At 46.5% G+C, this 69,513-nt stretch overlaps 9 protein-coding genes and 1 pseudogene across 9 annotated transcripts; 1 reads left to right on the top strand and 9 right to left on the bottom strand.

Moving 5' to 3' along the window:
* Nucleotides 1–11,448: 11,448 nt before the first annotated feature.
* LOC135644206 (cytochrome P450 726A27-like) lies at nucleotides 11,449–12,936 on the bottom strand. Its single transcript, XM_065161674.1, has 3 exons — nucleotides 12,763–12,936; nucleotides 12,433–12,651; nucleotides 11,449–12,000 (listed from the first exon to the last, which is right to left on the bottom strand). Exons 1-3 carry the CDS (start codon nucleotides 12,934–12,936, stop codon nucleotides 11,449–11,451), a joined length of 945 nt encoding a protein of 314 aa, XP_065017746.1.
* A 2,695-nt stretch (nucleotides 12,937–15,631) lies between these two features.
* LOC135644205 (uncharacterized) lies at nucleotides 15,632–16,252 on the bottom strand. The gene has a single exon (XM_065161673.1). The coding sequence runs from the start codon at nucleotides 16,250–16,252 to the stop codon at nucleotides 15,632–15,634; it is 621 nt and encodes a 206-aa protein (XP_065017745.1).
* A 49-nt stretch (nucleotides 16,253–16,301) lies between these two features.
* LOC135644204 (uncharacterized) lies at nucleotides 16,302–17,282 on the bottom strand. The gene has a single exon (XM_065161672.1). It carries the CDS (start codon nucleotides 17,280–17,282, stop codon nucleotides 16,302–16,304), a length of 981 nt encoding a protein of 326 aa, XP_065017744.1.
* Nucleotides 17,283–27,370: 10,088 nt separating this feature from the next.
* LOC135644203 (trimethyltridecatetraene synthase-like) lies at nucleotides 27,371–27,970 on the bottom strand (annotated as a pseudogene).
* Nucleotides 27,971–32,145: 4,175 nt separating this feature from the next.
* LOC135644202 (uncharacterized) lies at nucleotides 32,146–35,202 on the bottom strand. The gene is made up of 2 exons (XM_065161671.1): nucleotides 34,395–35,202; nucleotides 32,146–34,307 (listed from the first exon to the last, which is right to left on the bottom strand). Exons 1-2 carry the CDS (start codon nucleotides 35,200–35,202, stop codon nucleotides 32,146–32,148), a joined length of 2,970 nt encoding a protein of 989 aa, XP_065017743.1.
* A 258-nt stretch (nucleotides 35,203–35,460) lies between these two features.
* LOC135644201 (uncharacterized) lies at nucleotides 35,461–36,198 on the bottom strand. The gene has a single exon (XM_065161670.1). It carries the CDS (start codon nucleotides 36,196–36,198, stop codon nucleotides 35,461–35,463), a length of 738 nt encoding a protein of 245 aa, XP_065017742.1.
* Nucleotides 36,199–38,971: 2,773 nt separating this feature from the next.
* LOC135645305 (trimethyltridecatetraene synthase-like) lies at nucleotides 38,972–40,753 on the top strand. Its single transcript, XM_065163572.1, has 2 exons — nucleotides 38,972–39,923; nucleotides 40,012–40,753. The coding sequence occupies exons 1-2, from the start codon at nucleotides 39,204–39,206 to the stop codon at nucleotides 40,639–40,641; spliced, it is 1,350 nt and encodes a 449-aa protein (XP_065019644.1). The 5' UTR covers nucleotides 38,972–39,203; the 3' UTR covers nucleotides 40,642–40,753.
* An 11,064-nt stretch (nucleotides 40,754–51,817) lies between these two features.
* On the bottom strand, nucleotides 51,818–53,810 carry LOC135644824 (trimethyltridecatetraene synthase-like). Its single transcript, XM_065162745.1, has 2 exons — nucleotides 52,832–53,810; nucleotides 51,818–52,743 (listed from the first exon to the last, which is right to left on the bottom strand). The coding sequence occupies exons 1-2, from the start codon at nucleotides 53,750–53,752 to the stop codon at nucleotides 52,114–52,116; spliced, it is 1,551 nt and encodes a 516-aa protein (XP_065018817.1). The 5' UTR covers nucleotides 53,753–53,810; the 3' UTR covers nucleotides 51,818–52,113.
* A 2,182-nt stretch (nucleotides 53,811–55,992) lies between these two features.
* Nucleotides 55,993–57,855, bottom strand: LOC103975053 (trimethyltridecatetraene synthase-like). Its single transcript, XM_009389964.3, has 2 exons — nucleotides 56,893–57,855; nucleotides 55,993–56,804 (listed from the first exon to the last, which is right to left on the bottom strand). Exons 1-2 carry the CDS (start codon nucleotides 57,811–57,813, stop codon nucleotides 56,175–56,177), a joined length of 1,551 nt encoding a protein of 516 aa, XP_009388239.2. The 5' UTR covers nucleotides 57,814–57,855; the 3' UTR covers nucleotides 55,993–56,174.
* An 8,531-nt stretch (nucleotides 57,856–66,386) lies between these two features.
* LOC103995141 (uncharacterized) lies at nucleotides 66,387–66,926 on the bottom strand. The gene has a single exon (XM_009415667.2). The coding sequence runs from the start codon at nucleotides 66,924–66,926 to the stop codon at nucleotides 66,387–66,389; it is 540 nt and encodes a 179-aa protein (XP_009413942.2).
* Between the last annotated feature and the right edge of the window lie 2,587 nt (nucleotides 66,927–69,513).

Here is a 69,513-nt window from a genome sequence, read left to right as displayed (position 1 = left end):
GCTCTCTTATAAGAGAGGGCTTTTAAGTGTGCGTCGGCACGCCGCTCCTCCAGCAGGTCGAGGGCGGCTCGAAGTCCTTCGTTCGAGACTTCCTCGTCATAGCTTCCTGTCCGAAGGGTGGCAATGGCTACCTCGGGCGGAAGGACAGCTTCGGTCCCGAACGCGAGGCTGTAGGGGGACTCTCCAGTCGCGGTTTTGGGAGTGGTGCGCAGCGACCATAAAATGCTCGGGAGGTCGTCCGTCCAAGCAGATCGGGCCGCGGACACTCTTCTTTTGAGCCCGTCTAGAATAGACCGATTGGTCACCTCTGCTAGTCCGTTCGTCTAAGGGTAAGCCACCGAGCTGAACCTTAGTTGGATTCCGTGGTTCGCACAGAACTCCCGGAACTTTCTACCGGCAAACTGGGGCCCGTTATCTGTGATGATGGTTTTGGGCAAGCCAAACCGAGTCACCAGGTTCTTCCATACGAACTTTTCTATTTGCTGCTCCGTGATCGTCGCCAGTGGTTCGGTCTCGACCCACTTTATGAAATAATCCACACCCACGACGATGTATTTTCGCTGTCCCGAGGCTGGGGGGAAAGGACCGAGGAGGTCCAAACCCCATTGCGTGAATGGCCATGCGCAGTCGATGGGGGTGAGCGGGACCGCGGGCTGCCGGGGTGTGCGGGCGTGTTCTTGGCATGAACTACACCGTTGCACGTGGGCCCTCGCGTCCCAGCACATGGTCGGCCAGTAGTAACCTTGGCGAAGTATTTTGTGTGCCAGGGTTCGCCCGCCGATGTGTTCCCCGCAGACTCCCTCATGGACCTCCAAGCACCGTAGGAGGGGGTATGTGAAAGATCGTCGGGCTCCAAGCACCGTCGGAGGGGGTATGTGAAAGACCGCTTGTAAAGCCATCCACGCACCTCGGTGTACCACGCATGTGCGTGACGCAGGTGCCGAGCCGTCGTTTTGTCGGGCGGAAGAGTCCCGTCCCGTTTGAAGCACAGCAATTCTTGTACCCAGGTGGTAGGCGCGCCACCCGAGGTTGCCGCTGCGATTTTGATGGCACGGGCAGGTAGCTCCTCGACCCCGGGCCTGACTTCGGGGGCTGGCTTTGATGCCAGCTTAGCTAGCGTGTCGGCACGCTCGTTTTCTCCCCTTGGGATGTTAGATAATGTAAAATGAGGGAACTTGGCGGTCAGGCTCTTTACCTGTGCCAGGTATTTTGCCATGGTCGGGTCCCGGGCCTCGTATCCCCCGCTGAGTTGCTCGGCTACCAACTGCGAGTCGGTGAGGACGCGGATTGCGACCACCTGCATCTCGAGGGCTAACCTGAGTCCTGTTAGGAGCGCCTCGTATTCCGCCTCGTTGTTAGTGGCCTGGAACCCGAAGCGGAGGGAACGCTCGAACGACCGCCCGTCAGGAGCTTGCAACACCAGCCCCGTGCTAGCGCCTTTTGAGTTGGCCGATCCGTCGACGTGCAGGACCCAGGCCTCGGGAGGTTGTTCAAGGCCTTCGTCCCCGATCTGGGTTAATTCTGTGATGAAGTCGGCCACGGACTGGGCTTTGATAGCGGTCCTGGGCACGTACTGTATGTCATGCTCGCCGAGCTCCACCGCCCATTTGAGAAGATGTCCTGCAACATCGAATTTAGACAAGATCTGCCGAAACAGCTGGTCAGTAATGACCTCCACCGGGTGAGCCTGGAAGTAGGGGCGTAGCTTCCGGGTGGACAGTACGAGCGCAAGTGCCAGCTTCTCGATCGGTGGGTATCGTTTCTCGGGTCCATTTAGGACGTGGCTGACATAGTAGACCGTAAGCTATTCACCGGAATTTTCCTTGACCAGGACGGAACTCACTGCGTGTTGGGAGGCAGCCAGATAGATGCTTAGCTTCTCCCCAGGAGAGACTGAGGCAAGTCGGGGGAGGTTGGCCAAGTGTTGCTTCATTTGCTTGAGGGCTTCCTCGCATTCTGTCGTCCATTGAAAATCTTTCGGGTTCTTCAATGCCCTGAAGAAGGGGAGGCAGCGATTACCTGATCAGGCAAGGAAACGGGACATGGCGACGAGCCTCCCGTTGAGGCGTTGTAGGTCTTTGATCGTCCGGGGTGACTGCATATTGATGATCGCCTGGACTTTCTCCGGGTTGGCGTCAATTCCTCTTTCGTGTATAATGAACCCGAGGAACTTCCCCGAGGTGACGCCGAAGGCACACTTCGCGGGGTTGAGTCGCATGCCGAACTTGCGTAGCGTGGCGAATGCCTCAGCCAGATTGGCAAGGTGAGCTCTTGCTTCTTGGCTTTTTACAATCATGTCGTTGACGTAAGCTTCCATGTTCTGCCCGATCTGGTGGGCGAACATCTTGTTCACCGTTCTCTAATATGTAGCCCCGGCGTTCTTCAATCCGAAGGGCATGACCTTATAAAAGTAAACCCCTTGATCGGTGAGAAAAGTCGTATGCTCTTGATCTTCGGGTGCCATTCTGATCTGGTTATATCCCGAGAAGGCGTCCATAAATGAGAGGCGGGTGTGTCCGGCCGTAGCGTCGACCAGCTGGTCAACCTTCGGGAGGGGATAGCAGTCCTTCGGACATGCATTGTTGAGACTGGTGTAATCAACGCACATCCTCCAACTTCCATTAGCTTTCTTGACGAGGACTACATTGGATAGCCATCGCGGGTATCTGGCTTCTTTTATGAAGCCTGCCTCTAAGAGTCGACCCACTTCTTCTCGTATGGTCAACTACCGATCAGGGGCCTGCCATCTGAGTTTTTGTTTTACCGGGCGGGCGTCGGGTGAAATGCTGAGGTGATGCTGGGCGACCTCCGGGTCGACGCCCGTCATATCATATGGCGACCAGACGAAGAGAGCCATCGAGTGGGGCAAGGGATCCAGCGACTGCTATTTTAGGTTCAAAACTGAAGAATTTGTAGTAAATATTATAAATAATTTATTGTTGAATTTTCATTTGTTATTTGTAACATTAGTTGTTCTACTTTTTAGAAAGATGGAACTGAATATAAATTATTTTAGTTTTTAGTAGCTATGGGAGAATTTACCGATGAAGTTATAAACGTCTATCATTTTATTCTTTGTTATGAAATTATACAATTGGGATAAAAATTTTGGCCATATCTAATATACTTTAAGGAAAACTAATATACTTGATTTTTGTTCCTTAATTTATTTTACTTTGTGATAGATCAACTAATATTTTTATCCTTTTTCAATTGTAGGTGACACATCATCATCATGTATTTGGGATGAAGAATTACAAACTCTATTCTAAGGATCATCTTAGATAACTCCGCTCAATATATTTTGGTTCTACTATATAGCGATAACCATTGGTATTACAATTCTACTTGTATTACAATTCTCTCTTAAAAATATTATATTCAAATATATTTAGATTAATTGTAAGTTATGCTATCAAAATATTTTATCTCATATTAGGTGTTTATTTGTTGAGAAACATGTAAAGAAATTGAAAGATATATCTACAATTGATTTATTTAGACAATACGGAAGATAAAGTTGGTCAAATGTCTTCAACAAGACGAATCTAAATGAATCATGCTATTCACATTGGTCAACTTGTGTGATTATTATATTAATCCATTTTATCCTTATTTTTGTAACAATGATTGTATGATATTTATGATGAAATATATGGATCATTTGTTGATCGGCAAAGATATGAAATTTAGCCAACAAGGGATGCTATTGTTAATGTTATATTGGATGACTGTTGTTATTGTGTGGCAAGACTGAAACATTTGAATAAATTAAATTGTTTGATTTTAGAATTTGCTTGATGATGTTATATTGGTTTGAGATTTAATATGATTAATGTTACGGTAAGTAACTTTTTTAGCCGTGACCTCGGGGTCGACGCGGCTGGTTCAGGGCTCCAAATGGCTGGGATCAGATGTGGCTCCCCTTGAGATGTTGTGGTGGCTGATGCAGGGGGTTTGGCTGGAGAGTTCTGCGACGCCAAGTGGATTCGGCAGCGGTCGAGTTCCTGCACACAGGTCGGGTCGGTTGCTCGGCCCGACCCCTCCGACGATCAAGTCAGTGATGCGGAGAGGAGTTTTTGAGTGAGATTGTCCCCCTTGCCCGTTGGGAGCCAGGGGTTATTTATAAGTGGGTTTGATGTTACCTGATGTGTCGTCCTACCGGAGCAGGGTCGTACCTTCGATGGCGTCTGTCGTCGTTGAGGGCGTTGCGTGGAAGGCCGAGCTGCCGCAGTGTCACGAACGGTCGTCGCGCACCCGCAACAACTCCGTTCAACGAACCGTTCGTCGCTCACACCCGCATGTACAGCTGCCCAACAGCATGTTTTCTCATGGTTTTGGGTCATTTTGCTTGTAAATATGTAAGTTCGAACAAGCTGCAGCGTTGCAAAGCGACCGCTCACCGAACCGAGCAAAACAGCCCCAAAACAGCCCAAAACGGCTTTGTTTTCGCGTGCCGCGGGAGGTGAGCGGAGTGCTGCCTCCGCTCACCAAAACGTCAGCCATCTCAGCACCCAGGAACCCCCCGGGTGGCACATGGCTGGATGGGGCTTCGGTTATATACCGGGCGTTGAACACTCTTTCGCAAGTTCGTACGTGACCTTTACGGGAACTTGGTGTTGCGTCCGGGACCAGGTGAGCGGCTGTTTGTGGGCTTGCAGCTGTTCGTTCATCCTTGAAAGCCTTGTTTGTCCCCCTCTCCCTCTTTTCTCTTGTGCACACAAGGTGTTCGACGAATTGCTTGTAAAGCTTTCCTTTTCGCGAGACTTCGGGACGTGTCCGTTGCTCGTTCTTTCGATCTAACTCTCTTTCTCTTTTACAGGTCCTTCGGGACCTGCGAGAGGTTACAAAGTGGGCTGATCCTTGCGGAGCAAGATCGCAAGGGCGAAGCGCGACTTAGGCAAGGCAAAGCTAAGTTCGCGTCTTTGCCGCACGGGTGACTCGCGACTTAGGCAACGCAAGCTAAGTTCGCGTCTTTGGCCGCAAGGGTGCCGCACGCCTTAGGCAATTCCAGCTAAGGTCGTGACATTGTGGTATCAGAGCGGGCAAGCTCTTCGATCGAACAGCGAACGAACTTCGCAACTTCGCCATGGCAAAGCATCGTGGCGAATCAAGCAAGACGGGGCAAGCTGGAACCTTGCCCCAAGCAGCCGCAGGTGGGCTGCATGTGCACACTCGCTCTCATGCTGTTGGAGCCGCTCACGAGGATCGCGGCAGCGAACAGGATGAGCGAGAAGTTGGTAACTCTCCGCGAGCGGAGGAAGCGCAATCTGGTGCGCTAACTGGGAAAAAGAGTCATAAGGAGAGACTCACGACGGCGGAAACCCGCCTGGATGTTCTGGAAGCGAGCATGGAGGAACTCTACCATGGCCAACAAAGACTTGTTGGGGTAGAGAGCTCGCAAGAGGAAGCGGAGTCCAGGATCGACAAGGTCGAGGCCCTAGTCGACCGACTGTCTGATGACACCAAGGACTCCGTGCTGCACTTACAAGACGTTGTGGCGGAACTCACGGCAAAGGTGGCTATGCTCACAAGAACGCTAAATGCGGGAGGAGGCAACACCCGCGTTGCACCGCCACAAAACTTGAGGGCACCTGAGCCCCATGGATACGGAGGGGCCAGAGATGCCAAGGAGCTCGAGAACTTTCTGTTCGACATGGAGCAATACTTCCGAGCTACGAGGCCCGATTCTGAAGATACCAAAGTTTCTATAGCAACAATGTATCTGAACGGAGATGCGAAACTTTGGTGGCGAACTCGTTGGGAGGAAATCCAACAAGGTCGGTGTCGAGTCGACACATGGGAAGACTTGAAGCGGGAGTTGAGAACTCAGTTCCTACCGAAGAACACAGAGTTCGTCGCAAGAAGGAAGTTGAGACAACTCCGCCAAAGTACCACCATCCGAGACTATGTAAAGCAGTTTTCTGCACTGATGCTGGACATACAGGACATGTCCGAGAAGGACAAGTTGTTCAGTTTCCTTGATGGTTTGAAACCATGGGCTCAGCAAGAGCTGAATCGAAGGAATGTTACCGACGTGGTCGGGGCAATTGCAGCTGCAGAAAGGCTCACCGACTTCGTTTCCTCTGAAGACCCAGCGAGAAGGAAACAATCTTCAAGCAATCGCCCTCAAAAACATTCTCGAGGGAAGGAGCTCGGGGGCGAACAGAAGAAGAAGAGCTCCCACAAAGGGCCGAATCCAAAAGGCAAGGCCTCAAAACCTGGAGGATGCTTCTTGTGCGGAGGACCGCACATGGTAAGGGAGTGCCCACAGAAGCAGGCACTCAACGCTTTGACAGCTTCCATCCACCCTCCCCGATCGGACAAGGGCAAAGCTGTTGCCCTTAGCTCAAGCAGTTCTGAATCCAGCAACGACGATGAAGAGTCGCAAGGACCCCGAATGGGAGCAATGCGTTTGTTGAACGCTATGCGGGGTCAAGTGGGGGAGAACACGAAGACGAAGGCACAAAAAGCAGGAAGTAGTGAACTGATGTATGTGGACATCAAGCTGAATGGCCAAACGACCCGTGCAATGGTGGACACGGGCGCTACCCACAACTTCATAGCCGATCGTGAAGCACAGCGACTTGGGTTGACATTGGAGAAGAGCCCAAGCCGAATGAAAGCAGTGAACTCGGAGGCCAGGCGAATCTCCGGATTGGCGAAGGGAGTTCCCATCAGAATCGGGACTTGGAGCGGAACCACCAACATGATGGCCGTGCCACTAGATGACTTCCAAGTGATTCTTGGAATGGAGTTTATGCACGCGGCGAAGTTGGTGCCGATGCCATTCTTGAATTCCCTATGTATGATGGGAGGCGATGACCCCTGTGTGGTGCCCGTCTCTCGGAGAGGAACCAAGGAGCCCCAACATATTTCGGCATTACAATTGAAGAAAGGGGTGCGAAAGGGCGAACTAACATTCGTGGCTGCTATGAAGCTAGAGCCACTCAATGAAGAAGCCATTCAAGAACCTGCTGTGGTGGCCAACGTCCTGAAGGAGTTCAAAGACGTTATGCCACCCGAGTTGCCGAAGACTCTTCCGCCACGCAGAGGCGTGGATCACAGTATTGAGCTGGAGCCAGGAGTGAAGCCTCCAGCGAGACCACCCTATCGCATGGCCCCGCCAGAGTTGGCAGAACTCAGAAAGCAGTTAGGTGAACTGCTAAGCGGTGGTCTCATCCGCAGCTCAAAAGCACCTTTCGGAGCTCCAGTTCTCTTCCAGAAGAAACAAGATGGGAGCCTCCGATTATGCGTCGACTACCGAGCCCTCAACAAAGTAACAGTGAAGAACAAGTATCCCATCCCGCTCATCGCGGACTTGTTCGACCAATTGGGCAAGGCGAAGTATTTCTCAAAACTCGACCTTCGGTCGGGGTATTGGCAGGTGCGCATTGCTGAAGGCGACGAAGCAAAGACTACATGTGTGACTAGATATGGAGCGTTTGAGTTCTTGGTGATGCCTTTCGGCTTAACCAACGCTCCGGCAACATTCTGTACTCTCATGAACCAGCTATTCAAGGAGTATTTGGATAAGTTCGTGGTCGTCTACTTGGACGACATTGTCGTCTACAGCCAAACGCTCGAGGAGCACGTCAAGCACCTTCGGACGATTTTCAAGGTTCTCAGGGAGAACACTTTGTTCGTAAAAAGGGAGAAATGCTACTTTGCTCAAACTGAGATCCTGTTCTTGGGGCACCGAATCGGTGATGGCTCCATCCGGATGGACAAGTCGAAGGTGCAAGCAGTTGCGGAATGGCGAACTCCAAAGAAGGTGCCAGAGTTGAGATCCTTCCTTGGTTTCGTCAACTACTATCGACGCTTCATTGCTGGATATTCGAAGCGGGCAACCCCACTGACGGAGTTGCTGAAGAAGGAGCAGCCTTGGAAGTGGTCTGACAAATGTGAGATAGCATTCCAAGATCTGAAGGCTGCTGTTCTAGAAGAACCAGTGCTCAAATTGCCAAACTATGGAGAGCCCTTTGAAGTCCATACAGATGCTTCAGACTTTGCTATTGGTGGAGTACTCATGCAAGAAGGTCATCCGGTGGCCTACGAGAGCCGCAAACTCAACGAGACCGAGAGGCGGTATCCAGTGCATGAGAAGGAGATGACAGCGGTGATCCACTGCCTACGAGTTTGGCGACACTACCTCCTTGGGTCGCGATTTGTGCTGAGGACAGACAACATCGCCCTGAGCTATTTCCAAACTCAGAAGAAACTCTCACCAAAGCAGGCACGGTGGCAGGACTTCCTGGCCGAATTCGACATGGCAATGGAATACAAGCCCGGGAAGGCGAATGTCGTGGCCGATGCACTGAGTCGGAAAGTGGAATGCGTGAATGCTGCACAACTGGAGGGCAGAGGCCAAGCAAGTCAGTTACACTCCACCTTCCTTTCCCGAATCAGAGATGGACTGTATAGTGATCCCCAGGCAGTTATCCTGATGCAGCTCATCAAAGAAGGCAAGGCACGACGATTTTGGGTCCAGGAGGGACTTGTTTACACAAAAGGGAATAGGGTTTATGTTCCCCGAGTGGACAATCTAAGGCGTGAACTCTTGAAAGAGTGTCACGATTCCCTTTGGGCTGGACACCCCGGCATTCATAGAACGTTGGCTCTCGTGGAGAGGGCCTTCTACTGGCCAAAGATGGGGATTGATGTGGAGGAGTATGTTCGAACATGCCTTACTTGCCAACAAGACAAGGTGGAGCAGCGGAAGCCGGTGGGGCTTTTGGAGCCGTTGCCCGTACCAGAAAGGCCATGGGAGAGCATTTCCTTAGACTTCATATCAAGTTTGCCACCTGTAGGGGGACTCGGATCGATACTCGTGGTGGTCGATCGGTTTTCGAAGTATGCAACTTTCATTGCTGCTCCCCTACACTGTTCAGCAGAAGAGGCGGCCAGACTGATGATGAGGGACGTAGTGAAGTATTGGGGAGTCCCACACAATATCATTAGTGATCGAGACGCTCGGTTTCTAGGACGATTCTGGACCGAGCTATTCAAATTGTTGGGATCAAAATTATACTTCTCTACAAGCCTCCACCCCCAGACGGATGGTCAGACTGAAAGAATAAATTCGCTCTTGGAGCAATATCTCCGGCACTACGTGAGTGCCAATCAACGAGATTGGGTGAAGCTGTTGGACATTGCCCAATTCTCCTACAACTTGCAGCGGAGCTCTGCGTCCAACAAGAGCCCCTTCGAAATTATCACTGGACAACAACCGTCGACTCCGCACACCATGGCAATTGGGTATACTGGAAGTAGTCCTTCAGCCTATCATTTCGCAAAGGAGTGGCACCGAAATGCAGATATTGCGCGGGCTTACTTGGAGAAGGCGGCAAAGAGGATGAAGAAGTGGGCCGACTTGGGAAGGCGACCGCAAGAGTTCAAAGTTGGCGATTTGGTGTTGGTAAAGCTCCAACCAGCATCACTCCAATTCTTCAGGAATAGAGTTCACAAAGGATTGGTGCGTAAGTATGAAGGACCCTTCCCAATTATCAGCAGGGTAGGCAATGTTTCTTACAAGTTGCAGCTGCCGGCGTGGTTCAAAATTCACAACGTTCTTCACGCCAGCAACCTGAAGGCCTACCATTCAGATCCGCAAGACGCTTCTCGAAGTGTTCCAACTCGGCTACCTCCCATCACAGCCTCCTACGAGAAGCGAGTGGAAACCATTCTGGCGGATCGCAAGATAAAGCTACCCAACGGAGCGGAACAAACAGAGTACTTGGTGAAGTGGCGAAAGCTTCCCCGAACTGAAGCCAGTTGGGAGCCTGAAGACGCCCTGCGACATGAAGAAGAAGTCATCAACACCTACCAACAAGCGTCGACGAGGGCGTCGACAGTTTAAGTGGGGGAGAATGTCACGAACGGTCGTCGCGCACCCGCAACAACTCCGTTCAACGAACCGTTCGTCGCTCACACCCGCATGTACAGCTGCCCAACAGCATGTTTTCTCATGGTTTTGGGTCATTTTGCTTGTAAATATGTAAGTTCGAACAAGCTGCAGCGTTGCAAAGCGACCGCTCACCGAACCGAGCAAAACAGCCCCAAAACAGCCCAAAACGGCTTTGTTTTCGCGTGCCGCGGGAGGTGAGCGGAGTGCTGCCTCCGCTCACCAAAACGTCAGCCATCTCAGCACCCAGGAACCCCCCGTGTGGCACATGGCTGGATGGGGCTTCGGTTATATACCGGGCGTTGAACACTCTTTCGCAAGTTCGTACGTGACCTTTACGGGAACTTGGTGTTGCGTCCGGGACCAGGTGAGCGGCTGTTTGTGGGCTTGCAGCTGTTCGTTCATCCTTGAAAGCCTTGTTTGTCCCCCTCTCCCTCTTTTCTCTTGTGCACACAAGGTGTTCGACGAATTGCTTGTAAAGCTTTCCTTTTCGCGAGACTTCGGGACGTGTCCGTTGCTCGTTCTTTCGATCTAACTCTCTTTCTCTTTTACAGGTCCTTCGGGACCTGCGAGAGGTTACAAAGTGGGCTGATCCTTGCGGAGCAAGATCGCAAGGGCGAAGCGCGACTTAGGCAAGGCAAAGCTAAGTTCGCGTCTTTGCCGCACGGGTGACTCGCGACTTAGGCAACGCAAGCTAAGTTCGCGTCTTTGGCCGCAAGGGTGCCGCACGCCTTAGGCAATTCCAGCTAAGGTCGTGACAGCAGGGCATGGGGGATGTCAGTCAGCGCCTTCCCCTGCCTCGGCCGGCCATGAGGGGTCAGCCGGGGGGGTTGTTTGGGTACGGTGGGTATGGGTGCGTGTCGTGTCGTCGTTAATGCTCGTTCTGGGGTAGTGTGCCGCACAGGGTGTCTGACGTAGGGGTGTATTACGCCAAATCCGGGGTGTTATGTAATATCAGTTTTTTACCCCTATCAATTAATATTAATGTGAATTGCTTCTATATTTTGCTTGTGAATTGCTTTAAAGTTATTGTCAATCACTCTTTCTATAATATTTATTTATTTATGATTAAAATTAAAAATATTATCGAATGATGTGACAATTATTAAAGAATTATAAATTTTAATATTATAATCAAACTTAAAAGAAGTCATTAGATTAACGTCAAGCTCAGAATTCAAGCCTAACAATCGCTTAGGTTTCTTTTATCTCTGCAATAAATAATTTCTCCCATCTATTAGTTCTAATACTCTGATCACTAACTTGATTCAAAGATTGGGAGGTAGCTTGTTATATATATATATATATATATATATATATATATATATATATATATATATATATATATATATATATATATATATATATATATATATATATATATATATATATATATATATATATATATATATATATATATAACTCAAGAGTAGAGTTTATTGGACCACAGCAAACTTCCCTTCAACCTACTAATTAACAACACATACTACTATCATGCAAAAGCTGGAATTTGTGACTTGTTCACCCCACGTAACACAGCATCATCAGGCGCCGTAGAGATGAGCCGGAAGCTTTGGCTCGACCACCGCCTGGAGCCGCACCTTCCGCGGCGTCGTCAGCCCAAAGATCTCATCCATATTCAGCTCCTCCGCCGTCATCCCCGGCGGTAGCCTCCATTTGAACCCGTGCAGCAGATTGGCCAGGCTCAGATGCACCATCTTCAGGCCGAGGCTGTTCCCGGGGCACATCCGCCGACCCGCCCCGAACGGCAGCAGCTCGAAGTGGTGTCCCTTCACGTCGATCGGGCTGCCCACGAACCGCTCCGGCCGGAACTCCTCCGGAGCGTCCCACTGGTGGAGGAGGCCCGACTTCGACCCGTAAAGGAGAAGGAGCTCCTCGAGGCATACAAGAAGTCGAAGGGGTTCGAGCTTGGGCTGACGCGGACGGGGCGGGTATCCTTCGAATATGGGTACCGAATCGCCACGACCCGCTTCCGCGCTCGCCACCCAGGTCTCGAGGTGGAGGAGAACCCTTTCGCTCCTCACCCTGAGGACCAAGGGGTGGACATGCCCGAGGAGGTCCCCTTCGACGATCGCCTGGAGGAGTCCCGACAATGAAGAAAGGGGTCCTGTATTTTGTTCCGCTGGTCGGTCGATTTTTGTAAGTCAGGTCCTGTATTTTGTTTTGCTATCCTCAATAAAAGGAAAGACTTTTCTCTTTTAGCTTTATTATTTCCTTCTTCTTTTCCTAGGCGGGAGCTTCTTCCTTCGGGAGAGAGCTCTTCTTCTTTAAACGAAAAAGGTTTCTTCGTTTCAGACGAAAAACCTCTTAAGGTTCCCGACGTTCCAGGCTCTCGGCAAAGGAGAACCGTTCATTGGCGTGAGCCGGTAAGTACCCGGTCGGACTACCTCGACGACCCGATAAGGTCCTTCCCATTTGGGGGCTAGCTTCCCCCTGGCTCGGGTCGGGTCGCTGACCTCGGCCTTTCGGAGGACCAGGTCGCCTAACTTTATCGGTCGAGGTCGTACCTTCCTGTTGTAGACCCTTGCGACGGCTCTCTGGTAAGAGAGAGCCTTCAGGTGTGCGTCGGCGCGTCGCTCCTCGAGCATGTCGAGGCTGGCGCGAAGTCCTTCGTTTGAGACTTCCTCGTCGTAGCTCCTCGTCCGAAGGGTGGAGATAGCCACCTCGAATGGCGGGATAGCCTCGGTTCCGAACGTCAGGCTGTACGGGGACTCTCCAGTTCCGGTCTTGGGAGTGGTGCGTAGTGACCATAGGACGCTAGGGAGTTCGTCGGTTCAGGCCGATCGGGCTGCGGACACCCTTCTTTTGAGTCCGTCCAAGATTGACCGATTGGTTACCTCTGCCAGCCCGTTTGTCTGAGGGTGTGCGACTGAGCTGAATCTTAGCTGGATGTCATGCCCTACACAGAACTCCCGGAACCTCCTACCGGTGAACTGAGGTCCGTTATCCGTAATAATGGCCTTGGGCAACTCGAACCGAGTTACCAGGTTCTTCCACACGAACTTCACCATTTGATGTTCCGTGATCGTCGCCAGCGGCTCGGCCTCGACCCACTTTGTGAAGTAGTCCACTCCTACAACTATGTACTTCCGCTGTCCGGAAGCCGGTGGGAAGGGTCCGAGGAGGTCCAAACCCCACTGCGCGAATGGCCATGCGCAGTCGATGGGGCTGAGCGGGATCGCGGGCTGTCGGGGTGCGCGAGCGTGCTGCTAGCACGAACTGCACCGCTGTACGTAAGCTTTCGCGTCCTGGCACATGGTCGGCCAGTAGTAGCCTTGGCGGAGTAATTTGTGCGCCAAGGTTCGTCCGCCGATGTGCTCGCCGCAGACCCCCTCGTGGGTTTCGGCTAGGACCGTCTGGGCTTCGTCAGGCTCCAAGCATCGCAGGAGGGGATAGGTGAAGGCCCGTTTGTAAAGTCGGCCACTCTCCTCGGTGTACCATGCGTGCGTACGACGCAGGCGCCGAGCCGCAGCCTCGTCGAGGGAAGGGGTTCCATCCCGTTTGAAGCGCAGCAGCTCCTGCACCCACGTGATCGGCGCGCTGCCCGAGGCCGTAGTCGCTACTTCAATGGCGCGAGCCGGGAGCTCCTCAACCTCTGGCCGTGCCTCGAAGGTCGGCTTTGACGCTAGCTTAGCTAGCGTGTCGGCTCGTTCGTTTTCCTCCCTCGGAACGTTAGATAACGTAAAGTAATGGAACTTGGCGGTTAGGTCCCTTACCCGTGCCAGGTATTTCGCCATGGTTGGGTCCCGGGCTTCGTATCCACCGCTGAGCTGCTTGGCCACAAGCTGCGAGTCGGTGAGGACGTGTATCGCGGCTACCTGCATCTCTCGGGCCAGCCTTAGTCCGTCTAAAAGCGCCTCGTACTCCGCCTCTTTGTTGGTGGCTTTAAACCCGAAGCGGAGGGAACGCTTAAACGAGCGCCCGTCAGGGGCAAGGAGGACCAGTCCCGCGCCGGCACCCCTTGAGTTGGCCGAGCCGTCCACGTGTAGGGTCCAAGCTTCGAGGGTTTGCTTGGGGTTTCCGTCCCCCGCCTGAGTTAACTCCGCGATGAAGTCGGCTACCGCCTGGGCTTTAATGGCGGTCCTGGGCACGTATCTTATATCATGTTCACCGAGCTCCACCGCTCATTTGAGGAGCCGACCTGCAACATCGAATTTTGTTAAGACCTGCCGAAGATGTTGGCCAGTGATGACCTCCACCGGGTGTGCCTGGAAGTAAGGGCGCAACTTCCGAGCCGAGAGCACCAGGGCGAGCGCGAGTTTTTCTATTGGCGGGTAATGCTCCTCGGGTTCACTCAGGACGTGGCTGACATAGTAGATCGGGAGTTGTTGGCCGGAGCTTTCCTTAATCAGGATAGAGCTGACTGCATGCGGGGAGGCCGCTAAATATAGTCCCAGCTTCTCGCTAGGAGAGACAGAGGCGAGGCAGGGGAGGCTGGCCAGGTGCCGCTTTATTTGTTTGAAGGCCTCCTCGCATTCGGATGTCCACTGGAAGTTCCTCGGGTTTTTGAGATCCTTGAAGAACGGGAGGCAGCGATCGCCCGTCCGGGCGAGGAAGCGAGATAGGGCGACAAGCCTTCCGTTAAGTTGCTGCAGGTCTTTAATCGTCCGGGGGGACTGCATGTTGATTATTGCTTGAACCTTCTCTGGGTTGGCATCAATTCCTCTCTCGTGTACGATGAACCCGAGGAATTTCCCGGAGGTGACGCCGAAAGCACACTTTGTGGGGTTGAGTCGCATGCCGAACTTGCGCAGTGTGGCGAATGCCTCGGCCAGGTCAGCAAGGTGCGTTTCGGCTTCCGGGCTTTTCACGATCATATCGTCCATGTAGATCTCCATGTTCCTCCCGATCTGATGGGCGAACATCTTGTTCACCGTTCTCTGGTATGTGGCCCCAGCGTTTTTTAACCCGAACGGCATGACCTTGTAGAAGTATACCCCTTGATCGGTGAGGAAAGTCGTATGTTCTCTGTCTTCGGGTGCCATCCTGATCTGGTTGTACCCTTAATAGGCGTGCGTGCCCAGCTGTTGCGTCGACCAGCTGGTCGATCTTCGGGAGGGGGTAGCAGTCTTTAGGGCATGCACTGTTAAGGCTGGTGTAGTCAATACACATCCTCCAGCTTCCATTGTGTTTTTTCACGAGGACTACATTGGACAACCACTGAGGATATTTGGCTTCTTCTATGAAGCCTGCTGCTAGGAGTCGGCCCACCTCTTCTTGTATGGCGCGTTGTCGATCAGGAGCCTGGCGCCGGGGCTTTTGCTTCACTAGGCGAGCGTCGGGTGGGATATTGAGATGATGCTCCGCGACCTTTGGATCGACACCCGTCATGTCTGATGGGGACCAGGCAAAGATGTCGGCATTTTCCCGTAGGAGCCCAACGAGCTGTTCCTGCTCCCGCTCGGGCAGCTCGGATCCGATTTTGATCGCCTGGTCTGGCCAAGCTTCTCACAAAGGTACGTCAATAGTGGACCCCCTCGGCTCGGGATGAGGAGCCAGTTTTTTTGTTTCCCGTGGGTCTTCCAGTGGCGCCTCGGTCCCGGCTCTCTTTCCCAATGAAACGGCGGTAAGGTAGCACCGCCTGAACTCTCGGGGGCTTCCCGTGACCTCCCCGACTCCAGCGCGAGTTGGGAACTTGATGGTCTGGTAGTAGGTCGAGACGACGGCTCTGACCTTGTTGAGGGTTGGCCGACCGAGTATGGCATTTTAGGCGGTGGGAAGGTCGACCACCAAGAAAGTGGTCATCACCGTCTTCGACCTCGACGGGGTCCCCAGAGTCAAGGGCAAAGTAATAGCCCCTAGGGGTGATATCGAATCTCCCGTGAAACCGGTGAGTGTCGAGCACATCGGGCTCAGATTTTCCCTGGCCAAGCCCAGCTTCTGGAAGGCGTCGAAGTAAAGTATATCGGCCGAGCTCCCCGTGTCGACCATGATTCTCCTTACTTGCGCGTTGGCTACCCTGGCCGATATCACTAAGGCGTCGTCGTGGTCGGGGCGCTCGGAAGCTCCGGTTGGGAAGGTAATCTCGGGCTCGGGCTCGCGTCCCGGGGCTTCGTCAGGGGCGGCTCGGGCATACGCCTTTCTGCCCGACATGGAGCCTCCCCCTAATGCAGGGCCCCCGGCTATCACATCGATGTGGCGCTCGACGCGGCCCTCCGGTCGAGGTGACTGCCCCTTGTTCGGCCGGAGGTACTGGCCGAGGTGTCCTCTGAGGATGAGCTCCTCGATTTGCCTCTTCAGCTCGTAGCACTGTTCAGTGTTGTGTCCGTGCTGTCGGTGAAATCGGCAATACCTTGAACGGTCTGCGAGCTCCCGCGGGTTCCTCATTGGGTGAGGGTCCTTGAGCAGCCCCTTTCTCTTCTCGTGCAGGAATATTTCAGTTCGAGATGAATTCAAGGCGGGGAGAGGGGACCTTGGTTCGGGTCTTGTCTATCTTTCGCCGGGAGGCAGCGGGTTGTAGCTGTCGGGGCGGCTCTGACTTGACCTTTTTGAGGTCCTCCCGCTTCCCAGCCATCCAAGTCTCCGCGGCGACGAATTGACTAGCACGTTGGAGCATTTCGGGGACCGCGGCGGGGGGCCGCTCCACGAGCGACCAGAAGAACCTGGAGGGCCGCAGGCCTGTCATGAATGCTTGCATCAAGAGGGAGGGGTGAGCGTACGATAATCCACGGATCTGCGTCGTAAAGCGGTTCACAAAATGGGAGAGGGGCTTGTCCTCCTTCTGGTTGAGTCCGAGGAGCAGCGCCATGGACGGCTTCGGTCGGGCGTAGGCCAAGAAGTTAAGCTCGAAATCTTTGGCGAGCTGATCGAAGGAGGCGACGGTCCCGGGCTTCAGGCCGCTGTACCACGTGCGGGCTGGCCCTCGCAGAGTCGTCGGGAATGCCCTGCACATTAAAGTGTCAGAAGTCCCGTACAGCGCCATCTGGGCGCGGAAAGCGGCCACGTGGTCCTCTGGGTCAGCGGCGCCGTCATACGCGTCCAGCGAGGGGAGGCGGAAGTGTGGCAAGATCGCCTGCTCCTGTATCTCAGGGGTGAACAAGGATCCTTGGTGTCCGTCCGCCCCGAGCTCTCCTTTTGATTTGTTAACTTCCTGTTGTACCTCGTCCAGTTTTTGACTGACGAGGCGCAGCTGAGCTCGCAAGGCATTCGTCGAATCGGCGGTCGAGGCCTCGGGCTCGGGGCGGCTCGCCGTGTCCTCTGCTTCCCGGCTCCCGGGCCGAGTTGTGGGGTTTCGAGGCGAGACAGGAAGCTCTGGAAGTGGTGCGTGAGTCTGGACGGGGGTCGCCCGTTGCTGCGAAGGTCGGGTCGCGTGCGGAGGGGTCCGTTGGGAGATGATCGGGACGATAGCCTGCACCATGCTTGTCAAGGCTTGGACCTGGTGGGCGAGGTCGTGAAAGGCCTCGGGTGACACTTGTGACGGGCCGGCAGGTGCACCGTGGGGAGGCGACAAGCCTGGGTCATTGAACAGTCGCCAGTAGCGTTCTGACACCACTGCGGGGCGTTCGTCGTGGGTTTCATCATGTAGGGGACGTTCCCCCGAGGCGGGGAGCCCGGCGGTCGAGGGTCCGCCGGAGTGGATTCACTGATCGCTTGACATTTGGATGGGCCCTCCTTCTAGCGCCAATCTGTTACGGTAAGTAACTTTTTCAGTCGTGACCTCGGGGTCGACGCGGCTGGTTCAGGGCTCCAAATGGCTAGGATCAGATGTGGCTCCCCTTGAGATATTGTGGTGGCTGATGCAGGGGGTCTGGCTGGAGAGTTCTGCGACGCCAAGTGGATTCAGCAGCGGTCGAGTTCCTGCACACAGGTCGGGTCGGTTGCTCGGCCCGACCCCTCCGACGATCAAGTCAGTGATGCGGAGAGGAGTTTTTGAGTGAGATTGTCCCCCTTGCCCGTTGGGAGCCAGGGGTTATTTATAAGTGGGTTTGATGTTACCTGATGTGTCGTCCTATCGGAGCAGGGTCGTACCTTCGATGGCGTCTGTCGTCGTCGAGGGCGTTGCGTGGAAGGCCGAGCTGCCGCAGGGCATGGGGGATGTCAGTCAGCGCCTTCCCCTACCTTGGCCGGCCATGAGGGGTCAGCTGGGTGTTAGGATCGAGAGCACTAAGAGGGGGGGGGTGAATTAGTGCAGCGGATATTTTTCAGCGATTAAAAAGCGAAGGCTGCGTTCGTTCGACAAAGACTATTTTGATGCAAAAACCGATTCTAAGATTACTTATGATTAAGTGCAGTTTACGTTTAAGCGCAGTTAGCATCTAAACACAGTTAGCGTCTAAATGCAGATTGCGTCTAAACTCAGATTGCGTCTAAGCGCAGTTTGCGTCTTAGCGCAGATTGCGTCTAAGCGCAGATTGCGTCTAAACGCAGATTGCGTCTAAGCACAGATTGAGCAGAAGTATAAAGACAATGTGTTGTTGTTGTACAGCTCAAAAGGTAATCTGCAAAAAACAGATTTACGTCTAAACGCAGATTTGCGTCTAAACGCAGATTTACGTCTAAACGCAGATTTACGTCTTACACGCAGATTTACGTCTTAGACGCAGATTTACGTCTGAACTTTGAAACTCGTTTGTATATTCGCAGAGGGCAGTATGCAGTTGAAATCAAGACGTAAACGTAAACTGAAATCTGACGATTGTGCGAGGAAAGCCGATTTACGTCTAAATGCAGTTTTACGTCTAAATGTTGAAACTCGTTCGTAAAATTGCAGAAGACAGTTTGCAGTTATAAATAGAATCAAACTGTAAGTGTAAACTGCAAAGAAACTCGTTTGCAAAAGCACAGATGACAGTTCTGCAGAATCAAAACGTAAACGTAAACTGTAATGTACTAAAACACGACTTTACGTCTGAATGCAGATTCGGAAGAACAGCACTTAGAACTTGTTCGTGAAAGCGCAGAGAGCAGTAGTAGTGGAGGAGGTTTGCAGTAAAGATAAAGTGCTCAAAGATAAACGCAAACCAGAGATTTAGAGTGGTTCGGTCAGTCCTGACCTACTCCACTTTTGGCTTCCTCCACCGACGAGGTTGCCGACGTCAACTAGGGGCCTTCCTTCAATGGGTGAAGGCCAAACTGCCCTTTTACAGTTTCTCTCCTTTTGACAGGCTCAGGAGACAACCTTTACAGACCTTTCTCTCCTCACTTTACAACTGAAAACTTGAAGAACAGAAGGAGGAGACTTAAAGGCTTTACAATCACTTTTGAGCTCTTAGAATCACAGAAAAGATCAAGATTTCGGTGTAGGTCTGTATCTTTTCAGTGTTGAATGGATGGGGAATTTATAGGCCCCAACCCAATTCAAATTTGGAGCTCAAAACGATCAAATCCCGGAATTCCGGGATCAAGCGGTTGCACCTCTTGACTGGAGAGGTTGCACCGCCTGGCAGAGCTCGAAGACCGAGCTCAGGCGGTGCCACCTCTCTGCCAGGGAGGTTGCACCGCCCAGTCTAGCTCGAAGACTGAGCTCAGGCGGTGCCACCTCTCTGCCAGGGAGGTTGCACCGCCCAGTCTAGCTCGAAGACTGAGCTCAGGCGGTGCCACCTCCCGGCTGGGGTGGTTGCACCGCCCAGTCTCGCTGGGAGGCTTAGCCCAGGCGGTGCCACCTCCTGGCCTGGGCGGTTGCACCTCCTGGTGCAATCAGGGTCCGAATGGTTCATTCCATTCGACCCAATTTCAATCTTTCAGGGGCCCATTTGCCCCAAGATTAAGCCAATGGGATCACCTCCCATTTTCCAACTTAATCATCGTGCTAACTACGATTAAATCTAAGACAACTTCTGCAGCTTTGCTTCGGTGCGTCAATCGCTCCTTCCGGCGAGTTTCCGGCGAACTTCCATCGATCATCCGATGAACCCTCGGTGATGCTCCTGCGGACTTCCGGCAAACTCCTGGACTTTGCGACGATCCACTTGGCAAGTTCCGACGAGCTTCGCTTGGCAAGCTTCTGGACTTCTCGGATCTGTTCTCGCAGAACCTCCGACGACCGTCCGAACTTCCGTCGAACTCTCGAACTCCCAACGTGATCATGAACTTGACTCCGGCGCAACTCCTGCTACTTGTCTATCTTTCATCGTAGTTAATCCTGCACACTTATCTCAACACATAGATTAGACAACAAATGACAATTGACTTCATCATCAAAATCCGAGATTCAACAATCTCCCCCTTTTTGATGATGACAATCAGTTGATAATGGAGTTATCCTTAACTCCCCCTATCTATATGCCATAGTTGAGATAAGTCAACCTTGAATTCAAGACCTAAGAATTCAAGTGACGTATTGATAAGTTAGATCAGTTAAACTTATCAATACTCCCATCATGATACTCATCATGATGTATCTCTTCAAAGATGATGTCAGGGCTTGACATACAACATCAGATTTGTATGATTGTGTTTGTAACCATTCATCATGTAGTATGAACATTATCATATAAAGCTGTGAAGCACTATTACATGATGCATACATTTGAAATATACTAGTAAGTTTTTGCATTTTCTTCACATGATAACATATCAACTCAGGGCATAATGCAAACTTTAGCACATGTTTTTGTATCTCTTGGTGATGCAAGGATGGCATAATCATAGCAGTGTTTATAGCATCACTTATAGTATGGCAGTGTTTATCAATTCATATATATATCTCCCCCTTTGTCATCAACAAAAAGCATAATAATCATGATACCAGGAAATTAATCAAAGCAAGCTTATAGAGGAATTTCACATAGATTGCTCTAAATACTTCTTCCCCTTTGTGTTATAATCCATTGTCCATGTAAAGATTTTGCAGGATGGAATACATACACATGAATCACTTCATCAAATCTATTTCAGATACTTATTTTTCATGAAAGTGTATCTGATGCATTCGAAAAATCTGGTTCATAGCATTCGAAAAATAAGATGCATTCGGAGAAGATTTTGTTGCATATAGTCATAGAGACATGGCAATCAAGTGATTTGATCATACAATATAGTCCGAAAAATAATTTTAACAAATTTAAGTATTCGGACATATCAACATTCTTCGAATCAAAGCACAAGGTTTTCAAAACTTTTCGTTTCAAAGCACAACATTCTTAATTTGGACATATCACATGCCAAAACAGTAATGATACCATAAAAATCTGAGATAACTTTTACCATAATAGATGTTTATATTCAGTACATCAGAAGTGAGAAGTTTACAACAACAACAGGTGTTCAATGAGTTCATTGATGCGGTGGAAAATTAAAGTGCCTAAACAAGGAGTCAAATTGACTATGAATCTGCTGCAGCTCAGATAGGATTTGATCTTGTCTTTGTTCAATCCGTTCTTGTCTCTGTTCAAATCGATCCATACGAATCCCAATTTCTTCAATGGATGTATGAGTTTGCTCAACTGGATGTGTTTCCTCAAAGGGAAGGGTCGGAGGAGATTGGGTACCCCTAAATACTGGTGTTTCCGGTTCTGGTTCAGGTTGAGGATGATCAGTCCTTCTAGGGAGTCTAACCCAGTTACCGTTTCTATAGTAACATCTTAGTCGGTGAAGTAGATTTTTGTTTATTATGCTGTATCGATCTACTTTCATTACTTCTTCCTCTGGTGATATTAGAATGTCGTAAGCTTTTATTATTCTAGTGATTATACCACCATATGGGAGCATCATATCCTTTTTTGATAATTCTAACATATTTTGTTGAATAAGATAGCCAAGACAGATGTCATGTCCCTTCATGATTGAGTACATAGTTCCTAATTCTAGTTGACTAATTTCATCATGATGGTATTGTTTAGGGAGAATTATACTAGTCATGATATAATGAAGTATCTTAGTGTTCAAAGGCAATAGATGTTCACAACTTTTAGGAACTAATGCTATGTTAGGATTGGCAAAGATTGTTCCTAAGGCTTCAACATAGGATGTTCCAATACTTTCATCATCCCATGATCCTCTAAAGTAGAGTCCTATGCTTTTTATGGGAATGCCTATCATATCACAAATGAATCTATCAGTGATTGAGATGTGTTGTCCCAAAAGATAGGTGGACATCCTTCCTTCATCATCTATTTGTATGTTATTGTAAAATAATCTAACAAGCCTAGGATAGATGGGTTCGTTAATCTGCAAGATTGGAAGTAGACCTAGGTTTGCAAACCATTGGATGGTCTCTAAGTCTCTTAGTTCATTTAGATCTACGTATTTTCCTTTAGTGATACATCTAAGTTCGAAAGAGGGAAATCTTTCAGCATGGTATTTTGAATCGAAAAGAGTGAAATCAAATTCTTCTACTAATCTCCTCTTTCCCTTGTCCCTTGAGGATCTTCTAGATCCCATAATTACTGCTGTTTAGTGGGATGATGATGAGCTAGAGTAAATGAAGAACAAAACAGAATTTAAAAGCTTCTTAAAGAGTACCTTTGTGAAATCTTCAAGAGAGGGAAGGATTTTTGATGTTTTGCTCCGAAATGGAAGGTATTTGGACGGCTTAGAGGAGTGAAATGAGAGTGGAGGAGACTTGGAAGAGTAGAGGAGGAAATGGGAGTGAGTTGGGGTCGGTTCCACCGCCGGCCCTAGTGTGGGTTTAAAAAGGCAGAGTTGCGGGCGGTTGCACCTCTGGCTGGAGCGGTGCAACCTCTGGCAACCCGTGATAGCTGGAGGTGCAACCGCCAGCTGGAGAGGTGCCACCGCCTGCAGCCAGTGAGCACCTAATATGATTTGATCAGAGAGCCTTTGCCTTGAGGAGAGTTTCAGAGCAATTAGCGTTTGTTACATGACTTCGTATGAGTTTTTATTTACGGAAGAAGCTCTTGCATGATCAAAATAGATCTTTTAACGTGCATACGTATGTTGATAGTTTGTTTGGTATCCCTTTTAAGATCATGACATATTTAGTTTCATGATACAAGAATCAATTCGTAGATGATAGTGTTAACGGGTTTTGAAGATCAAGGAGGTATGTGAATTTGGATATCATATGTTTCTAATAAGGTTGTATCCAATTCGTATTTGTGATTTCATAACTTTCACTTGTTACTTAAGCGTTGCGAGTTCCTTTTTTATTCTTGATTTCTGACCATCGAGAGTCAAGGAGCAGAATATTATTTCTTGCTCCGGCCTAAAATTTTAATGTTTTTATAGGAAGGGATGATCTTTAGGAACCCATTTGCTTTTGGGTGCCTCATAAATAGATCTACATTTTCTATCATGTTGCATCGAGTTTATCATGGTTCCTTTAGGAACCCAAATCAGTTTGTTTGGACTTATTTTCTTGAATGGACAACAATGTGCCCTATGTCCAGATTTGCAACAAAAGTTGCACTTGGTTTGGTGTTGAACATGTAAGATGGAGCTTTTTATGAAGGAGGTTGGATTTTGGTGAGGACTTCTCACAAATCCAATTCCACTCCTTTTTGGAACGTGACCCTTGTTTGCAAGGATCATGTTCAACGACTTGCTACCAACCTCGAATTTCTTCAAGGTATCCTTGAGTAGCAAGTTTTCTTTTTGTAAAGTTTCTAAATCATGACATTTGATACATGAATTTAAACTATCATGATGTTCGACTTTTAACTTATCAAACTCACAAGTAAGACTATCATGCACCTTTTTTAGCAATTTATATTTTCTACTTATACTCTTGCATTCGTCAAATAAGTCATTGAAAGCATTTAATAATTCATCGAAAGATAAATCAGCATTTAATGAATCTGTTACCTCCTCTCCGATAGCCATTAAGGCGTAATGAGCAACTTGCTCGGTGTTGGACTCCTCTTCCTCAGATGCGCTTGAATCATCCCATGTTGCTTGGAGCGCCTTCTTCTTTGTTGTTCTTTTCTTGACTTGGGGACAGTCACTCTTGTAGTGTCCCGGCTTTTTGCATTCATAGCAGATTACTTGGTCCTTTTTGGGTTCAAGTTTATTTTTTGCATCATTCTTAAACTTGTTTCTTTTAAAGAACTTTTTAAACTTTCTTGTTAGAAGTGCCAAGTCATCATCACAGTCCTCATCACTTGAGTTTTCTCTCAAGTGGCATTCTGAAGTTTTGAGTGCCATATCCTTCCTGTTCTTTGGAAGGATGTCTTCTTGCTCTTCATGAGCTTTACAAGTCATTTCGTAGGTCATTAATGACCCGATTAGTTCTTCAAGAGGGAAATTTCGCAGATCTTTTGCCTCTTGAATAGCGGTGACTTTAGGATCCCAACTCTTAGGAAGGGATCTTAGTATCTTATTAACAAGCTCAAAATCCGAAAAGCTCTTTCCGAGTCCTTTTAGACCGTTGACGACATCCGTGAAACGGGTAAACATGTCGCCAATGGTTTCACTCGGTTTCATCCGAAAAAGTTCGAAGGAGTGTAACAGCAAATTGATTTTTGACTCTTTTACTCTACTTGTGCCCTCATGGGTCACTTCGAGTGTGTGCCAAATATCGAATCCAGTTTCACAAGTTGAAACACGGTTAAACTCGTTTTTATCAAGTGCACAAAATAAGGCATTCATAGCCTTTGCATTTAGAGCGAAAGCCTTCTTCTCCAAATCATTCCAATCGATCATTGGAAGAGAAGACTTTGAAAAACCATTTTCGACAAGATTCCACAGTTCAAAATCCATAGAAATAAGAAAGATCCTCATTCGGGTCTTCCAGTAGGTGTAGTCCGTCCCATTAAACATGGGTGGACGTGTAATAGAATGGCCCTCTTGGTTTCCGGCGTAAGCCATCTCTCTTGGGTTTTAATCCTTTTGAGAGTTAACCGGGCTCTGATACCAATTGTTAGGATCGAGAGCACTAAGAGGGGGGGGGGTGAATTAGTGCAGCGGATATTTTTCAGCGATTAAAAAGCGAAGGCTGCGTTCGTTCGACAAAGACTATTTTGATGCAAAAACCGATTCTAAGATTACTTATGATTAAGTGCAGTTTACGTTTAAGCGCAGTTAGCGTCTAAACGCAGTTAGCGTCTAAATGCAGATTGCGTCTAAACTCAGATTGCGTCTAAGCGCAGTTTGCGTCTTAGCGCAGATTGCGTCTAAGCGCAGATTGCGTCTAAACGCAGATTGCGTCTAAGCACAGATTGAGCAGAAGTATAAAGACAATGTGCTGTTGTTGTACAGCTCAAAAGGTAATCTGCAAAAAACAGATTTACGTCTAAACGCAGATTTGCGTCTAAACGCAGATTTACGTCTAAACGCAGATTTACGTCTTACACGCAGATTTACGTCTTAGACGCAGATTTACGTCTGAACTTTGAAACTCGTTTGTATATTCGCAGAGGGCAGTATGCAGTTGAAATCAAGACGTAAACGTAAACTGAAATCTGACGATTGTGCGAGGAAAGCCGATTTACGTCTAAATGCAGTTTTACGTCTAAATGTTGAAACTCGTTCGTAAAATTGCAGAAGACAGTTTGCAGTTATAAATAGAATCAAACTGTAAGTGTAAACTGCAAAGAAACTCGTTTGCAAAAGCACAGATGACAGTTCTGCAGAATCAAAACGTAAACGTAAACTGTAATGTACTAAAACACGACTTTACGTCTGAATGCAGATTCGGAAGAACAGCACTTAGAACTTGTTCGTGAAAGCGCAGAGAGCAGTAGTAGTGGAGGAGGTTTGCAGTAAAGATAAAGTGCTCAAAGATAAACGCAAACCAGAGATTTAGAGTGGTTCGGTCAGTCCTGACCTACTCCACTTTTGGCTTCCTCCACCGACGAGGTTGCCGACGTCAACTAGGGGCCTTCCTTCAATGGGTGAAGGCCAAACTGCCCTTTTACAGTTTCTCTCCTTTTGACAGGCTCAGGAGATAACCTTTACAGACCTTTCTCTCCTCACTTTACAACTGAAAACTTGAAGAACAGAAGGAGGAGACTTAAAGGCTTTACAATCACTTTTGAGCTCTTAGAATCACAGAAAAGATCAAGATTTCGGTGTAGGTCTGTATCTTTTCAGTGTTGAATGGATGGGGAATTTATAGGCCCCAACCCAATTCAAATTTGGAGCTCAAAATGATCAAATCCCGGAATTCCGGGATCAGGCGGTTGCACCTCTTGACTGGAGAGGTTGCACCGCCTGGCAGAGCTCGAAGACCGAGCTCAGGCGGTGCCACCTCTCTGCCAGGGAGGTTGCACCGCCCAGTCTTGCTCGAAGACTGAGCTCAGGCGGTGCCACCTCTCTGCCAGGGAGGTTGCACCGCCCAGTCTAGCTCGAAGACTGAGCTCAGGCGGTGCCACCTCTCTGCCAGGGAGGTTGCACCGCCCAGTCTAGCTCGAAGACTGAGCTCAGGCGGTGCCACCTCCCGGCTGGGGTGGTTGCACCGCCCAGTCTCGCTGGGAGGCTTAGCCCAGGCGGTGCCACCTCCTGGCCTGGGCGGTTGCACCTCCTGGTGCAATCAGGGTCCGAATGGTTCATTCCATTCGACCCAATTTCAATCTTTCAGGGGCCCAATTGCCCCAAGATTAAGCCAATGGGATCACCTCCCATTTTCCAACTTAATCATCGTGCTAACTACGATTAAATCTAAGACAACTTCTGCAGCTTTGCTTCGGTGCGTCAATCGCTCCTTCCGGCGAGTTTCCGGCGAACTTCCATCGATCATCCGATGAACCCTCGGTGATGCTCCTGCGGACTTCCGGCAAACTCCTGGACTTTGCGACGATCCACTTGGCAAGTTCCGACGAGCTTCGCTTGGCAAGCTTCTGGACTTCTCGGATCTGTTCTCGCAGAACCTCCGACGACCGTCCGAACTTCCGTCGAACTCTCGAACTCCCAACGTGATCATGAACTTGACTCCGGCGCAACTCCTGCTGCTTGTCTATCTTTCATCGTAGTTAATCCTGCACACTTATCTCAACACATAGATTAGACAACAAATGACAATTGACTTCATCATCAAAATCCGAGATTCAACACTGGGGGGGTTGTTTGGGTACGGTGGGTATGGGTGCGTGTCGTGTCGTCGTTAATGCTCGTTCTGGGGCAGTGTGCCGCACAGGGTGTCTGACGTAGGGGTGTATTACGCCAAATCCGGGGTGTTATGTCATATCAGTTTTTTACCCCTATCAATTAATATTAATGTGAATTGCTTCTATATTTTGCTTGTGAATTGCATTAAAGTTATTGTCAATCACTCTTTCTATAATATTTATTTATTTATGCTTAAAATTAAAAATATTATCGAATGATGTGACAATTATTAAAGAATTATAAATTTTAATATTATAATCAAACTTAAAAGAAGTCATTAGATTAACGTCAAGCTCAGAATTCAAGCCTAACAATCGCTTAGGTTTCTTTTATCTCTGCAATAAATAATTTCTCCCATCTATTAGTTCTAATACTCTGATCACTAACTTGATTCAAAGATTGGGAGGTAGCTTGTTATATATATATATATATATATATATATATATATATATATATATATATATATATATATATATATATATATATATATATAACTCAAGAGTAGAGTTTATTGGACCACAGCAAACTTCCCTTCAACCTACTAATTAACAACACATACTACTATCATGCAAAAGCTGGAATTTGTGACTTGTTCACCCCCCGAAACACAGCATCATCAGGCGCCGTAGAGATGAGCCGGAAGCTTTGGCTCGACCACGGCCTGGAGCCGCACCTTCCGCGGCGTCGTCAGCCCAAAGATCTCATCCATATTCAGCTCCTCCACCGTCATCCCCGGCGGTAGCCTCCATTTGAACCCGTGCAGCAGATTGGCCAGGCTCAGATGCACCATCTTCAGGCCGAGGCTGTTCCCGGGGCACATCCGCCGACCCGCCCCGAACGGCAGCAGCTCGAAGTGGTGTCCCTTCACGTCGATCGGGCTGCCCACGAACCGCTCCGGCCGGAACTCCTCCGGAGCGTCCCACAAGGCCGGGTCGCGCCCGATGGCCCACACATTCACCAGCACCCACGTCCCGGCGGGGATGTCGTAGCCGTCGAAGGTGGTGTCACGCAGGAGAGCCGAGGCACGAGCAGGGGCCCCACCGGGTGAATCCTCATGGTCTCCTTGACGATGGCCTCGATGTACGGTAGGTCGTGCGGCCACATCAAAGCTTCGGGAGGCGTAAAGCCGAGGGCCGAGGAGCACAACGCAGGCGGGGTGACCGCGCAGGTGTGATCTCGGGAGGCGTAAAGCCGAGGGCCGAGGAGCACAACGCAGGCGGGGTGACCGCGCAGGTGTGATCTCGGGAGGCGTGAAGCCGAGGGCTCTGGTTTTAAATTTGGCGGCGGTGGGGGTCGAAAAGTTACAGCATTTAATTTTATTCTCCGAAAGGGGGAGCTTGCCGCATGCCTCCGGGCGTCGAGGTCGATGCGTCCGGCTGCTGCCGCTTCAGCGGGGTCGCCACGTCAAGCCCTCATTAAGGCGGAGCGTCTTTGGGTGTGTCTTCCGATGCGACGCGACGGCTACGCACATGTGTGGGTGAGCTGTTGCCTGCTCCTGGGAGGCGAAGGGGCCTTGATTCTGGCGGGACATCACCCTTTAAATAGCGGACGCCAGAACTTACCTCTATCTTCTATTGCAGCATTTCCTCCTTCGAGTTCTGCTGTTGCCTCCCAGTTCTCTTCCTGGCCCCCTGCGTAGTTTTTTCTTCTTCCTAAGGTCAGTTGAGATGTCGTCCTCTTCTTCTTCTTCCTCTTCTTCTCCCTCTCCATCCTCTTCTCCTTCCCCTATCCTTGGTGGTGGGGAGGGGAATCCCCCTTCGTCCCCCGTTGAATCTTCTGACGAGTAAGCGGCGCGAGCCCTCGAAGCTTTGATGTGGTCGCACGACCTGGACTCCGTTGTGAGCGGGTCTTCGCTGGAGGGACTCCGGGAGCGCTACAGCATCCCGGAGGATCACATGCTCAGTGCCCCCGAGCCGGGGCAGCGGGCGTACGATCCAGTCCCGAAGGGCTTCGCCCTGTCCCTTGACGCCCTGGAGGCGGGCTTGCGCTTTCCTCTCCATCCTCTCATCGTGTCCTGCCTGTCTCTTTGGCAGATTTTGCCGTCTCAGGTGGCACCAAACTCTTGGGTATTTATAGGGAAGTTTAGTGTTACCTGATGTGCCTGCCCACAGGAGCGAGATCGTACCTCTGATGGCGTCTGACATTGCCGTTGGCGTTGCGTGAAGAACCGCACTGCCGCAGGGCATGGGCGTGCCTCGGTCGTCGTTCTCCTCTGCCTCGGCCAAGCATGTTGGGCCAGACAACGATAAAGTCATTGTCTGAGAGCGGGTGATGTCAGCGCACATCGCGTCGGCATTATTTCCCTCTTTGGGCAGAGTGTCGTCCAGGCGTGGCTGACGTCGTGGCGCGTCATGTCGCCATTATTACCTTCATTATATCCCCCCCCCCCTCGAAAGAAGCTATGCATCGGTTGTTGTAAAAGAGGGAGTCCGAGGCATGGCTTCAGCCTCCAGTACCACGGTAGTTTCAGGCGATATGAGGTCGAGCACGTCTCGGGCGACATGGGGCCGAGGAGCACGTTTCGGGAAGCATGGAGCCGAGGAGCACGACGCAGGCGGGCTGGCCGCGCAGGTGTGGTCTCGGGCAACACGCGACCGAGGAGCACGACGTAGGCGGGCAGGCCGCGCATGCGTGGTCTCAGGCAACACACGGCCGAGGAACACGACGCAGGCGGGCAGGCCACGCAGGCGTGGTCTCGGGCAACATGCGGCCGAGGAGCACAATGCGGTCGGGCAAGCCCGAGAAGCTACTTATGCTACTTTCCCTCCTTGCTTGCTTAACAGTAGCGGGGGCCGAAAACTACTATATCTGATTTCCTCTCTGAGGGGGAGCTGGTTGCTTTTGCCGCACGCTTTCGGACGTCGAGATCAAGGCGTCAGGGCTCTGCCTCTTCAGCGGGACCGCCACGTCAGACCTTCATTATAGCGGGGTGCCCTTTGGCATTCCTGACGTGACGTGATGGTTACGCACGTGCGCGGGTGGGCTGCCGCCCATACTCAGGAGGCGAAGGGGCGCTGGTTCTGGCGGGATATCTCCCTTAAATAGCGAGCGCCCGGCTTCATTTTTATTTCTCGTTGCTGAGTCTCCTTCTTCAGGTCTTGTCGTCCTCTTTCCAATCTTCCTCCTCGCCTCTTGCATCGCCCTTCCTTTTCCCTAGTACCTCCCCGTTAAGGTCAGTGAAGATGACATCCTCCTCTTCCTCTCCTTCTTCCCCTTCCCACGGAGCCGGGGGGGGTTGTCCTCCGCCGTCCCACGTTCAATCCTCTGATGGGGAAGCGGCGCGGGCCTTGGAGGCCTTGATGTGGTCGCACGACATGGACTCCACCATAAGTGAGTCGTTGCTGGGGGGACTATATCCTCAGTGCTCCCGAACCGGGATAGCGGGCCTATGACCCTGTCCCGAAGGGTTTTGCGTTGACTTTAGACGCCCTGGAGGCGGGTCTGCGCTTTCCCCTTCACCCCCTCATTGTGTCATGCATCTCCCTTTGGCGGATTTTGCTGTCTCAGGTGGCGCCGAACTCCTGGCGCTTCCTAGTAGTATTCCTAGGGGAATGCCACTACGCTAACATCACCCCTACCCTCAACCTATTCCTTTCTTGTTACCGTCTCTCCAAAGGTTCAGGGGGTTACTTCCTATCTACCCAGGCGGGCTTTCGAGTCGGGGGGGGCCCCTTCCAATAACAAAGGGTGGAAGGGGAGGTTCTTTTATGTTAGCTGTGCGAAGGACTGGGGTTTCGGGGTTCGGTGGTCCGCGAGGGCGATCGACAACACCGCCCCATGCCTGAGTGAAGAAGAGCGCCGGGATCTGGGGAGGCACAAAGTGGTTCTCCCCGGTTCCCAGGCCATCTGAAACATGACCGAGCTATGGCTGGTCGAGGCGGGCCTCAGTCCGACACCTTTGGGTATGTCAGTAGCACTTGGTTCGGACATTTCATGGCTTAATCTTAGGACTAACACTTTTCCTGTTTCTTGAAGAGATGGTGAACCTTCGATCGCTTCTAGGCGATCGGGCGCTGCAAGCTCCACCTCCAGCAATGCTGGCCGACCCGCAGCCCAGCTCTAAGGATGCCCCACTGGAGGTCGAGGCCGGGCGCCCTCGGAAGAAGGCGAAGGCAGCACCTCCCAAGGGGGTTGAAGCGGGCCCCCGTCGAGGCGAGGCCGGGCCTAGTCGGCAGGTGGCTAGGAAGGGCCCGTGCCCTCCCTCCATGCGTGACCTGTGCCGACTCCCCGCCGGGGACGAGGAGCCATTCCTGACGCGACTGGTGGGCAAGATCCCGACCGGGGAGGCAAGCGACCCCCTGGTTGCCCGCTGGGAAGGCCTGTCCCGGGCGGACAAGGTGTGGGCCGGAGGGGACTCCTTCGTGGCATTCCTCCGAGGTGCACTTCATCCCGACATGGCTCAGGATTTATACACCCTGCCCTCGGAGGCTCTGCTTGGCAAGTCCGCCAAGTCCTTGACCTGGGTAAGTGCTTCTCCTCCCACCTTGGGGTTGTTTCTCCGACGCTATTCTTCCTGACCCGTCTTCCCTCTTACAGGGCCTTCATTATGTGACGGCCCTAATGGACAGGGTGTGTGACGCCGGCCGGGTCATCGGGGACCTCATCAGCTGCAACGCCGACCTCCATCGCCAGGTCGAGGAGGCCCGAGCCGGGGCTGGTTCGGAAGCCGTGGCGGCCGCCGAGAAGCGCGCGGCGGACTCGGAGGCAGAGACGGCTCGCCTTAGGTCAGAGCTCGAGGCATCTGGGAACGCGAATAAAGAGCTCCAAAAAACCATAAGGTTGGAGCGGACCGAGCTTCGTCTGCTGAAGACGGAGGCGGGTACCCTTAGCAAGAAGCTAGAGGAGGCCAAGGCGGAGGCGAGGGCGGCTTCGGAAGCGCTTGTCGAGGAGGTTCGTCTCCGACCCGACAAGGACAAGGAGTTGATTGCGATGTACAAGAAGTCCGAGGGGTTCGAACTCGGGCTGACGCGCACTTGGCGGGTTTCTTTTGAATACGGATATTGGATTGCCATGTCCTGCTTCCGTCCGCGCCACCCAGGCCTGGAGGTGGAGGAGGACCCCTTCACCCCCCATCCCGAGGATCTTGAGGTGGACATGCCCGAGGACGTTCCCTTCGACGACCGGTTGGACACCCCATAGGAATGAGAGGAGTCTTGTATTTTGGTTTTTCCTAAGGTGCTAGTCGGTCTGTAAGTCGGGGTCGAGTCTTGTAATCCTCGTTTTTGTTTAAATAAAAGAAATTTTTTCTTCTCTTGTGTGTTGCGCAGCTTTTGCTTTCCTTAGACGAAAAACTTCTTAAGGTTCTGGACGTTCCATATTCTCGGTAAGGAAGAACCAGCCATTGTCGCGAGTCGGTATGTGCCCGGTCGGATTATTTTGACGACCCGATAAGGTCCTTCCCATTTGGGGGCCAGCTTTCCCCCTGCTCGGGTCGGGTTGCTGACTTCGATCTTGCGGAGGACCAAGTCGTCTAGCTTAATTGGTTGGGGGCGTACCTTCCGGTTGTAGACCATTGCGACGGCTCTTTTATAAGAGAGGGCCTTCAAGTGCGCGTTGGCACACCGTTCCTCAAGCATGTCAAGGCTAGCTCGAAGTCCCTCGTTTGAGGTTCCCTCGTCGTAGTTTTTTGTCCGAGGGGTGGGAATAGCTATTTCGGGCGGTAGGACAGCTTCGGTCCCGAACGCAAGGCTGTAGGGGGACTCTCCAGTCGCGATTTTCGGGGTGGTGCGTAATGACCATAAGACGCTCGGGAGCTCGTCCGTCCAAGCCGATCGTGCTACGGACACTCTTCTTTTGAGCCCGTCTAGAATGGACCGGTTGGTAACTTCCGCTAGCCCATTCGTCTGAGGGTAAGCCAATGAGCTGAACCTCAGCCGGATCCCGTAGCTTGCGCAGAACTCTCGGAACTTTCCGCTGGCGAACTGAGGCCCATTGTCTGTAATGATGGTTTTGGGCAGGCCAAACCGAGTCACTAGGTTCCTCCACACGAACTTTTCTATTTGCCGCTCTGTGATCGTCGCCAGTGGCTCGGCCTCAACCCACTTGGTGAAGTAATCCATTCCCACGATGATGTATTTCCGCTGTCCCGAGGCTGGCGGGAAAGGTCCGAGCAGGTCCAGACCCCACTGTGCGAACGACCATGCGCAATCGATGGGGGTGAGCGGGACCGCGGGCTGCCGGGGTGCGCGGGCGTGCTCTTGGCACGAACCGCACCGTTGCACGTAGACCTTCGCGTCTTGGCATATGGTCGGCCAGTAGTATCCTTGGTGAAGTATTTTGTGCGCCAGGGTTTGCCCGCCAATGTGCTCCCCGCAGACTCCTTCGTGGACCTCGACCAGAACCGTCCGAGCTTCGTTGGGCTCCAAGCACCGTAGGAGAGGGTATGTGAAGGACCGCTTATAGAGTCGTCCGCCCATCTCGAAGTACCACACATGCGTACGGCCCAGGCGCCGAGCCGTAGCCTCGTCGGGGGGAAGGGTCCTGTCCCGCTTGAAGCGTAGCATCTCTTGTGCCCACGTGGTCGGCGCACCGCCCGAGGCCGCAGCAGCGATTTCGATGGCACGGAAAGGGAGCTCCTCGACCTCGGGCCTGGCTTCGGGGGCTGATTTCAACGCCAACTTAGCTAGTGCGTCGGCTCGCTCGTTCTCTCCCCTCAGGACATTAGATAATGTAAAATGAGGGAACTTGGCGATCAGGTTCTTTACCTGTGCTAGGTACTTCGCCATGACTAGGTCACGAGCCTCGTATTCGCCGCTGAGTTGCTCGGCTACCAACTGCAAGTCGGTGAGGACGTGTATGGCATCCACTTGCATTTCGAGGGCCAACCTGAGTCCTGCTAGGAGCGCCTCGTATTCCGCCTCGTTGTTAGTGGCTTGGAACCCGAAGCAGAGGGAACGCTCGAATGATCGCTCGTCGGGAGCTAGTAGCACCAGCCCCGCACCGGCGCCCTTTGAGTTGGCCGATCCGTCCACGTGCAGGACCCATCCTTCAGAAGGTTGCTCGAGATCCACATCCTCGATCTGAGTTAATTCCGCGATGAAGTCGGCCACGAAATGGGCTTTGATGGCAGTTCTTGGCATGTATCGTACATCATACTCGCCGAGCTCCACCGCCCATTTGAGAAGACGCCCTCCAAGATCAAACTTAGACAAGATCTGCCGGAGTGGTTGGTCGGTGATGACCTCCACCGGGTGAGCCTGGAAGTAGGGGCGTAGCTTTCGGGCCGACAGCACAAGCGCCAGTGCCAGCTTCTCAATCGGTGGGTACCGTTCCTCAGGCCCGTTCAGGACGTGGCTGATGTAGTAGATCGGTAGCTGTTCGCCGGAGTTTTCTTTGATCAGAATGGAACTGACTGCGTGCCGGGAGGCAGCCAGGTAGAGGTCGAGCTTCTCCCCGGGAGACACTAAGGCAAGTCGGGGGAGGCCGGCCAAGCGTTGCTTTACTTGTTTGAAGGCTTCCTCATATTATGTCGTCTATTGAAAGTTCTTCGGGTTATTTAGTGCCCGGAAGAAGGGGAGGCAGTGATCACCCGATCGGGCAAGAAAACGAGACATGGCGGCGAGCCTCCCGTTAAGGCGCTGCAGGTCTTTGATCGTCTGAGGTGACTGCATATTGATGACTGCCTGGACCTTCTCCGGGTTGGCGTCAATTCCTCTTTCGTGTATGATAAACCCGAGGAACTTTCCTGAGGTGATGCTGAAGGCACACATCGCGGGGTTGAGTCGCATGCCGAACTTGCGCAGCGTGGCGAATGTCTCGGCCAGATCGGCAAGGTGAGCTTCTGCCGCTTGGCTTTTTACAATCATGTCGTCAACATAAACTTTCATGTTTCGCCCGATCTGGTGGGCGAACATCTTGTTCACTGTTCTCTGGTACGTAGCTCCAACGTTCTTCAATCCGAATGGCATGACTTTATAAAAGTATACCCCTTGATCGGTGAGAAAGGCCGTATGCTCTTGGTCTTCGGGCGTCATTCTGATCTGGTTATATCCCGAGAAGGCGTCCATAAATGAGAGGCGGGCGTGTCCGACCGTTGCATCGACCAACTGATCGACCTTTGGGAGGGGGTAGCAATCCTTTGGGCATGCATTGTTGAGACTGGTGTAATCAACACACATACTCCAACTTCCATTGGGTTTCTTTACGAGGACTACATTGGATAGCCATCGTGGGTATCTGACTTCTTCTATGAAGTCCGCTGTTAAAAGTCGTTCCACTTCTTCTCGTATGGCGAGTTGCCGATCAAGGGCCTGGCATCTGGGCTTTTGCTTCACCGGACGAGCGTCGGGCGAAATGTTGAGGTGGTGTTGCGCGACCTCCGGGTCGACGCCCGCCATGTCAGATGGCGACCAGGCGAAGACGTCGGTATTTTCCTGCAAGAAGCCGACGAGCCACTTTCGCTCCTGCTCGGGTAGTTCCGACCCGATTTTGACCGTCTGGTCTGACCGACCCTCTAGTAGCGGCAAGTCGATGGTGGATCCCCTCGGCTCGGGGTGGGGGGTTGGTTTCTTCGTCTCCCGAGGATCTCCCAGTGGTGGTTCGACCCTCGCTTTATTGTGTAACGAGACTGTCGTCAGGTAGCAGCGCCTGGATTCTCAGGGGCTTCCCGTGACTTCTCCGGCCCCAGCGTGGGTCGGGAACTTTTCAGTTTGGTAGTAAGTTGAGACGATGGCTCTGACTTTGTTGAGGGTTGGCCGGCCGAGAATGGCGTTGTATGCCGTGGGGAGGTCAACCACTAAGAAGGTGGTCATCACCGTCTTCGACCTCGGTGGGGCTCCTAGGGTTAAGGGCAAAATGATTGCCCCCAGCGGTGAGATCGAGTCGCCGGTGAATCCGGTGAGCGCCGAGCACATCGGCTTCATGTTCTCTCTAGACAAGCCGAGCTTTTGGAAGGCATCGAAGTAGAGTACGTCGGCCAAACTCCTGGTATCGACCATAATCCTTCTTACTTGCGCGTTGGTGATCCTGGCCGATATCACGAGCGCATCGTCGTGTTTGGGTTGTTCGGACGTTTTGGCCGAGAAAGTGATCTCGAGCTCAGGCCCATGCCTGGGAGCTTCGGCCGAGGCTGCTCGAGCGTACGCCTTTCTTCCGGTCATGGAGCTCCCGCCAAATGCGGGTCCGCCTGCTATCACATCGATGTGCTGTTCGATGGGACCCTCCGGGAACGACGAAAGTTCCTTTTCCTTTCGAAGGTACTGGCCAAGGTGCCCTCTACGAATAAGCTCCTCGATCTGTCTTTTCAACTCATGACACTGCTCAGTGTCGTGTTCATTCTGCCGGTGGAAACGACAGTACTTTGATCGGTCTGCAAGTTCTTGCGGGCTCCTCATCGGGTGGGGATCTTTGAGTAGTCCCTTCTCCCTTATGTGGAGGAATATCTCTGTTTGGGACGAACCCAAGGTGGGGATAGGGGGCCTTGGTGCCGAAGGGTCAGATCGGTCCAACCTGCGCCGTGGTGCAGCGGATTGCTGCTACCGGGGCGGCTCCGACCTGACCCTCTTGTGCTCCTCACACCTCCCAGCCATCCACGTCTCTGCGGCGATGAACTTGTTTGCTCGCTGAAGCATCTCGGGCACCACCGTGGGGGGTCGCTCCATAAGAGACGAGAAGAACCTAGAAGGTCGCAGGCCGATCATGAATGCCTGCATTAACAAAGAGGGGTGAGCGTCCGACAGCCCCCGGATTTGGGTCGTAAAGCGGTTCACAAAATGGGAGAGGGGCTCGTCCTCCCTTTGGTTGAGTCCGAGGAGCAACGCCACGGACGGATTTGGTCGAGCGTAGGCCAGGAAGTTGAGCTCGAAGTCCCTGGCGAGCTGGTCAAAGGAGGTGATGGTCCTGGTCTTCAGGCCGCTGTACCATGCGCGGGCCGGCCCCCTCAAAGTCGTTGGAAACGCCTTCCACATCAAGGCGTCAGAAGTCCCATATAGAGCCATCTAGGCGCGAAAAGCGGTTACGTGGTCCGCTGGGTCAGTGGCGCCATCATAGGCGTCCAGCGAAGGGAGCCGGAAGTGCGGTGGAATCACTTGATCTTGTATTTCGGGCGCGAACGGGGACCCTTGGTGTCTGTCCGCCCCGAGCTCTCCCTTTGACCTGCGAACCTCCTGCTGTACTTCGTCGAGTCGTTGACTAACAAGGCGCAACTGGGCTCACAGGGCGTTCGTTGAGTCCACGGATAGCGCCTCAGGCTCTGGGTGACTCACCTGATCTTCCGCCCCTCGGTTCCCGGGTTGGGCTAATCGGTTTCGAGGCGAAGTGGGGAGCTCGGGAAGTGGTGCATGAGTCCGGGCGGGGGCCTCCCGCTGCTGCAAAGGCTGGGTCATATGCGGGGGCGTCAGTTGGGAGACGAGCGGGATGATAGTTTGCACCATGCCCGTCAGAGCTCGTACTTGATGAGCGAGGTCGTGAAAGGCTTCGGGCGATACGGGCGACGAGCCGGCGCGGGCACCGTCGGGCAGCGATAAACCCGGGTCGTTGAACAACCGCCAGTAGCGCTCCGAGGTTGCGGCGGGGCGTTCGTCTCAGGGTTCATTACGCAGGGGATGTTCTTCCGGGGTGCTGACCGGACGCAACCCCTCAGATGCAGGTTCGTCAGAGTGGATCTGCTGATTGCTCGACATTCGGATGCCCTCCTTCTAGCGCCAATCTGTTAGTGTAAACAACTTTATGCCATGGCCTCGGGGCCAACACGGCTTGGTTTGGGTCCAAATGGGCGGGGATCTTGTACGTCGTTCCTCGAGATTGCCGAGGTGGCCGATTACGGCGGTCTGGTCGGGGCGTTGCGTCGGGAGGGAAGCTTTTCCGCAGTGCCGGGAAGAAGCAACCCCGTCCTAGTACCTGCACACAGGTCGGGTCGGAAGCTCGGCCCGACCCCTTCAACGATCAAGTTAGTGACCGGAAGTCCCTCCCCTCTCCTCGTTTAGAACTCGGGGGTATTTATAGGGAAGTTTAGTGTTACCTGATGTGCCTGCCCGCAGGAGCGAGATCGTACCTCTGATGGCGTCTGACATTGCCGTTGGCGTTGCGTGAAGAACCAAACTGACGCAGGGCATGGGCATGCCTCGGTCGTCGTTCTCCTCTGCCTCGGCCAAGCATGTTGGGCCAGACAACGACGAAGTCGTTGTCTGAGAGCGGGTGACGTCAGCGCACATCGCATCGACATTATTGTCCTCTTTGGGCAGAGTGTCGTCCAGGCGTGGCTGATGTCGTGACGCGTCGTGTCGTCATTATTACCCTCATTAAGGACCAATGAGGTTGAGGTTGCCAATGACAGGCCACGGCCTCGGCCCAAGTGGGAGGTTGAGTTTGTGGTGGCGGCGACCGCGGTAGAAGCCTTTGAGGAGTGTGAAAACTAGGAAGGGCCAAGTATATGGCCGACTATGGTATCTCCAATGGTTACGAGGAGGGAGGAAGAGGAGTTAAGCTCATTTAGAGGTTTATTTATAGATGCCCAAGCAATACTTTAGACATTATATATATATATATATATAATCATGATGAAGACATGTCATCCAGATCCCATTTTTTCAAAGTTCAGCAATGTTGGATGTGTCATCCAGATCCCATTTTTCACAGTAATCATGATGAAGATATGTTTTGTCCAGTCCTCATCTCAAGGACGAGCGGTCCTTAGCTGTGTGTCGATATATATGGTGATGACATTGATAATCCTTGTAAATTAAATTTTATACATACTTATATATAAGGATTATCAATGTCATCACCATATATATCGACACACTGCTAAGGACTGGACTGCTCGTCCTTGAGAAGAGGACTGGACAAAACATATCTTCATCATGATTACTGTGAAAAATGGGATCTGGATGACACATCCAACATTGCTAAACTTAAAAAAAAGGGATCTGGATGACATGTCTTCATCATGACTATATATATATATATATATATATATATATATATATATATATATATTTATATATATATGTCATCATGTCTTCATCATGATTATATATATATATATATATATATATATATATATATATATATATATATATATATATATATATATATATATAATGTCTAAAGTATTGCTTGGCCATCTATAAATAAACCTCTAAATGAGCTCCATCACAATAACAAGTAATTAACTCCTCTTCCTCCCTCCTCGTCACCAATGGAGATAACATCGTCGGCCATATACTTGGCCCTTGTCCTAGTTTTCACACTCCTCACAGGCCTCTAGCGCGGCCGCCGCCGCCGCAAACTCAACCTCCCACCTGGGCCGAGGCCGTGGCCTGTCATTGGCAACCTCAACCTCATTGGTCCTCTGCCTTACCGCTCCCTCGCCGCCCTCTCCCAAAAGCACGGCCCACTGATGCACCTCCGCTTCGGCTCCTTCCCGGTCGTCGTCGGCTCCTCCGTCGACATGGCCAAGTTCTTCCTCAAGACCCATGACCTCTCCTTCGTCTCTCGCCCTAAGATCGTCGCCGGCAAGTACACCGCCTACAACTACTCCAACATCAACTGGTCGCCTTACGGCCCCTACTGGCGGCAGGCACGCAGGATCTTCATAATGGAGCTCTTCACCCCCAAGAGGCTGGACTCCTACCAATACATTCGGGTGGAGGAGGTGCGCGGCCTCCTCCGGGACCTCTTCAGGTCCACAGAGACGCCTATCGTCCTCAAGGACCGCATTTTCACTGTCAACCTCAACATCATTAGCCGCATCGTGTTGGGAAGGAAGTACACGCAGGAGCAGTCGGTGTCGTCGGGGGCGCCCGCGGCGATCGTCCCGCAGGAGGAGTTCAAGGAGATGATCGAGGAGCTGATGCTGCTCAACGGCGTCATCAACGTGGGCGACTTGATACCCTGGCTGAACTTCCTGGACCTGCAGGGCTATGTGAAGAGGATGAAGATGGTGGGCAAGAGGTTCGACAGGTTCCTGGAGCACGTGCTCGACGAGCACAACGAGCGGCGTCGGCGAGAAGGGAAGGCGTTCGTTCCCAGGGACCTGGTGGACGTGCTCTTGGAGTTGGCCGATGATCACGGTCTGGAAGTCAAGCTCGAGAGGCATTGCCTCAAGGCCTTCATTCTGGTCTGCATATATCCGCTGTCTCCGTTGTGGTTGTCTTTAAGCAGATCGATTTAGGTAATATATTGTTCCACTTGGACTGACGGAACAGGACATGATCGCCGGCGGCACCGACACCTCCACCGTGACCATTGAATGGGCCGTCTCTGAGATCCTCAAACGACCCGAGACCTTCGACAAGGCAACCGAGGAGCTGGACCGGGTGATCGGCCGCGGCCGGTGGGTGGAGGAGGAGGACGTGCACCGCCTGCCGTACATCGAGGCCATCGTCAAGGAGACCATGAGGATTCACCCGGTGGGGCCCCTGCTCGTGCCTCGGCTCTCCTGGGAGCACACCACCGTCGACGGCTACGACATCCCCGCCGGGACGCGGGTGCTGGTGAACGTGTGGGCCATCAGGCGCGACCCGGCCTTGTGGGACGCTCCGGAGGAGTTCCGGCCGGAGCGGTTCGTGGGCAGCCCGATCGACGTGAAGGGACACCACTTCGAGCTGCTGCCGTTCGGGGCGGGTCGGCGGATGTGCCCCGGGAACAGCCTCGGCCTGAAGATGGTGCATCTGAGCCTGGCCAATCTGCTGCACGGGTTCAAATGGAGGCTACCGCCGGGGATGACGGCGGAGGAGCTGAATATGGATGAGATCTTTGGGCTGACGACGCCGCGGAAGGTGCGGCTCCAGGCGGTGGTCGAGCCAAAGCTTCCGGCTCATCTCTACGGCGCCTGATGATGCTGTGTTACGTGGGGTGGACAAGTCACAAATTCCAGCTTTTGCATGATAGTAGTATGTGTTGTTAATTAGTAGGTTGAAGGGAAGTTTGCTGTGGTCCAATAAACTCTACTCTTGAGTTAAATATATATATATATATATATATATATATATATATATATATATATATATATATATATATATATATATAACAAGCAGAGTATTAGAACTAATAGATGGGAGAAATTATTTATTGCAGAGATAAAAGAAACCTAAGCGATTGTTAGGCTTGAATTCTGAGCTTGACGTTAATCTAATGACTTCTTTTAAGTTTGATTATAATATTAAAATTTATAATTCTTTAATAATTGTCACATCATTCGATAATATTTTTAATTTTAATCATAAATAAATAAATATTATAGAAAGAGTGATTGACAATAACTTTAAAGCAATTCACAAGCAAAATATAGAAGCAATTCACATTAATATTAATCATATTAAATCTCAAACCAATATAACATCATCAAGCAAATTCTAAAATCAAACAATTTAATTTATTCAAATGTTTCAGTCTTGCCACACAATAACAACAGTCATCCAATATAACATTAACAATAGCATCCCTTGTTGGCTAAATTTCATATCTTTGCCGATCAACAAATGATCCATATATTTCATCATAAATATCATACAATCATTGTTACAAAAATAAGGATAAAATGGATTAATATAATAATCACACAAGTTGACCAATGTGAATAGCATGATTCATTTAGATTCGTCTTGTTGAAGACATTTGACCAACTTTATCTTCCGTATTGTCTAAATAAATCAATTGTAGATATATCTTTCAATTTCTTTACATGTTTCTCAACAAATAAACACCTAATATGAGATAAAATATTTTGATAGCATAACTTACAATTAATCTAAATATATTTGAATATAATATTTTTAAGAGAGAATTGTAATACAAGTAGAATTGTAATACCAATGGTTATCGCTATATAGTAGAACCAAAATATATTGAGCGGAGTTATCTAAGATGATCCTTAGAATAGAGTTTGTAATTCTTCATCCCAAATACATGATGATGATGTGTCACCTACAATTGAAAAAGGATAAAAATATTAGTTGATCTATCACAAAGTAAAATAAATTAAGGAACAAAAATCAAGTATATTAGTTTTCCTTAAAGTATATTAGATATGGCCAAAATTTTTATCCCAATTGTATAATTTCATAACAAAGAATAAAATGATAGACGTTTATAACTTCATCGGTAAATTCTCCCATAGCTACTAAAAACTAAAATAATTTATATTCAGTTCCATCTTTCTAAAAAGTAGAACAACTAATGTTACAAATAACAAATGAAAATTCAACAATAAATTATTTATAATATTTACTACAAATTCTTCAGTTTTGAACCTAAAATAGCAGTCGTTTCTTAATCATTGCCCATCTTCAAATAAATCTACAAATGCAAAATATTAATTAACATAATAAAATTAATTATATTATAAATATAATTAGATTCGAATCATCGTACATTTCTCTCTTTTCGCCTCTCACAAGGCTAAAAGCTTTTAAGGGATCTTTCTTTTCTTTGGTATTTCATTACAAATTAACAATGGCTACAATTAATTAATATGAGTTTTATGATTATTAGGGATAAATATATTATTTCCAAAATTTTCAAAAGATAGATATGAAAAACCATCAACAAAAAAGATTTTATATATATATATATATATATATATATATATATATATATATATATATATATATATATATATATATATATATATATATATATATATATATATATATATTTCAAAGTTCAGCAATGTTGGATGTGTCATCCAGATCCCTTTTTTCACAGTAATCATGATGAAGACATGTTTTGTCCGGTCCTCTTCTCAAGGACGAGCAGTCCTTAGCTGTATGTCGATATATACGGTGATGACACTCCTCACAGGCCTCACAAAACATGTCTTCATCATCATGATTACTGTGAAAAAAAGGGATCTGGATGACACATCCAACATTGCTGAACACTATATATATAATGTCTAAATTATTGCTTGGCCATCTATATATAAACCTCTAAATGAGCTCCATCACAACAACAACTAATTAACTCCTCTTCCTCCCTCATTGTCACCAACGGAGATACCATCGTCGGCCATATACTTGGCCCTTGTCCTAGTTTTCACACTTCTCACAGGTCCGTGATAACATTCAAGATCTCCTGTGAACTACATGATATTAGAACTGCTACAGGGAGACTGTAGCAATATTGATCATTGTTAATATTGATCAACAACCCACGACCCATTTGCCACCAACACCTCTTCCTCCCTGATCATTGTCTCACTTCTAGTTGCTCCCACGTATTGGTACATATCCTTCATATGTCCTCATCATTTATCTCTGATGCTCCCATTACTGTTCCTACAAGGAACCATAGTATTTTCCCACATATAAGCCTTATCTCCATAAATGCAGTAACCCTCATTCCCTTCAAATTATCCAAAGGTGGCAACTACGCTTCTTGGTGTGCTCAATTCTCTAATCTACTATTTGGCTATGATCTTGTAGGCTATGTCGATGGCTCTCTTCGTCATCCATTGACGATGCTTAACATCTCAGGCGCATCCAGTCCAGTACCAAATCCGGACCACAAATTATGGTTACGTCAGGATTGTCTTATCCTTCAAGCTATTCAAGCCTCGGTCGCTGGATTCCTTGCCCCACTCATTTCTTCATGTGACACTACTGCCGAAGCTTGGTGCAAGTTGCAAACCACCCTAGCCAATCATTTCCGCACTCACATGCTTAGTCTCTTGTCCAGTCTCATGACGATAAAATAAGAGAGAAGTACTATTGCTGATTATCTACATAACATAATAATTATCATCGATAACTTGTCCTTGATAGGTCATTCCCTCGGTGATAGATCATTCTCACAAATAATTTCTATCATCAGCTGTACTTCCACATTCATCACAATTATAGAGGAAAACGATTGGTAAATAGTGAGAATGCATGTCACTTGTCTTTCATTCAATCAACAGCAGGCACAGTTGAGGCGTGTGGCTTCTTGTTGTTTTCATCTCAAATATTCTTTGCAAATCTATCGAAAATGATTTCTTTTGAGGGTCTTTTCTTCTGTTTAATATCAAAGACTATATTATTATTTTTAATATCAAAATTACATATGATGATTCTTCAAATAACAATCAATTATATCTTGCCGAGTAAGATTAGCCGATCTTCTTATCATGCTCCTGAGGAGTAGTTTGATGAATCACAACGAAATTAGATCTTGTAGATTGAACAAATCTCATGACAAATTCATCAGATGAATTTTATATATATTAATTTTTATTGTAGTTTTCATCGTTTCAGTGGAACTAATAAACGGAAATTTAATATTCAGAACAGCACTAAAAGAAAAGAAAAGAAAAGAAAAGATGACAAGACATCAGAATTATCCTTGTAAATTAAATTTTACACATACTTATATATAAGGATTATCAATGTCATTACCATATATATCGACACACTGCTAAGGACTGCTCGTCCTTGAGAAGAGGACCGGACAAAACATGTCTTCATCATGATTACTGTGAAAATAGGGATCTGGATGACACATCCAACATTGCTGAACTTTAAAATATATATATATAATGTCTAAATTATTGCTTGGCCATCTATATATAAACCTCTAAATGAGCTCCATCACAATAAGTAATTAACTCCTCTTCCTCCCTCCTTGTCACCAACGGAGATACCATCGTCGGCCATATACTTGCCCTTGTCCTACTTTTCACACTCCTCATAGTCCGTGATAACATTCAAGATCTCCTGTGATAATAACTTCAATAACAATCAAGATCTCCTATGATAATAACCTCAACAACAATAGCCAATATCTCCTCAACTACATGATATTAGAATTGCTACAGGGAGACTGCAGCAATATTGATCATTGTCAATATTGATCAACAACCCATGACCCATTTGCCACCAATACCTCTTCCTCCCTGATCATTGTCTCGCTGCAGACTTCTAGTTGCTCCCACGTATTGGTACATATCCTCCATATGTCCTCATCATCTATCTCTGATGCTCCCATTAATATTCCTACAGGGAACCACAGTATTTTCCCATATACAAGCCTTATCTCCATAAATGCAGTAACCCTCATTCCCTTCAAATTATCCAAAGGTGACAACTACGCTTCTTGGTGTGCTCAATTCTCTAATCTACTATTTGGCTATGATCTTCTAGGGTATGTTGATGACTCTCTTCATTGTCAATTGACGATGCTTAACATCTCAGGCGCATCCAGTCTAGTACCAAATCCGGACCACAAATTATGGTTACTCCAGGATTGTCTCATCCTTCAAGCTATTCAAGCCTCGGTCGCTGGATCCCTTGCCCCACTCATTTCTTTATGTGACACTACTGCCGAAACTTGGTGCAAGTTGCAAACCACCCTAGCCAATCGTTTCCGCACTCACATGCTTAGTTTCCTGTCCAATCTCATGACGATAAAACAAGAGGAAAGTACTATTGCTGATTATCTACATAACATAATGATTATCATCGATAACTTGGCCTTGATAGGTCATTCCCTCAGTGATGAAGAAGTTACTGTCCATATCCTCAACGACCTAGGAGACGAATACAAAGAATTGGTAGTAGTAATACACGCACGTGATTCGCTAGTATCATTTGAAGAACTCTATGACAAGTTGACTAACTATAAGATATATCTTAAGCGTGAGGATAAGTTGTCAGGACCATCCATCACAGCTCAAGTTAGTCAAAAATCTAAGAAGAAGAGCACCTGGTACAACAAATCTATCAACAAAGGTTTGGCTAGCATGCCTGCACTTGTGGGCTCCAAACAAACCTCCCCTCCTCAACATTTCAATTACAACCATCAAGGCGACTACTTCAATTATCCTCAACCTTAGCGTCCTGATCACATAAATCAACAAAGAGTTGTCTGCCAACTATGTGACAAAGTTGGCCACTCTGCAAAAGTCTATAGAACTCGACCCAGACTTCCTCCTCCGTCGCATTGGCCTCGTGCAAATCTTATAGCTACTCCGACTACTGGTCATCAAAATTAGATTGTGGACTCTGGCGCATCTCATTACATCATCTCTGATTTACAAAACTTGTCCATCCACAACGACTATGGTGGAAACGAAGGCATCATCATCGGTGACGGTAACGGACTCCCCATTACTCATACTGGTTCTACAATGCTTAATTCACATAGCACTTCGTTTACGCTAGATGATGTTTTGTGTGCACCCCACATCAAACGAAACCTCATTTCTGTTTCTCAATTCTGCAAACAGAATCATACCTCAATTGAATTCTTTCCTAACTCCTTTCTTATCAAGGATTTGAGCAGGAGGGCACCCTTGGTCCGAGGCTAGAGTAAAGACAACATTTACGAGTGGCCGTCAGTTCCACAAATCACCCAACCCATTGCCTACTCTTCGATCGCAACTCCAATTGATGTGTGGCATCGTCGTCTTGGTCATCCCTCAACTTTTATTCAGCAAAAATTTCTTTCCCGTTATTCTCTTCCTATGCTTACAACCAATAACATCATAACTCATTGTGATACTTGTTTAAGTAATAAAAGTCATAGACTTCCCTTTGGAAAATCCTCCATATCTTACTCTAAACCCTTTGAGGTTATTTACACTGATGTTTGGGGCCCCGCTCCAATCACTTCCTTTAACAAATTCAGATTTTATATTATTTTCATAGACTACATTATCAAATACACATGGTTATACCCTCTTCATCATAAATATAAAGTTTTCACAATCTTTACCAACTTTCGAAGATTGGTCGAGAACTTCTTTTAGTCTAAAATTAAAACTTTTTACTCCGATGGTGGCGATGAATATCAAGCCCTCACATCTTGCCTATCTGCTTGTGGTATATAACACCTCAAGTCGCCTCCACACACTCTTCAACTCGTCGGTTCTGCTGAACGCAAACATCGACATATAATTGAAATTAGTCTCACACTTCTACACCAAGCTTTTATGCCACCAACTTTTTAGACTGTAGCATTTCAAGCTGTCGCCTACCTCATTAATCGTATGCTCACTCTTGTCCTTGAGTATGAGTCACCATTTGAAAAATTATTTCATAAATCCCCAAACCTTCAAAAACTCAAAGTGTTTGGATGTTTATGTTATCCATGGCTCCGTCCCTATGCCTTACATAATTTAACATCAAAATCTAAACCTTGTGTTTTCATTGGATACTCCTTTGACCATAATTCTTTTCGATGCTATGAACCCCAATCTTAAAAAGTCTTTACGTCTCGTCATGTTATTTTTATAGAGACTACCTTTCTATTTCACAACCCTAAGTCTCCTACTATGCGACCTACTCTATCATATATATATCATTGGAGTACGCCATCAATATCGTCAACCAAGTCTCTCATAATATCATCCAGTCCTTCTCCTCATGATCCACACTCTCTCCTTCTCCCGGTGCAACAACTCCTCACCCCCTCCATTGTGCCTCTCCCTTCTTCACAAGGTTCCCCTACGATTGAAGGTATTCCCTCGAAATCACATTCACACCGAAGTCTCTTAGCCTACCCTAATCTGTGCCCCTCCACAGCCCATACCTACAACACCCTCTATAGCCCCTGGATATCCAATGACAACACGCTCCAAAAGTGGTGTCTTTAAACCATGACAAATCTTTGACCTACATACCATCACAACATCCTTATCAGAGACCATTGATCCTACCACAATTACTCAAGCCCAAAAATCTCTATACTGGCGTAAAGCCATGTGTGAAGAATATGATGCACTCCTCCATAATTCTATATGGACCCTTGTACCCTCTCATCCTACACAAAACATCATCGGGTGTAAGTGGGCCTTTCGAATTAATCGGAACCCAGATGGATCCGTAGCTAGATATAAAGTGTGTCTAGTGGCCAAAGGGTTTCATCAATGACTTGGTGTTGACTTTACTGAGACATTCAGCCTTGTTGTTAAACCCACAACATTCCGACTTATTCTGAGTTTGGTCATCTCAAAAGGTTGGTATTTTCGTCAACTCGATGTTAACAATGCCTTTCTACAAGGGACGCTAACTGACGATGTCTTCATGCAGCAGTCTCCTGGCTTCATCCACCCTCAATATCCAAAGTATGTTTGTAAACTACAAAAAACAATTTATGAACTTTGTTAGGCTCCAAGAGCTTGGTACACCGAACTTGGTTCATTTTTTGCATCAATTGGCTTCATCAACTCTAAGTCTGATACCTCCTTATTTCTTCATCACCAAAGTGGCAATATATTATATCTTTTGGTATATGTGGATGATATTATTGTCATAGGCAACAATCCTATAGAAATCAAGGCATTCCTCAAGCATTCAGCAGATCGATTCTCCCTTAAAGATCTAGGAACCTTGAGCTATTTTTTGGGAGTGGAAGCAACATACACATCTTCCGGGCTCTTTCTATCACAACGAAAGTATATTCGAGATCTATTATCTAAAACAAACGTGTAAGATGCAAAGGCAGTTACAACACCTCTATCTACTGGCGAGTCGCTCAAACTATGTGATGGAAGCCCTGCTACAGACCCAACTCAATACCGTCAAGTCCTTGGCTCCTTACAGTACTTATCTCTCACCCATCCAGATATCTCATTTGCGGTCAATAAATTATCTTAATTCATGCATCGACCATCTACTATTCATTGGTCTGTAGTCAAACGAATATTGTGATATCTTTAGGGAACTATCAATCATGGCCTTTTTTTTTCGCAAACACTCCACCCCTCATCTCCATGCCTTTGCTGATGCTGATTGGGCAGGGAATTTTGATAACAGAACATCCACATTGGGGTATATTATTTTCCTTGGACCTAATTCAATCAGTTGGAGTTCCAAGAAGCAAAAGACAGTTGCATGTTCTACAATTGAAGCTGAATATCATGCCATTGCCATCGCTATTGTAGAACTCAATTGGGTCATGAATCTCCTCAAGGAACTTGGCATCAACATCAACTCTACTCCTGTTAGGATCGGAGCGGCACTAAGAGGGGGGGGTGAATTAGTGCGACGGATTAAAACTCATAAATTTGATAACGAATTCGTAAATACGAGGAGATTTCGTTTCGATAGTAACTTGAGTGGATGAAAACCGAAAGCTAGCAGTAGTGTAAATAATAATTTCAGGAAAGTAAGAACTCACATATTCAAGGAACACACCAATTTAAAGTGGTTCGGTCAAAATGACCTACATCCACTTGCGAAGCCTTCTTCGAAGAGGCTCCCAAGTTCCACTAGCAAATCACTTTGAAGGGGAAGGACAAATACCCTTCTTACAACCTTTTACAGTAGTTCACACTCTTACAAATTTTCAACGAGAAAGAAGGAGGTGAACACTCAAGCAATTGAAAACAAGACTTGCTAAAGACTTTGCTAAGGTTTTTTTTTCTTAATCTATTGCTTCACAAAAGTTGTATTCTCTACTGAGAATTGAGGGGTATTTATAGGCCCCAAGAGGATTCAAATTTGGGCTCCAAATTTTGAATTCTCTTGGGTTTTCGAGGCTGGCGGTGCCACCGCCTGTCAATGTCATATTGACCGGTGACTGGCGGTGCCATCGCCTATCGGTGGCGGTGCTACCGCCTGTCAATTTCAACATTGACAGAGTTCTGGCGGTGCCACTGCCGGAACTCTCGGGTGCTGGGCGATACCACCGTTTGAACTCTCGGGTGCTGGGCAGTGCCACCGCCTGACCTTACGGGTCACTGGTTGGGCTTCAAGTCTGGCCCAAACCAAGTCACATTCGGGCCCAATTGGCCCCTAACCAGGATATAGGATTATCCCTTAATCCTAACCCTAATTATATACAAACTATGTAACCGAAAACTTAGTCCTAAGCAAGTATTAAAATGGCAAATGTCGAATCTCGTTCCGGCGAGCATTCCGGCGATCTTCCGGTGGACTTCCGATGCACCTTCGGATTTCTTACGGTGGACTCCCAACAGGCTCCCGATCTTGTGGCGAGTTCAATGAGTAGCCGAGCCTTCTCAGTGATCTCCGCGAACCTCCGATGATCTCTTCGGTGGACTTCCGAAAACTCCGACACGTCCCCGATTTCTTCTCGATTTGCTCCGGCAGCATCTCCGACGAATCTTTGGACTCTCAAACGCCCATCGAACTTGACTCCGGTAGACTTGCTTTATGTCTTCAAGCTATCATAGTTAATCCTGCACATGTAAAATAAAAGTTTGATCTAGACAATTACTCCTAAGCAATTAATCAAGTTGTCCGACATGTCATTGGTCCCTCGACGCGTCGTTCGATTCTTTGGTGCATCGTCCTCTCTTACGGCCTATTGCCCAATCGGCCAGTTGACTCCGCAACTCCGATATCGTTGGTGCAATACCCGCTCTTCTTGGCCCGATGCCCGAATCCATGGCCCGAATCCTTCTATCGATACATCGACCAATCCACCGGCCCGACGTCCAATCTTCTAACATGTTCCTCTGGCCCAATATGATTTTCCTGCTTTAATTATCTCATTCTGATCGAAGCATCTTGCGTCACTCAAAATGCAGATTAAATCATAAACACATATCAAGTGGTTTCATCATCAAAATACGAGATTCAACAACTCCTACAATATATTATGACAATGTCAGAGCCACCTATCTATGCGCCAATCCGGTATTCCACTCCCGCATGAAACACATCGCCATCAACTTTCACTTTGTGCAAGAACAAGTTGTCATACTGCTGATCAACTAGCGGACTCCCTCACAAAGCCTCTCACCCACAAGAACCAACCTCAACAACAACCAAGATCTCCCGTGATAACAACCTCAACAACAACCAAGATCTCCCGATAACAACCTCAACAACCATCTCCCGTGATAACAACCTCAACAATAATCAAGATCTCTTGTGATAACTACCTCAACAATAACCAATATCTCCCCAACTACATGATATCAGAGAGCTGTTAAGAAAAATCCTCACCTGTTGAGGAAAAAAAATACTTTTTTTATATATTTGGAGTGACCATTAGTAAATTTTCAAGAAATCTCATAATTGATCATAACTTTACTAAATTGCATCAAAATTTACTAAAATTCTAAAAGGCAGGCAGGTCTTCTTGATAAGAAAATCTAGATAATTGATGAGAGAAAACAACTTCATTCACGTTAGTGCTAACCAAAAAATTTAACTATGGAAAGAAATGAATTCCTCCAAAAATTTACTAAGACTATATATATATATATACAAGAATTATCTTTGATCTATGTGTTACTTTGCTAATGGCTATTTACTCATTAAAGATCCCTTGCCACGTAGAAATGTATTTGAACTTCAAATACTGGACTTGCTTTTGAATTAAAACTGAACTTACTCTTTGACTGATAATAACTCTTAAAGTGCAATATTATTAGTTGCTTGCTGTTAGCTAAAATATAAATATAGAAATACTATGTAGGGAAAAATAATAATTTCAATTTTGTTGTCGAAAAAGGGGGAAAAAAGAGAGTTTCTGGGACTACTTTTAAGTGATTTTTTTGCATAAACCCAGGAAAAATCAATGCAAAGTGATTGTTATTTACCTTCATCTACACTTAAGGAGAGGGCTGGTTTTTTAACTGAAATTGCTCTTTTTTGACTGAAAAGTTGCTAATACCTTGGGAAAAAGGGTTATTTTAAGGTTTCTTTACTCATTTCTACCCCAGTAAATGAACTCAAATTGATTGAAAAGTTGCTAATACTCCAGTAAAAATCTACTACTTCTGCTGAAGATCCTTATAATTATCCTACTTCTTCTGTTGTCTCGTATCCTATTCTTATTAATGATGTTTCATCTCCTTTCTTCAGAAAGAATCAGGATATTAGATAAGAAGATCATAATTCGTAATAAATTATTATCATAAAATTTTAAGTTTAGATTAATTCATATAATTCGTAATAGATTTAATTAATAATAATAATAATAATTTATTATCATAAAAAAATTTTGGGATGAATTTTGAATCAAACATATTTAGATAAAAAAAATTAATGATTGTTATAATTGAACTGAATAAACTCAAGTTTCATCTTAATTAAATGAACTAACCAACCATTTAGGTTGAAAAAAATATTTTTGATGATAAATTGATTACTTAACATATTTGCTTATATGGAAAATGCATTAGCAATTTGACAAGAGTACTTTACTTATCTAAAATTATTACATACATATATATATATATATATATATATATATATATATATATATATATATATATATATATATATTTATCTCAAGTGTAGAGTTTATTGGACCACAGCAAACTTCCCTTCAACCTACTAATTAACAACACATACTACTATCATGCAAAAGCTGGAATTTGTGACTTGTTCACCCCCCGAAACACAGCATCATCAGGCGCCGTAGAGATGAGCCGGAAGCTTTGGCTCGACCACCGCCTGGAGCCGCACCTTCCGCGGCGTCGACAGCCCAAAGATCTCATCCATATTCAGCTCCTCCGCCGTCATCCCCGGCGGTAGCCTCCATTTGAACCCGTGCAGCAGATTGGCCAGGCTCAGATGCACCATCTTCAGGCCGAGGCTGTTCCCGGGGCACATCTGCCGACCCGCCCCGAACGGCAGCAGCTCGAAGTGGTGTCCCTTCACGTCGATCGGGCTGCCCACGAACCGCTCCGGCCGGAACTCCTCCGGAGCGTCCCACACGGCCGGGTCGCGCCCGATGGCCCACACGTTCACCAGCACCCCCGTCCCGGCGGGGATGTCGTAGCCGTCGACGGTGGTGTGCTCGCGGGAGAGCCGAGGCACGAGCAGGGGCCCCACCGGGTGAATCCTCATGGTCTCCTTGACGATGGCCTCGATGTACGGCAGGCGGTGCACGTCCTCCTCCTCCACCCACCGGCCGCGGCCGATCACCCGGTCCAGCTCCTCGGTTGCCTTGTCGAAGGTCTCGGGTCGTTTGAGGATCTCAGAGACGGCCCATTCAATGGTCACGGTGGAGGTGTCGGTGCCGCCGGCGAACATGTCCTGTTCCGTCAGTCCAAGTGGAACAATATATTACCTAAATCGATCTGCGTAAAGACAACCACAACGGAGACAACGGATATATGCAGACCAGAATGAAGGCCTTGAGGCAATGCCGCTCGAGCTTGACTTCCAGACTGTGATCATCGGCCAACTCCAAGAGCACGTCCACCAGGTCCCTGGGGACGAACGCCTTCCCTTCTCGCCGACGCCGCTCGTTGTGCTCGTCGAGCACGTGCTCCAGGAACCTGTCGAACCTCTTGCCCACCATCTTCATCCTCTTCACATAGCCCTGCAGGTCCAGGAAGTTCAGCCAGGGTATCAAGTCGCCCACGTTGATGACGCCGTTGAGCAGCATCAGCTCCTCCATCATCTCCTTGAACTCCTCCTGCGGGACGATCGCCGCGGGCGCCCCCGACGACACCGACTGCTCCTGCGTGTACTTCCTTCCCAACACGATGCGGCTAATGATGTTGAGGTTGACAGTGAAAATGTAGTCGTTGAGGAGGACAGGCGTCTCTGTGGACCTGAAGAGGTCCCGGAGGAGGCCGCGCACCTCCTCTACCCGAATGTATTGGTAGGAGTCCAGCCTCTTGGGGGTGAGGAGCTCCATTATGAGGATCCTGCGTGCCTGCCGCCAGTAGGGGCCGTAAGGCGACCAGCTGATGTTGGAGTGGTTGTAGAAGGTGTACTTGCCGGCGACGGTCTTAGGGCGAGAGACGAAGGAGAGGTCATGGGTCTTGAGGAAGAACTTGGCCATGTCGACGGAGGAGCCGACGACGACCGGGAAGGAGCCGAAGCGGAGGTGCATCAGTGGGCCGTGCTTTTGGGAGAGGGCGGCGAGGGAGCGGTAAGGCAGAGGACCAATGAGGTTGAGGTTGCCAATGACAGGCCACGGCCTCGGCCCAGGTGGGAGCTTGAGTTTGTGGCGGCGGCGGCCGCGGTAGAGGCCTGTGAGGAGTGTGAAAACTAGGACAAGGGCCAAGTATATGGCCGACGATGGTATCTCCATTGGTGACGAGGAGGGAGGAAGAGTAGTTAATTACTTGTTGTTGTGATGGAGCTCATTTAGAGGTTTATATATAGATGGCCAAGCAATAATTTAGACATTATTGGTGATGACGAGCAGTCCTTAGCTGTTTGTCGATATATATGGTGATGACATTGATAATCCTTATATATAAGTATGTATAAAATTTAATTTACAAGGATAATTCTGATGTCTTGTCATCTTTTCTTTTCTTTTCTTTTCTTTTAGTGCTGTTCTGAATATTAAATTTAGTTCCACTGAAACGATGAAAACTACAATAAAAATTAATATATGTATGTAAAATTCATCAGATGAATTTGTCATGAGATTTGTTCAATCTTCAAGCCCTAATTTAGTTGTGATTCATCAAACTACTCCTCAGGAGCATGATAAGAAGATCGGCTAATCTTACTCGGCAAGATATAATTGATTGTTATTTGAAGAATTATCATATGTAATTTTGATATTAAAAATAATAATATAGTCTATGAACATAGCTTATGTCAAAACTAGAGATAGTAGGATCTGATTAGAACACGTTAATGAAGCTTATTTTTGGTCTTGCTATTACAATGATATCAACTCCTTCACCATGCAACAATTTACTATAGTTTAAAACGTTATCAGAGCATAAGATATTATCCTTTTCATTGTGTGATGTATGAGCGACATGTTGACAGGATAGAATTGAGTTGACATCTCTTTGGTTCATGTGGTCCTTTCGTACATCTATCAGCTATCACCGACTCAATGTGTGAGCTAATTAATGTACGGATGCTTAAAAATGACGTAAGCAAATCTCAATTCTAAAGAAAAATATCTTCTTCTTTTTTGAATTTATATTTTTGTTTCATCATTACTTTAATTTTTTTTAGTAGTTGTTAAAATATCTTTTAATTGGACATACAAAGTAACTTGTTGCTTCTTTTTGCAACAGATCGACTTAATTATAATATTTTTTTATATATTTATAATATTTTTTAGAGTTAGAGTTCTAACCGTTGTTAAACTCAATTGGGTCACAAATCTACTTAAGGAACTCAACGTCTAATCCATAGTTATTCCTACAATATATTGTAATAATATTGGAGCTACCTACTTGTGTGCTAATCCAGTGTTTCATTCCCGCATGAAACACATTGCCATCGACTTCCACTTCGTGCGAGATCAAATTGTTAGACATCAACTCCGTGTTTCTCACTGCATACAACTGATCAACTAGCATACTCACTCACAAAGTCTCTCGCCCGTAAACTTTTTTCATTTCATCGGTCCAAGATCGGCATCCTTAATGGAAGCTCAATCTTGCGAGGGCATGATAAGCAGATAAGATTTCCTCAAGGTAGTTGAGGAAATCTCTAAGTTATCAAGAGCTCGCCATCAAAATGAACTAGACAATTACATCTTATACATTTCATAGTTTTCTCTATAATTTCTTGAGTTTGGACAAAGACAGACCACCTACTGTTTGGTAAAGAATACAAAACTTTGACAGGGATTCTTTGAAGTCACCCAACAATGAAAATGAGATGCCGTGGCTTCTTTCTCATGTCTATGCTAACTAACACATCTCTCGTGTAGCAGCACAACTCAGTTTTGGAATACTCTTTCAGAACTCATTTATAGTTTGAACTCCTGAGGATAATAAAAATGGTGGTCGTGTGTTTTCTGCTAATATTTTGGTTAAGACTTTAGAAGTTTTGTCTTCAGAATTTGGGATTTGGTGGTTCGAGCTTTAACTGATGTAACAATAGGGTATGTATGTATGTATGTATGTATGGGTTAGAGTAGACGGTACGTATCTTGTAACACGTTTAGCCAATACCTTCGTTAAACCCAAACTCTCACTGTCTGTGTTGACTGCACTTAACATTGATAGAATGTCCTTTTACTCGAGTACACCGAGGCCGACAGTTTTCTTTCTCATGGATCCCCTTCACCTCTTAATTTTTAAACAAGCTTACAATTTTAAGTTTAGATTAAATTCATATAATTCGTAATAGATTTAATTAATAATAATATTTAGAATTAATTTTGAATCAAACATACTTAGATAAAAATAATAATTAATGATTGTTATAATTGAACTGAATAAACTCAAGTTTCATCTTAATTAAATGGCCTAACCAACCATTTAGGTTGAAAAAATATTTTTGATGATAAATTGATTACTTAACATATTTGCTCATATGGAAAATGCATTAGAAATTTTACAACAGTACTTTACTTATCTAAAATTATTACATACATATATATATATATATATATATATATATATTTAACTCCAGAGTAGAGTTTATTGGACCACAGCAAACTTCCCTTCAACCTACTAATTAACAACACATACTACTATCATGCAAAAGCTGGAATTTGTGACTTGTTCACCCCCCGTAACACAGCATCATCAGGCGCCGTAGAGATGAGCCGGAAGCTTTGGCTCGACCACGGCCTGGAGCCGCACCTTCCGCGGCGTCGTCAGCCCAAAGATCTCATCCATATTCAGCTCCTCCGCCGTCATCCCCGGCGGTAGCCTCCATTTGAACCCGTGCAGCAGATTGGCCAGGCTCAGATGCACCATCTTCAGGCCAAGGCTGTTCCCGGGGCACATCCGCCGACCCGCCCCGAACGGCAGCAGCTCGAAGTGGTGTCCCTTCACGTCGATCGGGCTGCCCACGAACCGCTCCGGCCGGAACTCCTCCGGAGCGTCCCACACGGCCGGGTCGCGCCCGATGGCCCACACGTTCACCAGCACCCCCGTCCCGGCGGGGATGTCGTAGCCGTCGACGGTGGTGTGCTCGCGGGAGAGCCGAGGCACGAGCAGGGGCGCCACCGGGTGAATCCTCATGGTCTCCTTGACGATGGCCTCGATGTACGGCAGGCGGTGCACGTCCTCCTCCTCCACCCACCGGCCGCGTCCGATCACCCGGTCCAGCTCCTCGGTTGCCTTGTCGAAGGTCTCGGGTCGTTTGAGGATCTCAGAGACGGCCCATTCAATGGTCACGGTGACGGTGTCGGTGCTGCCGGCGAACATGTCCTGTTCCATCAGTCCAAGTAGAACAATATATTACATAAATCGATCTGCTTAAAGACAACCACAACGGAGACAACGGATACATGCAGACCAGAATGAAGGCCTTGAGGCAATGCCTCTCGAGCTTGACTTCCAGACCGTGATCATCGGCCAACTCCAAGAGCACGTCCACCAGGTCCCTGGGAACGAACGCCTTCCCTTCTCGCCGACGCCGCTCGTTGTGCTCGTCGAGCACGTGCTCCAGGAACCTGTCGAACCTCTTGCCCACCATCTTCATCCTCTTCACATAGCCCTGCAGGTCCAGGAAGTTCAGCCAGGGTATCAAGTCGCCCACGTTGATGACGCCGTTGAGCAGCATCAGCTCCTCCATCATCTCCTTGAACTCCTCCTGCGGGACGATCGCCGCGGGCGCCCCCGACGACACCGACTGCTCCTGCGTGTACTTCCTTCCCAACACGATGCGGCTAATGATGTTGAGGTTGACAGTGAAAATGCGGTCCTTGAGGACGATAGGCGTCTCTGTGGACCTGAAGAGGTCCCGGAGGAGGCCGCGCACCTCCTCCACCCGAATGTATTGGTAGGAGTCCAGCCTCTTGGGGGTGAAGAGCTCCATTATGAAGATCCTGCGTGCCTGTCGCCAGTAGGGGCCGTAAGGCGACCAGTTGATGTTGGAGTAGTTGTTGGCGGTGTACTTGCCGGCGACGGTCTTAGGGCGAGAGACGAAGGAGAGGTCATGGGTCTTGAGGAAGAACTTGGCCATGTCAACGGAGGAGCCGACGACGACCGGGAAGGAGCCGAAGCGGAGGTGCATCAGTGGGCCGTGCTTTTGGGAGATGGCGGCGAGGGAGCGGTAAGGCAGAGGACCAATGAGGTTGAGGTTGCCAATGACAGGCCACGGCCTCGGCCCAGGTGGGAGGTTGAGTTTGTGGCGGCGGCCGCCGCGGTAGAGGCCTGCGAGGAGTGTGAAAACTAGGACAAGGGCCAAGTATATGGCCGACGATGGTATCTCCATTGGTGACAAGGAGGGAGGAAGAGGAGTTAATTACTTGTTGTTGTGATGGAGCTCATTTAGAGGTTTATTTATAGATGGCCAAGCAATAATTTAGACATTATATATATATATATATATATATATATATATATATATATATATATATATATATATATATATATATATATATATATATATATATATATATATATATATATATATATATATATATATATATCAAAGTTCAGCAATGTTGGATGTGTCATCCAGATCCCTTTTTTCACGGTAATCATGATGCAGACATGTTTTGTCCAGTCCTCTTCTCAAGGACGAGAAGTCCTTAGCTGTGTGTCGATATATATGGTGATGACATTGATAATCCTTGTATATAAGTATGTATTGTAAGAAATTTTGATGAAGCCAACTTGTGTTTCTAAATCATTGTAATAGAAACACAATAAACTAATGCGGAAACGAAATAGCGTACCTCCAACCATTGTCGCCAAGAATTTCTGCAGAGGTTTCTTCTTGAACTTTGGTTCTTCTCGGCTCAGAACTCTCACTTTAGATGGTGTAGGAAAGTCTTTCGCTTCAAAGAGATGATTGAGCCAAGGGACCAAAATCCTCATGTATATATAGATGTTCTCCCATCAAGAACATTTATCATCACCAAATCATAACGTTCAAGAATTAATTCAGATTTGTAACGTTTGGACCATAATGAAGAACTTTAATAATATTAAATATTTAATTTAATAATAACGATTTCATGTTTAAAGAATAAAAAACTGAAATCATTTAAACCATAATTAATGAAGAAATTCATGATAATCAATTATGAATCTTAGCGATAACAGTTATATTATTATTAAATTAGATATTTAATAATAACGGTTACATTCTCCCACTTGCTCCATACGTCTATCTTAATAATTTGAATTAATTTTTCTTGAACAACTTTCTTAAGAAATAAATACACGAATCATAGCGATAAGTCCTCTAAAAGCGAGTATTATCATCCATGTATCACGATGTATTTAGTTTCTTAATCTTAATATGGTAATATTACTTAATGAATAAACCTTATGTTTATTCTTAGTCCAGTAACAATATATTTTCTTAAAATAATATGCGCATGAATGAGAAAATTTCATAATATATATAAGAGTTTCAATATCATTACAAAGTGGAACCAAGTCCCATTTTCTCTACATGATCCTTGAATTTCAGATGTGGCATGCCTTTAGTCAAAGGATCAGCAATCATCAATTCAGTGCTAATATGTTCAATGATCACTTTCTTTTCCTTTACACGTTCTCTTATGGCTAGATACTTAATGTCGATGTGTTTACTTCGACTTCCATTTTTATTGTTTTTAGCCATAAAGACAGCAGCTGAATTGTCACAGAAAATTCTTAATGGCCTAGAAATAGAATCCATGATTCTAAGCCCAGAAATGAAACTCTTAAGCCATACACCATGTGAAGTAGCCTCAAAGCAGGAGACAAACTCAGCTTCCATGGTAGAAGTAGCAGTCAAGGTCTGCTTAGCGCTTCTCCAAGAAATAGCTCCACCGGCCATCATAAAAATATATCCTGATGTTGATTTACGAGAATCAACACAACCGGCGAAGTCTGAATCTGAGTAACCAATCACATCCAGATTGTCTATATGTCTATACATAAGCATGTAATCTTTGGTTCCTTGTAGTTACCTCATCACTTTCTTTGCAGCTCTCCAGTGGTCCATACCTGGATTACTCTGATATCGACCTAGCATCCCCACAATAAATGCAATATCAGGTCTAGTACAGACCTGAGCATACATAAGGCTTCCTACGACAGAAGCATATGGGGTGTTTTTCATTGATTCCCTTTCAAAATTGTTCTTTGGGCATTGGTTCAAATTGAACCTATCACCTTTCACAATGGGAGCAACACTTGGTGAACAATCCTTCATCCGAAATCTTTCTAAAAGTTTATCAATATAGGTTTCTTGTGATAGACCTAAAATGCCTCGAGGTCTATCTCTATAGATCTTAATGCCAATGACATAAGATGCTTCACCCATATCCTTCATGTCAAAATTTTTAGAAAGAAATTGTTTCACCTCATGCAGCAAATCCTTATCATTGGTTGCAAGCAAAATATCATCTACGTATAAAACAAGGAAACATATTTTACTCCCACTAACCTTCTGGTATATGCATTGATCCATGAGATTTTCAACAAATCCGAATGAAGAAATCACTTCATGAAATTTAAAATACCATTGGCGGGAGGCTTGTTTTAAGCCGTATATAGACTTCCTAAGCTTGCAAACCAAGTGCTCACCAACACTAGAGGAGAAACCTTCAGGTTGTTTCATATAAACCTCTTCCTCTAGATCTCCATTAAGAAATGCTGTTTTCACATCCATTTGTTGCAACTCAAGGTCAAAATAAGCAACTAATGCTAAAATAATACGCAGAGAATCTTTCTTAGATACAGGAGAAAATGTCTCCGTATAATCGATTCCCTCTTTTTGAGTAAATCCCTTTGCAACAAGTCTTGCCTTGTATCTCTCAATGTTGCCTAACGAATCTTTCTTAGTTTTAAAGACCCATTTGCAACCAATGGCCTTTGCTTCATTAGGCAACTCTACAAGATCCCAGACTCCATTGCTCATCATGGAATTCATCTCTTCTTTCATAGCATCATGCCACAAATTTGACTTTTTGCAACTCATGGCTTGTGAAAATGTTTCAGGATCATTTTTGGCTCCAATATTATAGTCAGATTCTTGTAGATATACAACATAATCACCAGGAATTGCTGATCTTTTATTTCTAGTAGATCTTCTTAATGTTGTACCAATGGTTCCTTGAGGAACTTGTGGTTCAACTAGTTGTTCAGGAGCTTGTTGTAGTTCCTGAACTGCTTGATCTATTAGAATACTATCAACAACTTGTGGAATTTCAATGATTGGTTGTTCAGCACTAGTTTGTACTTGAGGAGTGCTATGAACTATAACCAATCTATCATTTGATGTGGAAGGTTGAGATTCTATATGATCATGTGCGGAAACTATGTTCTTGAAATGATCGCTCCCACTAATCACATCATCCTCAAGAAATTTAGCGTTTCTTGATTCCATAATCCTAGTTGTGTGAGATGGACAATAGAACCTGTAACCTTTGGACTTTTCGGCATATCCAATGAAATACCCACTAACAGTCCTCGGGTCCAGTTTCTTCTCTTGTGAATTATATATCCTGACTTCAGACGGACATCCCCAAACGCGCATATGTCGCAAACTCGGTTTCCAACCTTTTCATAATTCAAATGGTGTCTTTTGGACAGCCTTGGTTGGAACTCGGTTTAATATATACACAGCCGTCTTTAGTGCTTCAGTCCACAAATATTTAGGAAGATTGGAGTTGCTAAGCATACTCCGCACCATGTCTAATAATGTTCGGTTTCTTCTTTCTGCAACACCATTCTGGTCTGGAGAACCAGGCATAGTGTATTGGGCAATAATCCCATGTTCTTGAAGAAACTTAGCAAAAGGACCAGGTGCTTGTCCATTTTCAGTATATCTACCATAATATTCTCCACCCCTATCTGATCTCACAATTTTAATTTGCTTACCACATTGGTTCTCAACTTCAGTCTTAAAGACTTTGAAGGCATCCAATGCTTCATTTTTATTATGAAGTAAATATATATACATATATCGTGAGTAATCATCTATAAAGGAGATGAAGTATTTCTGACCATGTATGTCCATGTCTGGACAACATATATCAGTATGAATTATTTCTAATAAGTCTGAACTCCTATTAGCACCCCTTTTGGACTTATTGGTCTGTTTTCCTTTAATACAGTCCACACAAGTCTTAAAATTAGTAAAATCAAGAGTACTAAGTACCCCATCTTTAACTAATCTTTTAATTCTCTCTATGGAGATATGTCCTAATCTCCGATGCCATAATATAGAGGAGTCCTCATTAATATTACACCTCTTAATGCCAGCGTGAACATGCATTGAACCTTGAGTATTATCATTTTGTAATAAAATACGGTAAAGATCGTCAGACAAAATACCATTCCCAACACAATCAGATTTATATAATAAACGAAATGATGTGTCTTTAAAATTAAAGGAATATCCAAATGGTACGAGTCTGGAAACAGAAATTAAGTTTCGTGAGAAACTTGGTACATAAAAGGTTCTTTCCAATTTTAAAACAAAACCACTACTTAAAGTTAAAATGCATGTTCCAATTGCTTCCACATGTGAGCCCATCTTATTTCTTGATAAGATGCTTTGCTCACTTCCCACTGGCTTCCTTAGGTTTTGCATACCCTGCAAAGAGTTTGCAATATGGATTGTTGATCCAGAGTCAATCCACCAGGTGTTAATATTAACATTGACCATATTAGATTCATAACATACATATGAGGTTGGTTTACCTTTCTTTTCAAGCCATTGTTGGAATTTCGTACATTCCTTCTTCATGTGTCCCTTTCTTTTACAAAAGAAACACCTTGCTTCTTTCTTGATATCAGCTTGGGGTGGTATTTTACCTTTTCCCTGCTGATAAGCTTTTTGATTGGCTTGATGTTTGTCAGTTTTGTTCTTCCTTCGAGTGGTTACCATCAATGCACTTTCACCCAATTCCATTACTAGCCTCTCTTCTTCTTGAACACACATGGTCATTAATTCATTAATTGACCATTTGTCCTTATGTGTATTGTATGAAATTTTAAAAGGGCTATATTGAGGTGGAAGGGTGTTCAGAATATAGTGCACCAGGAAGGATTCTGACATATTAACCTCAAGTTTCTTAAGTTGAGCCGCAATATCTCGCATTTGCATTATGTGCTCACGCACACCCTTTATGTTGGTGAGTCTAAGTGATGAAAATTTCATAATAAGGGTGCTTGCTAGTGCCTTATCCGAAGTGATGAATTGTTCATCGATAGCCTTTAGCAAGTCTCGGACATTTTCATGCTGGTCAACAGAACCACGTATGCCAGCAGTTATCTTAGTTTTGATAAACATCACGCTGAGCCGATTGGATCGCTCCCATCGCTTATATAACGCGATCTCAGTTAGAGTGCTGGTATCAGTGACTATAGGTGGTTCGTCTTTTCTAATAGCATAATCAATATCCATCCACCCTAAATGGAGGAGAACCCTCTCCTTCCATATCTTATAGTTATCACCACTAAGTTCGGGAATATCACATCGAATATCAGAGAAATTAACAGTTTGAGAAATTGCATAAAATCAAACATGCTTATGTCAAAATTTGAAGCTTAATAGACTAAATTACATGTTTTACCAATGTGAAACATGCCAAAAATATGAATCTCATGACATAAAAATTGCCTGTGGGCTAAATTCTTAATTCAAATAGATTCATATGGTCTTCATGATAAAACTATCAAATTATATTCCAATTCATAATCCCTGTGGGTAAATTATGAAAATAATCTGATATTTTATCCTGATTAATTATATTAAATATAATAAAAGATCTTGTGGGATAACAATTATTATACGAAATATAATCAGTCACAATATGATGTCTAATTACTTATGTGATCCTTATTTTAACTTTATATATAATTTTAATTAATTAAGGATGCTGTGGCTAATTCTTAATTAATTAAGATTATATGGATCACTAGACATTTTAAACATAAAAAATTTGCTCATAAACATAATTTAATAGAACTAAATATGCAGAGCATTTTACCAACTAAAATGTTGAAAATGATATTTCCTCATGATTTTCAACAAAATATATCAACAAGTTTCCAAGAAGAAACCAAAATCAATTCATTTTCATGGCATAAAAATGAAAACTTTTTCATATCAAGGCAGAGGTCATTCGGCTCTGATACCAAATGTAAGAAATTTTGATGAAGCCAACTTGTGTTTCTAAATCATTGTAATAGAAACACAATAAACTAATGCGGAAACGAAATAGCGTACCTCCAGCCATTGTCGCCAAGAATTTCTGCAGAGATTTCTTCTTGAACTTTGGTTCTTCTCGGCTCAGAACTCTCACTTTAGATGGTGTAGGAAAGCCTTTCGCTTCAAAGAGATGATTGAGCCAAGGGACCAAAATCCTCATGTATATATAGATGTTCTCCCATCAAGAACATTTATCATCACCAAATCATAACGTTCAAGAATTAATTCAGATTTGTAACGTTTGGACCATAATGAAGAACTTTAATAATATTAAATATTTAATTTAATAATAACGGTTTCATGTTTAAAGAATAAAAAACTGAAATCATTTAAACCATAATTAATGAAGAAATTCATGATAATCAATTATGAATCTTAGTGATAACAGTTATATTATTATTAAATTAGATATTTAATAATAACGGTTACATGTATAAAATTTAATTTACAAGGATAATTTACAAGTATGTATCAAAGTTCATTGTGTGATGTATGAGCGACATGTTGATAGGATAGAATTGAGTTGACATCTCTTTGGTTCATGTGGTCCTTTCGTACATCTATCAGCTATCACCGACTCAATGTGTGAGCTAATTAATGTACGGATACTTAAAAATGACGTAAGCAAATCTCAATTCTAAAGAAAAATATCTTCTTCTTTTTTGAATTTATATTTTTGTTTCATCATTACTTTAATTTTTTTTAGTAGTTGTTAAAATATCTTTTAATTGGACATACAAAGTAACTTGTTGCTTCTTTTGCAACAGATCGACTTAATTATAATATTTTTTTATATATTTATAATATTTTTTAGAAATATCAAAACATCATAATTGATATAGAAGTCAAATATTTTACATATTCTTATGGTCATTTTACTATGTGAGGTCCCAAAATCTAATAATGAGGGTTTACTATCGTGAGGTCTTTATTTTTTACTTTTTTATTTAAAATTTTAAAAATATCTTTATAATTGGTTTAATTGTTTACATTGATCTGGTTAACTTAATTCGAACCCAATCGATCTAAGAGTTGTTTTGTCCCATCTTAATCATGGTCTGGGTCGAATTGATATAGGTCAGATTTTACGAAACCGATTATTTTATTCTTCAACTGCTAAGAGATAAAAATTCTTTTTTTTCCATTCTAGATTAAGTAAGCAGAGGAATAAGCAAACAAGCTAGGGTTAGAGTTCTTGACTATAGCTAATGTGAGTTCTGAGAACAAGCAACTAAACAGCTCAAAGAGTATATTATAGGCTTAAATGCATTAGAAGAGCTAAGGCAACATAGTTAATTTGCCATAAGACTCATTGAACATGGTTTAAAGTTAGAGAAATCAGGGTCCACAACAACTCCATAAATGTGATAAGTATTGAGTTCCAAAAGTCAACAAGCAATGGAACAAGCAAATAAAGAACTCACTGATACTTCAACAAACTCCTAAGACATAATAAACAAGCAATAGAACAAGCTTTAGTCAATAATATATAATATAGTACTTGAGTGAGGAATCAATCCTATATACATTACATTCAAGGAGGCAGAGGCATCGCGAAAAACTCAACATTAATACTTGAATGAGGAACCCTATACACATTTAATAATGTGTAAACTGTTTGGTCACCTATTTCCATAAAGTGTCCCTAAACAGTAATATATATTTATTTTCTTAGTGGAGTCTCAATGGGTGCTTATGCTGTTGTGGATAGAATCAAGAATGCTTAGCCCACTATGCTTCTAACACTTACGGAGTTAAACACTATTGGCAGGACAAACTACTTAGGCGACCTCTCCTATCATTGTCGTTTCCTTTTGTACTGCTTTATATTCGTATCCCGCATTTGCTCATATTGATTCTCTTGCATCACATCTAAGGTCTTCAGATTACCCTATATACTCAACGAGAATGATTGAGACTGGACTATATTCAAAACTCATTTCATCTTTCGATTAGCGAATCAATATTGAATTTATAACTCCTTACAATTGACGCCATTGAGTCAGATCCTGATCTTACTTTTGTTGAAACTATTTTAGATCTTGCTTTTGTTTATTCTATTGGTTCTTCTTCCTCGAGATGAACAACTTCTTCTTGAGTTGAGTTTCCTATCATTGCTACTAATGACTTAACCTCTGATTCTTTGATACGACAATAGTCAACTGAACTTTACTTTTTTCAATCGAAAACAAAAGCACCCAAGGCGCCATCCGGATTTGGTTGTAGCCCGTGAATGCGTCTATGAAAGTAAGGAGCTCATAGCTCGTGGTGGCGTCAACCGGCTGGTCGACTCTCGGAAGTGGATAGCAATCTTTGGGGCATGCCCGGTTGAGGTCGGTGTAGTCAACGCACATCCTCCAGCTTCCATTAAGTTTTTTAATGAGGACTACATTCGACAGCCACCGATGATATTTCACTTCAGTGATGAATCCTGCTTTTTTAAGGCGGTCGACTTCGTCGCTGATCGCCTTTTGCCGGTCGGAAGTGAATCTCCTTGGCCTTTGCCACATTGGCCGAGCCATTGGGTCGATGTTGAGCTGGTGTTGGGTCATGCCTGGGTCGATCCCGGGTATCTCCTCTGGGGACCATGCAAATACATCGGCATTTTCCCTCAAGAAATCAATGAGCTAGAGCTGATCTGCTTCGGGGAGCGTTGCCTCGACTTTTATGGTCTGATCAGGCCAGTTCCTTTTTAAGGGTACCTCGGTGATCGGCTCGGGTGGTTCCAGATGCTCCGACGCTGCTGCTCCTTCTCGGGCATCCATAACTTGGCGGGGGCACGACTTTCTTGCGAGGGCCACCGCTGTAAGATAACACCGTCTTGATTCTCCCAGATCACTTCGGGACTCCCCGATCCCCATTGGGGTTGGAAATTTAATAGCCCGGTGATAGGTGGACACCACTACCTTCAGCTTGTTGAGTGTCGATCGGCCTTGGATGACATTATAGGCCGAGGGTAGATTGACTACCATGAAGGTGGTCATTATCGTTTTGGCCCTCGGCTCTTCCTCGATGGTAACAGGGAGGGCGGTGGTCCCGAGCGGGGAAATAGAGTCGCCCGTGAACCCGGTGAGCGTTGACGCCATGGGTTTAAGGTCCTCGTCGGTTAAGTCGAGTTTCCTGAAGGCGTCGAGGTAGAGCATGTCAGCGGAGCTCCCAGTGTCCATTGTTACCCTTTTGACCTGAGCATTGGCTATCCAGACGGATATTACCAAAGCATCGTTGTGATGGGATCGCTCGGCCTCTTCTGGCTCGAAAATAATTTCAGGCTCGAGCTCGATTCAGGGGCATTTCTCAACCGTGCTCCGAGCGTAGGCCTTCTATTAGTTTGGCAAGTCCCATAGTCCCACATCGGGAAAATCAGACTTGTTGTCTCGTCTTGGAACTATAAATAAGGGCCTGAGCTTTGAAGTCAGATGCACCACAAGAGGTACCACAAGTGGCACCACAAGAAAAACCTAAGTGTTTGCTTTGGTTTAAGTCCATACTCATTTAAATAGTTTGGACTTATAGTTTGGTTTTTCTTGTTTAGTATTTTCGGGTGTTTTATGGCCTAGGAACATCTTCCTAAGGCATTTGTAATTGTCCCTCTTTTGCAGTAGTAATTTGCTCCTCTTTCGTCCGTGGATGTAGGTCAAAGTCAATTGACCGAACCACGTATATCTGGTGTTCTTATCTCGCTTTTATTCTTTCCATTTTATTGTCTTGTTGGGTTGCCAAAATTACCTTGTGGTAAATTTCCTAGGGCTAGCTCTAACAAACTGGTATCAGAGCTTGGTTTCAGGATCTTTTGGCAATAATGACAATAACAAATATCGTTGTTGAGAAATTCGATAGAAATGTCAACTTCGGCTTGTGGCAACTCAAGATGGAGGCCATTCTAGTTCAAGACGAAGTTGATTTGGTGCTACAGGGAGCCGAGAGTATTCCAGATGATATGTCAAAAGAAGAGCTTGCGGGTATGGATAAGAAGGCCCGATCAAGTATCATTCTAAATCTCTCTGACGAGGTTTTACGGGAGGTAGCTACGGAGACTACGGCTAAGAGCATGTGGGACAAGCTTAAAGCCTTGTACATGAAGAGGACAGTGGAGAATCGTCTCTACTTGAAGTAGAGTCTGTATATGCTTCGGATGATTGAAGGTACATCTATACTCTCGCATCTTGATAAGTTTGATTCTTTGGTTATGGATTTGGAGAATATAGATGCAAAAATTGATGATGAGGATAAGGCTTTGTTACTCTTGTGTTCTCTTCCCCAATCTTTTAAGCATTTCCGTGATACTTTGATTTATGGAAAAGAAACAGTTTTGTATCAAAAAATTAAATCTGCACTGAAATCTAAGGAGTAAATAGACAGGAATATCACTGGGGAAAGTAGAGAGAATCAGGATGAGGGTCTGGTTATTAGGGGGAGAATGGAAAAAAGAGAATTTGACAGTAGTAGATCTAAATCTAGATCTAAATCCAAACATAGAAATTTGGAATGCAGATATTGTCATAAAATGGGGCTCATTAAATCTGATTGCTTTAAATTGAAAAATAAATTAAAGCAAAAGAAAAAAAAATTGTTGAAAAAACTACTGAATCCGCTGAAATTAGTGTAGCAATTGATGAGATTGTTGGAAATATTTTTTCTGCTATTGATGATAGGACGAGGTCTAAAAAATGAATGGATTTTAGATTCAGGTTGTTCTTATCACATGTGTCCCAATAGAGATTTGTTTTCCACATATGAATCTTGTAATGGTGGAATTGTTTTGATGGGCAATAATGTCGCATGTGATGTTGTTGGTAGAGGTACAATCCGAATTAAAATGAATGATGGTATTGTGAGGACGCTCACTAATGTTAGACATGTTCCTGATTTAAAAAAGAATCTCATCTCTTTAGGCACCCTAGAGGCCCTTGGGTGTAAATACACAACTGAAGGTAGAGTTATGAAAGTTTCTAGAAGTGCCCTTATTGTTATGAAAGCTTGTAGGTCTGGTAGCTTGTATATTATGCAGGGAACTACTGTCACAGGTTCGGTTGTAGTTTCGTCATCATCATTGTCTGATTCTGACATCACCAAATTATGGCATATGCGTTTGGGTCATATGAGCGAAAAAGGTTTGAGCATATTGAGCAAAAGGGGTCTACTTTGCGGACAGAGTACTGAGCCACTTGATTTTTGTGAACACTGCATTTTTGGAAAGCAGAAAAGAGTTAGCTTCACTTCTCCGGCAGTTCACAAAACGAAAGGTACTCTTGACTATATTCATTCAGACCTTTGGGGTCCAGCTCATGTTCAATCTAAGGGTGGTGCTAGGTATATGTTGACTTTCATTGACGATTATTCCAGAAAAGTTTGGGTTTATTTTCTGAAGTATAAAAATGATGTTTTTCTAATATTTAAACAATGGAAGGCTTTGATTGAGAAGCAAACAGGTAAACAGATTAAGCGGCTTCGAACATATAATGGCATGGAATTTTGTGAAGGTGATTTTGAAGAATTCTGCAAAAATGAAGGAATTGTTCGGCATCGCACTGTTAGGATGACGCCTCAGCAAAGTGATATGACCGAACGTATGAACAGAACACTCTTGGAGAGAGCAAGGTGTATGATCTCAAATGCAGGGTTGACAAAGGACTTTTGGGCAGAGGCGATTAATATGGCCTGTTACGTTGTCAACTGCACTCCTTCTACAACACTTAACTTTAAAACTCCGGAGGAAGTTTGGTCAGGTACTCCTGCTGATTATTCTGATTTAAA

This window comes from Musa acuminata, chromosome BXJ3-8, assembly GCF_036884655.1.
Source record: "Musa acuminata AAA Group cultivar baxijiao chromosome BXJ3-8, Cavendish_Baxijiao_AAA, whole genome shotgun sequence".
NCBI classification, from domain to species: domain Eukaryota; kingdom Viridiplantae; phylum Streptophyta; class Magnoliopsida; order Zingiberales; family Musaceae; genus Musa; species Musa acuminata.
The sequence above is the reverse complement of the archived record's forward strand: the minus strand, read 5'-3'. Positions and strand labels throughout refer to the sequence as shown.

Excerpts from the sequence above, each read along its gene's own strand:
- LOC135644206 (XM_065161674.1), bottom strand. The coding sequence starts at position 12,936 with ATGGTGAAGTTCGTGTGGAAGAACCTGGTAACTCGGTTCGAGTTGCCC. Across the intron at positions 12,652-12,762 it reads AGACAAACGGGCTGGCAGAG|ACCGGAACTGGAGAGTCCCC; the intron begins GTAACCAATCGG and ends ACCACTCCCAAG. Across the intron at positions 12,001-12,432 it reads CAAGGGTCTACAACAGGAAG|GCGATCGTCGAAGGGGACCT; the intron begins GTACGACCTCGA and ends GGACTCCTCCAG.
- LOC135644205 (XM_065161673.1), bottom strand. The coding sequence starts at position 16,252 with ATGAGGAACCCGCGGGAGCTCGCAGACCGTTCAAGGTATTGCCGATTT.
- LOC135644204 (XM_065161672.1), bottom strand. The coding sequence starts at position 17,282 with ATGGTGCAGGCTATCGTCCCGATCATCTCCCAACGGACCCCTCCGCAC.
- LOC135644202 (XM_065161671.1), bottom strand. The coding sequence starts at position 35,202 with ATGGCGGGCGTCGACCCGGAGGTCGCGCAACACCACCTCAACATTTCG. Across the intron at positions 34,308-34,394 it reads TCGTTTTCTTGCCCGATCGG|TAAAGCAACGCTTGGCCGGC; the intron begins GTGATCACTGCC and ends CCTTCAAACAAG.
- LOC135644201 (XM_065161670.1), bottom strand. The coding sequence starts at position 36,198 with ATGAGGAGCCCGCAAGAACTTGCAGACCGATCAAAGTACTGTCGTTTC.
- LOC135645305 (XM_065163572.1), top strand. The coding sequence starts at position 39,204 with ATGCACCTCCGCTTCGGCTCCTTCCCGGTCGTCGTCGGCTCCTCCGTC. Across the intron at positions 39,924-40,011 it reads GCCTCAAGGCCTTCATTCTG|GACATGATCGCCGGCGGCAC; the intron begins GTCTGCATATAT and ends CTGACGGAACAG.
- LOC135644824 (XM_065162745.1), bottom strand. The coding sequence starts at position 53,752 with ATGGAGATACCATCGTCGGCCATATACTTGGCCCTTGTCCTAGTTTTC. Across the intron at positions 52,744-52,831 it reads GCCTCAAGGCCTTCATTCTG|GACATGTTCGCCGGCGGCAC; the intron begins GTCTGCATATAT and ends CTGACGGAACAG.
- LOC103975053 (XM_009389964.3), bottom strand. The coding sequence starts at position 57,813 with ATGGAGATACCATCGTCGGCCATATACTTGGCCCTTGTCCTAGTTTTC. Across the intron at positions 56,805-56,892 it reads GCCTCAAGGCCTTCATTCTG|GACATGTTCGCCGGCAGCAC; the intron begins GTCTGCATGTAT and ends CTGATGGAACAG.
- LOC103995141 (XM_009415667.2), bottom strand. The coding sequence starts at position 66,926 with ATGGACACTGGGAGCTCCGCTGACATGCTCTACCTCGACGCCTTCAGG.